At 41.0% G+C, this 72,089-nt stretch overlaps 4 protein-coding genes across 6 annotated transcripts; 2 read left to right on the forward strand and 2 right to left on the reverse strand.

Moving 5' to 3' along the window:
• Positions 1-2,231: 2,231 nt before the first annotated feature.
• LOC129779295 (Bardet-Biedl syndrome 2 protein-like) lies at positions 2,232-31,732 on the reverse strand. Of its 3 annotated transcripts, XM_055786693.1 has the most exons (11): positions 31,560-31,732; positions 31,251-31,434; positions 31,066-31,185; positions 25,967-26,076; positions 25,504-25,909; positions 24,890-25,441; positions 21,662-21,762; positions 21,364-21,576; positions 21,137-21,300; positions 20,898-21,046; positions 2,232-2,388 (listed from the first exon to the last, which is right to left on the reverse strand). In XM_055786693.1, exons 1-11 carry the CDS (start codon positions 31,683-31,685, stop codon positions 2,288-2,290), a joined length of 2,226 nt encoding a protein of 741 aa, XP_055642668.1. In that variant the 5' UTR covers positions 31,686-31,732; the 3' UTR covers positions 2,232-2,287. The 3 variants fall into 3 exon arrangements, with proteins under 3 accessions (XP_055642668.1, XP_055642669.1, XP_055642670.1); XM_055786694.1 differs by lacking the exon at positions 31,066-31,185; XM_055786695.1 differs by lacking the exons at positions 20,898-21,046; positions 21,137-21,300.
• A 7,390-nt stretch (positions 31,733-39,122) lies between these two features.
• On the reverse strand, positions 39,123-40,938 carry LOC129778518 (protein maelstrom homolog). Its single transcript, XM_055785459.1, has 2 exons — positions 40,798-40,938; positions 39,123-40,682 (listed from the first exon to the last, which is right to left on the reverse strand). Exon 2 carries the CDS (start codon positions 40,678-40,680, stop codon positions 39,208-39,210), a length of 1,473 nt encoding a protein of 490 aa, XP_055641434.1. The 5' UTR covers positions 40,681-40,682; positions 40,798-40,938; the 3' UTR covers positions 39,123-39,207.
• A 1,809-nt stretch (positions 40,939-42,747) lies between these two features.
• LOC129773715 (uncharacterized) lies at positions 42,748-47,298 on the forward strand. Its single transcript, XM_055777359.1, has one exon. The coding sequence runs from the start codon at positions 42,748-42,750 to the stop codon at positions 47,296-47,298; it is 4,551 nt and encodes a 1,516-aa protein (XP_055633334.1).
• Positions 47,299-47,522: 224 nt separating this feature from the next.
• Positions 47,523-53,699, forward strand: LOC129773719 (uncharacterized). Its single transcript, XM_055777365.1, has 4 exons — positions 47,523-47,630; positions 51,607-52,615; positions 52,690-52,841; positions 53,154-53,699. The coding sequence occupies exons 1-4, from the start codon at positions 47,523-47,525 to the stop codon at positions 53,697-53,699; spliced, it is 1,815 nt and encodes a 604-aa protein (XP_055633340.1).
• The last annotated feature ends 18,390 nt before the right edge of the window (positions 53,700-72,089 follow it).

Here is a 72,089-nt window from a genome sequence, read left to right on the forward strand (position 1 = left end):
CTAGAATATTAGTAACACGGAGAAAAATAAAACTACATGTCCATATTTCGAGTGTTCATTACCGAGTCAAAAATAGGAAAAAATAAACGACTATAATCGATTATAGTCAATTTATCTAGAATTGTTCCTTGAAATGTACATCCACTTCGAGAAAATAGATTGTGAACCATCTTCTTTATCAAAATTTCAACACCGTTCGTTACGACTGCAAAATAAGTCATTTTTAAATAATAAACGAAAGGAGTTTAGCCACAAAATTCGGTACACTTGGTACACTTTACTCTACCTACTTCACGTATTTATATACTTGCACAGTTTAGTTATATTACGATTAAAAAGTGCTACGTTATACATGGAACATTTTATTGAATGCTGGTTGATCGAATTCATATGGACACAAATTTGTTGAGTCTAGGATTGAGACGATGTACACATTGCCTCAAGTGGGGGACTTATATTTCAATACAAATATGGTAGCATCATCCGTTTCCCACTCAAACTCGTTTGTTGCCCTCTGGCAGAATGTTTTTTTTCTCGTTATTTTTCCAGACGCCCGATTCAAATGAAAACAGCTTCAGTCACTGCCGCGAAAGTCTATCTCGACGAAATGTGGCACAAACACGGTGCTTACCTCATGTTGAAAAGTTTAATGCGAAATTAATTTGCAATTTACTTTAGCAAGGAACCATATTGAGAAGCCACTAATCGCAAAGTGTTAACAAGTTGAGTAGCATTGCATGAACGCATATCTTAATCTTTATACTTGGAATAATATCGAACGCTTGAATGCTCAATAGATATAAGTTGTTAGCAATAATAAACCTACCAGATTCGTACTTACTAATAGTGAATTCTGTGGCGATGATCGAGCAGTTGACCAAACGATGCCTCGAAAGCTTTATGAACGTATTCTGGATAGTCCTAACCACTGCATTTTGATGGACAACGAGAAATTATACGTGAATTATTTACTCTACTGACTGTCATCACTATGAGCAATAATAAAGCGCATTTAACCAAAAATTTCTACAACCTATTCGCATTTTTATTTTTGATGGTTTGAGACAACTTTTCTATACACTCCTTATTGAAGAAGAGCTGAAATCACTGACTGACTGACTGACTGGTGGACTTATTTCCTGTGCGGAAACCTACTGTTTTAGGGTTTTAGGACTCAAGCTTGCACTAATTGGATTGGTTTAAAAGCGGAGAGCACGTTTGGTAGCCAATCAATGGATTTTGAGTTGGATTTTTGCGCATGTAGTCAAAATTTCGACTGTCCGTTCGATATAAATCAGTTCGACCAGATCGGAGGGCAATCCGATAAGTATTTAGCCTCATCGCCCGATGGTGCCAGTATCGCGAGAGAGATTACTTATCGTGTAGTACATTATCTTAAACGACTACTGTCAAAATTTCAGCCGAATCGGAATCGTAGTTTTGTTTTGACAACGTATTGAAGCGGGCGTGTCCGCGGAATTCAGAAAAATGGAAAAAATCAAATTTCTGCCCGATGAGTGACTTTTTCAAGTTTGGAAACAAAAAAAATCACACGGGGCCAAATCTGGAGAATACGGTGGATGGGGCAGCAGTTCGTAGTGCAATTCGATCAATTTGGCCGTGGTGACGGCGGAATTTTCATTTTTTTCCCATTTTTCTAAAATCCGTCGCCCGCTTCAACACGCTGTCAAAACAAAACTACGAGTCCGATTCGGCTGAAATTTTGACAGTAGCCGTTTAAGTGGATATACTACACGATAAGTAATCTCTCTCGCGATACTGACACCATCGGGCGAAGATTGAGGATGAAACTATAGTGTGCAAACTGAGCAAATTTACGGTTCAATTCAGGCGTCTAAGGCACGGAATGTTTCAATGGACTAAGGATGTTGAGTTGTGTATATGCTTACTTACGTGGAAGATGTTTCAGCTCATTTAATGTAATAAATCGGGATGCCATAACATGTGCTAAAAATTAACTTTGGGTGTACATTCCAACAAGTGATCAATACCGACACTTACTGCCGAAGGGTCTTTCCCTTGGATCGTTTTCCAAGCATCGAAACATCATCAGAGTTAAGTCGTGATTTCTCTACTAGTGTACTCTAATGAACAACATGCTTTCCATTTCGCTCTGGAATCACAGGTGAAGTTTCTCTACTTTTCATGAACAAAAATGAAGAACAAATGCTTTTTAACGAATATAACTAATTTTATGATTTTTCCTTTTGCGTAATAGTATTTACACACTTGTTATTGTTTGTTCGTACAAAAGGTTTTTTTTTCTTCATATTTCACCTAATTCAATAATTTTCAATACTGCTTCGATGTTGTTGTTCTTCAATGCATCCTTAAATTTGCCGATGATTGAGGCGGCGAATGATCCAACTGTGAATGAATGAAATTATAGTATTGAAGATTAAACAGCAAAATTTAATTAATACAGGTACTGGATAATGACGTCGGTTTTCTCCACACTGTTATCGAGAATACTCCAAATATTATCCAAAGAATATAGTCCAAATTCGGTTGCAGTAGGAACCTTGGATTGGCTATTTAATAGATTTTATGGAATGGAAAAAACAGGAAGTGGGTTATATCTATTGTATAACCGCGATGGTGACGTAGGACTATCGTTGATTTAGTGATCATTTGTTTGAAGTTGAATCTGAATCCATTCTGAATGAAAGAATAAATGAATATTTGGGGGACTTCGCAAACGAGAGTGTTACGTTGGAGGTACAAGGTTTTATGCATCCAATATTGGATATGAAAATATCCTACTGATGGGGGAGAATAATCTTCAGAAGCTTTCCTGCTAATTAATTACACTTGATTGAAAAATCACAAAACCAAATGTATTCGATCGCAGCAGCACTTTGTGGATAGAAAACATTAAAATAAACTCTTCCGCTTGAATGTAATTTTCAATTCCAAGGGGAACTGGCAGATTGTTTTGCAGTAACGATGACATCTTTCCGGATTCTTCTCGATTCTTCTCGAAGTCCACCACCAGTGGTTAATGCTAACTTGATAACCACCTGTTACTTGCACTTGATTGAAAAATCACAAAACCAAATGTATTTAGTCGCAGTGTTATATGGTTAGAAAATATTTAAATAAACTCTTTCGCATGAATATATTTTTCAATTCCCAGGGGAACTGGTGTTGAATTACATACATCCACTGCTATCCATGCGCCCCTCGTCCTGGCGCGCTCAAGTTATTTTATTATTCACTCACCTTTAGAGCTCGTTATCTTGAACTACGCTCTGCTATCCGAAAGTCAAATTCAATAAACACGTTTTCATTATTTCATAGTTATCGCGTTTTATTTGCCGCATTCGCGAGTCCTTCCACTGTAACACTTCAGGTTCTGTGCCCAGTTACGCGAAACAGTCGGGAAAAGTGAATTTATGGCGGAAGAGGAGAAACACGAGCGTTTCCACTTGCCGCTCTTTGACGGCACGAACTTCACAGCTTGGAAGTTCCGGATTCGCGTTCTTCTCGAGGAGCATGATCTCGTCCAGTGTTTGGAAGCGGATTTGGCAGATGTGCCTGCCCTCAACGATGCAGCGGGCGATTCCGAGGAGCGAAAGGTTGCAAAACAAGCGCTGCGGGAAAAACGCATGAAGATGGATCGGAAGTGTAAATCACTGCTAGTGTCCCGAATCCACGACTCACAGTTGGAGTACGTGCAGGAGAAGGAAACACCGAAGCAGATTATGGACGCTTTGATCCGTGTGTTTGAGCGTAAAAGCATTGCGAGCCGAATGCACTTAAAGCGGAAGTTGCTCACCCTGCGACTGGATTCTGGATCTATGCAGGATCATTTTCTGCGATTCGATCGCCTCGTACGGGAGTATCGCTGAACCGGAGCGGAGCTGGAGGAATTGGACGCAATATGTCATCTGCTACTCACCCTCGGTCCAGCATATGCGACTGTGGTCACGACGTTAGAGACAATGCCGGAAGACAATTTATCTATGGAGTTCGTGAAATGTCGCCTTTTGGATGAGGAAATAAAGCAGTCTGGCTCAGGTATCGGTTTGGTCACTCCGAAGACCGAAGCAGCAGCTTTTATTGGCGGAAAGAAGCCGAAGCAGAAGAAGAAATTGACGTGTTATGGTTGTCAGGAAGAAGGACACAAAATTTCCGATTGTCCGAAGAGAAAGCAACCCTCACAGGAACAGCGTGAACAAAAGCCGACAAAGAAGAAGAATGCCAAGGCAAATCTTGCGGAGACCAATGATAATGGGATTTGCTTCGTCACGTTAAAGAATGGAGATTACGGAGAAACAAAAAGTGAAATGGATAATAGATTCCGGATGTTCCGACCACTTAGTGAACAGTGAGGAATTATTCGAAGAGTTGGTACCGCTGAAGAACCCAGTGCAGATTGCCGTTGCAAAAGATGGCGTTTCGATTGCCGCGCATGCCTCGGGGACAGTGCGGTTGATATCCGTCGTGAACGGTCGCAGTATTCCGTGCACAGTGTCGAATGTGCTGTACGTTCCGTCGTTGCGATCGAACTTGTTTTCGGTGGTGCGAGTTGAAACAAAAGGCATGAAAGTTGTATTCGAAAACGGAAAAGTGAACATTTTCAGTGGTTCCGAAACCGTTGCCACGGGGGTACGTCGCGGACAGTATTACGAACTGAATGTGTACGCGGTCGGTGATTACCAAAACGGATCGATGTTGGCCTGTGGACGAGTTGCAAAAGATCTCGAATTGTGGCACCGCAGATTCGGACATTTGAACATGACGCAACTGAATTAGTTGATCAGGAAGAATATTGTGAGCGGTTTGGAATCAGTGACGACTAATGTTGACAGAAACGTTGTGTGTGAACCGTGTGTCGTCGGGAAACAGACACGTAAGCCTTTCTCCGTGCGCGAAGGCAAGAGGTCGACGCGTGTGCTCGAGGTTATTCATTCCGACGTTTGTGGTCCCATTAACCCAGAGGGTTCGAACGGTGAACGATACATCGTCACATTCATCGACGATTGGAGTCACTTTGTGATGGTTTTTCCTATGGCGACGAAAAACGAAGTGCTCGAGAAATTCCAGTACTACGAAACGTTAGTTACGGCCAAATTTGGGACGCGTATTTCTAGGCTGAAGTGTGACAACGGAGGAGAGTACCGGAACAAGATTTTCGAGAAGTTTTGCTGCGACAAGGGGATTCAAATTGAATACACAGTGCCATATACTCCAGAGCAGAATGGCACAAGCGAGCGGATGAACCGCACAATCATCGAGAGGGCTCGTGCGATGTTGGTAGATGCGAAGATCGACAAGTTCTGGGTACAAGCGGTTGAGACGGCAACACATTTAATTAATCGCTGCCCATCTAGTGCCATTGCGAAATACAAAACTCCCTTCGAGCTGTGGGAAGGCAAGCGAGCTGATGTTTCCCATCTTCGAGTGTTTGGATCTGTTGCGTACGTTCACGTACCAAAGGAACGCCGCAATAAATTGGATGCCAAGGCCTGGAAAGGTGTGATGGTTGGCTACGCCCACAGCGGCTATCGAGTGTGGAATCCGTATACGAATGCGATTGTGACAGCGAGGGATGTGGACTTCGTCGAGACGACGTTACCAGAGCATGCTCCGAAGAAGAAGAGTGTGTCACCAGCTGATGTTACCGTACATTTTCGAGATGATACAGATGATGAAGCAAGCGAAGCGAACGACAACGAGGAAGAACAAAGTGATGACGATTCCTTCGAGAGTATCTGTGAAGCGGATGAGAACGAGCCGGACGAGAGTGGTGCTGAATCGGAAGTAGAACAAAACGAGAAAGTTCCCGAACCAGAAGGAAGACCATCTCGAGAACGCCAGCCCCCATCGTGGCACAGCGAGTATGATGTGGAATACGCTTGCTTTGCGTACAGTGCTCTGTCATACGTTGAGGATTTGCCTGAATCGCTAGCGGAGTTGAAGAAACGTCCAGATTGGCCCCTGTGGAAGCAGGCAATGCAGGAGGAGATGAATTCGTTAGTCAAGAACAATACATGGACCTTAGCAGAGCTGCCAGCCGGACGAAACGCTGTATCATGTAAGTGGATTTTTAAAATCAAGCCAGCCGAAGATAATAAACCTGCCCGCTATAAATGCAGACTAGTAGCGCGGGGTTTTAGTCAGAAAAGAGGGTTTGATTATACCGAGACTTACTCTCCGGTTGCTCGTTTGGACACTCTACGCGTGGTTCTTGCTCTAGCGAACCGCGAGCATATGACTGTCCACCAAATGGATGTTAGGACAGCATTTTTGAATGGTGAGCTGTCAGAAGAAATTTTCATGCAGCAACCGGAAGGCTTTGCGAAGCAGGATGGTCTAGTATGTCGTCTCAATAGATCGCTGTATGGGCTAAAGCAGGCCTCTAGGTCGTGGAACGAGATTCGACAAGTTCATGAAGATACTCGGATTCAAGAGGAGCGTAAACGATCTTTGCTTATACTACAAGGGAGTCGATCAGAATCTGGTTATCTTGGTGCTGTACGTAGATGATGTACTTATTGTCAGCCCGTCCGAGAAGCTCGTGAAGATTGTCAAAGGATGTCTTTCGCGGGAGTTTGAAATGTCGGACCTTGGAGAGGTGTCTTATTTTCTCGGAATGAAAAGCGACCGAAACAAGGAGAAGAGTACGATGCGTATCAGTCAGCGGCGATATTTGGAGAGTCTTCTCAGTCGATTCCAGATGGAAGAGTGTCGGCCAATAGCAACCCCGATGGAGAACCGGTTGCAGCTGCCGCAAGGAAAGGAGGCGGATAGAACTACTTTACCATATCGTGAGCTAGTGGGATGTGTGATGTACGTGTCGCAAACAACGAGACCGGATCTGGCAGCCGCCGCAAACTATTTTAGCCAGTTTCAGGTATGCCCCACCGAGCAGTACTGGATGCATCTTCGAAGAACACTTCGTTATTTAAAAGGTACGTTGGACTATGGGCTGGTCTATAATGCAGACAACCAGGGTCCATTGCTGGAAGTTTATTCAGATGCGGACTGGGCTAACAGCGTTAACACTCGTCGTTCCGTGTCTGGAGCGGTATTTAAGGTTTTTGGCGCCACAGTCAGCTGGATATCGAAGAAGCAGTCTACAGTGTCTCTCTCGTCTACGGAAGCCGAGTTGGTGGCACTATGCTTGGCAGCGTGCCATGGCAAATGGTTGGTTCGTATTCTTTCGTACCATATCATGAGGACAATCAGTCGACTATAAAGATAGCGTCGAACCGGAAGGATTCAGGCCGACTGAAGCACATCGATGTTAAATATTTCTTCGTGCGAGAGTTGGTCGAGGACAAGAGCATCGAGGTGGACTATGTACCTTCGGACGAGCAGCAAGCGGACATTTTTACAAAAAGTCTTCCTCCTCCAGCCTTCAAGAAACATCGAGGCAACATCGGTGTCCAGGATTGCAGTGTTTGAGCGGGCGTGTTGAATTACATACATCCACTGCTATCCATGCGCCCCTCGTCCTGGCGCGCTCAAGTTATTTTATTATTCACTCACCTTTAGAGCTCGTTATCTTGAACTACGCTCTGCTATCCGAAAGTAAAATTCAATAAACACGTTTTCATTATTTCATAGTTATCGCGTTTTATTTGCCGCATTCGCGAGTCCTTCCGCTGTAACACTTCAACTGGCAGATTATTTTTCAGCAACGATAATATTCTTCCGGAATCTTCTCGATGCTGGATGGCATTTAAACGAAAGAAGTTCCGTACGTATATATGTGTGTGTATGTGTGTGGCGGCTGCTTCGATGTCTCAAACGGAACCGTTTTTCGATGCTGGTATTCTCTCGGTCGTCTTCTCTTCTTCTGATGGATCGGCTTTTCTGCGCTTCCTCACAATTCCCAACTAACTGAATGCGTTTCAGGTCAGGCCAGGTAATGAATATCTTGATCCCTCACCGTCCAGCTCGTTCAACTCGTTCAGTAGCGATGTTGTCTTGTCGATGTCCTCACGAAAAATGAATGCGTTTCACCACCAGAATATCGCTTAAGTATGCTTTTTGTCCGTGATTGAATAGAAAGAAGGTGTGGTTTACGATGGTAATTTGAAAGGCAAACTAGAGGCAAATGAGAATGTGTTTGAAACTTTCAGCGACCGAGCAATAATCGATTGAGAATTATGTTTTCCGCGATGCGAAACATTTTCCGTTACGCGCGCATCCAATATTGGAAACGAACATATCCTACTGATGGGGAAGAATACTCTTCAGAACCTTTCCTGCCAATCACACTTGATTGAAAAATCACATAACCGAATGTATTTGATCGCAGTGTTATATGTTATATGTAAGCACCTGTTAATTCCACTTGATTGAAAGCTCCCAAAACCAAATGTATTTGGTCGCAGTGTTATATGGATAGAAAACATTAAAATAAACTCTTTCGCATGAATGTATTTTTCAATTCCTAGGGGAGCTGGCAGATTATTTTTCAGCAACAATAACATCTTCTCCAATACTCGAAGCCCACCAGTGGTTAATGCTAACTCGATAAGCACCTGTTAATTGCACTTGATTGAAAAATCACAGAACCAAATGTATTTGATCGCAGTGTTATATTATTAGATTATTAGAAAACATTTAAAAAAAACTCTTTCTCATGGATGTATTTTTCAATTCCCAGGGGAACTGGCAGATTATTTTTCAGCAACGATAATAATTTTCTGGAATCTTCTCGATGCTGGATGACATTTTAACGGAAGAAGTTCCGCACGTATATATATGTGTGTTATGGCGGCCGCTTCGATATCTCAAATGGAACCGTTTTTCGGTGCTGATAATTTCTCGGTCGTCTTCTCTTCTTCAGATGGATCGACTTTTCTGCGCTCCCTCACAGTTCCAAACAAACTGTATGTGTTTCAAGGCAGGTTAGGCCAGGTAATGAATCTCTTGATCCTTCGCCGTCCAGCTCGTCCAGTTCGTTCAGCTCGTTCAATAACGATGTTGCCTTGTCGATGTCGTCACGAAAAATGAATGCGTTTCACCACCAGAATATCGCTTAAGTATGCTTTTTGTGCGTGATTGAATCGAGAGAAGGTGTGGTTTACGATGGCAATTTGGAAGCAAACTAGAGGGGAATGAACTCTCTGAGTTTGAAACTTTCGGCGACTGAGCAATAATCAATTGATAATTATATAATTTTCGCGATGCGAAACATTTTCCGTTGCGCGCGCATACAATATTGGATACGAAAATTTTCTACTGATGGGGAAGATTAATTTCAGAAGCTGTCCTGGTAATTGCGATTGATTGAAAAATCACAAAGCCAAATCGAATTTTTTTTTTTACCATATTTCTGTAGTTTAGGCATTCAAGAATATACTCTAGAAAGGACTTATCGAAAATCCTATTATTTACCTAGTTAGAGCCATCTTAGTGATGTGGTATCTAACCTGTTACGGCCATCACAATGAACTTCAAACGCGTTTCTCTCGGAACTAGTTTTTTTCTAACTGGCGTACACGATATCTCAAGTTCTACTGAACCGATTTATGTCAAATTTATATGAAAATAATCTGCATACATCTCTCTATCGCATGAACCAATAAAAAATTATAACTTTTTAATTTTACTATTTTAAAAAATTCGGTAAACGCAAAAAAAAAACGTTTTAAACAGCATTTTTGTTTTCAAACGGCCGCCATTTTGTTAAAACCCATGTTTTTGACTTGTCCGAGGTTCATGCCATAGCGACATCTTTACTGATTCAGAATCTGTTCGATTTTTTTGTTTCAGATAACCAGAAGGACTGGAATCGTGTACGCCATGGCACAACTTTTTTTTGAACACCCTCACTTCACCAGTATGTAACTATTCTAATTATGAATATTTTTTTTCCGTCCTATTTTTGTTTTATTGTTGAAAGATAGATAAACGAATAATGATATAATGGATAGTATAAATATTCTTTGTTTTATTTTTACGGAGTTCGAAAAAACGTCCGAAATTCGTGTCTCTACACTAGAATACCCCCTTAATTGAAAAATATTTGGTCGCAGTGTTACATGGATAAAAAAACATTAAAATGAATGTGCATCAATGTATTTTTCAATTCCCAGGGGAACTGGCAGATTATTTTTCAGCAACGATTGAATCTTTCCGGAATTTTCTCGATGCTGAATGGCATCCAAACGAAGAGTTCCGCGCGTGTATGTGTGTGTGTGTGTGTGGCGGCTGCTCCGATCTCTTCCCGGGGAACCATTTGCGGCATCACTCTCCTCCTGATGGATTCCCTTCTGGCCTAAGGTGCACAAACAGGCTCTTGGTGACACCGTTCATTCGCGCTTTCATGATAAACGAAAAGCTTCACCACAACAGCGACAACATGCTCCAATCGCTGTTCAATTAGAACTGAGTGGATTTGGTTGGTTGGCTGTTTTGTATTATAGAGACTTTAAACTTTTTAGTTCATTCGTCTCTAGCCTTGAGAAAGGCCCTTTGAAAACTCTACTCTAACTCCTGCATTACACCTCCGCCCCCATTGCCTTGAGAAAGGCACTCGATCCCTCGCCGTCCAGCTCGTCCAGCAACGATGTTGTCCAGTCGGTGTCCACACAAAGAATGGGAGTGGATTTCCGAGTGGCGCTCGCTTATATACCGATTGGTGATTTCAATAGCCTGTTTTGAAATCAATTTTAAGACTATTGAAACAAGTTTTTGGATCAAAAAGTAACAAGTATATAACGCGTAGACATTTTATCTTTCGAATTAAGTGTTCATCATACCATTTCGTTCAGTTGTTTAGGAGCTATTAATGCTCAAAACCTCGGTCTCCGGCGTAACGCTTTTGTTTTCGAAACTTTGATTTTACACCCCGGTATAGAAATGAAAGACGTAGTCCTACGTCAAAAACAGCTCTTCCTCGTAGGCTTGGGATCTTTATACTGCTGAACCTTGTAGTCATCTTTCAGTCACAATTTTAGGAACAACATCATCAAAGATAGTGGGTTAACTCTTCATGCAATCCACACTGTTATCGAGAATACTCCAAATATTAGCCAAAGAATATAGTCCAAATTCGGTTGCAGTTGGAACCTTTAATTGGCTATTTAATAGATTTTATGGAATGGAAAAAACAGCGTTTCCTCGTAGGTTTGGGATCTTTATACTGCTGAACCTTGAAGTCATCTTTCAGTCACAACTTTAGGAACAACATCATCAAAGATAGTGGATTAACTCTTCTTGCAATCATAATAACATGGCCAACATGGTCAACAATAGCATATCAATAGGAACACCGTAACTTTGTCTCCGCCGTGTTTGCAGACTTGCGTTTATGTGGTTCTTTGCTTATGACCTCGCTTGTGAATGACCGTATTCGACCAAAATAGTTCTTTCCAAATTATATTATCACAATGAGATACTGAATTTTCCGTCTGGTTCACGCCGGACTCATCGGACCGATAGTGGATTATTCGTTTAGAGGGCGTGAGCAGTGTTTCCGGATTCTAACTGAGTCGAACCTTGCAACTACGGAACAGGAACTAGAGTCAATGGAATCGATGCCTGCAAACAGTCTGCTACAGTCTGCAAATAAACCACTCGAGATATATCAACTACTGGGCTCAGCAAATGTATACACGCCAGACATGGTAGACATTCCACTAATTCCACTAATATTGCCCAGATTGCTTGCCAGATAAGGATCTTTTGGAGAATTTCGACTTCTTCTTCACTCTTCCGGACCTAAGATAAGATCAGACAATAGGGGGTCTTTTACGGACCAAATTTCTGTCAGATACGGACCAAATTTCTGTCAGTCGTTCTGATTTCTGATTGGTCGATTTCGATAAATTTTGTAAACAAAGTCGATTTTTCCAGTGTTGCCAATAAAAATAAATTACGTTGGGTTTGTATTGAATTTAGAAAAAAAATGAATTTAATTGATATTACGATACTTAGTTTAGAGGAAATGTGAAGGAATTGTATACACGTTTCAGCTTGGAAATTTGATGTTTCAAACGAAATATTTCTTCCTGTAGTTGTTTATCTCCTTCATATACGTCAACCAAATCATAATTGTTCTCAATACTTTGTATCTCTTCCCATTCCTCATTCGCGGATGCAGCTAAGGTCGCAATTTTCGTAACTCCATTTTCATTGTATTTCCCATCAACAAAATGAGCCTGTATATATACTAGTATTAGGATATGTTTTAGAATTAGTTTTTAATACTTACGCTACATATTCTTGTGCTTGATTTGATTTCAAAGAATGGAACTTCTAATTCACTGTTCACGCAAAATCGAATCCATTCTTTCCGAATATTTTTGTCTTGAGGGAACCGATAAAATTTATACTCAGGATGAGTATCCGTCCTTCGCTCACAATTTAAGGCTTTACACTTCATTTTTATTTTTGAATTACGTTTTGTATGAATAAAATGGCTTCCTAACGTTGTTTTGGTAGTATTCCTGCTCATATAATAAGATAGAATGTTTTGGTTCAGACAATGAGAATCTGCATAACGCTGTAACGGTTGTCAGATTAGATTTATTTGCTAAAAAAAATCCCAAATTTGTTTTGGAAACGATTATATTATAGATATGGGTATTTAAAAGACTTATTTTATCCTTATAAAGCATATTTTTGAGATTGTCTATTTGAAAATATGCAATAATCATTGAATTCGCACCAACCAAATGTTACGATTCATTAAAATAGAAATTTGAAAAATCCGATATTTTATAATATTTGGCAGCTCTGGCATCTTCATGTCATGGCTTCGTTTTTGGACGACGAAGAAGAGTAAGAAGCCAGTTGTCTGGTCTTGTCTTAGTTCCGGACTACCTCGGTGCCTTTTTGAATTTTGCTTTGTATACCGGCCCAGGTCGGGCCCTGACGGTCTTCAGTTGAATATGACTTTGCCGAGCCCTGCTTCCTAACAATGCCCTCTTCTTCGCTTTTTGGACGTAACATTACGAAACATTTGCCTTTTTCGCCCCTCACCTCGATGACAGATCCTAGTTCCGCTTGGAAAGACTGCCATCTTTCGCATGTGTTTTAGGATTCGCTGGCTTTACCGGTGTACCATTTTCCAGATTTTTCGGGTTTCCGGGTCAATCAAATCAAAAGTTTTGCTAACTCTGGAGCCGTAATTTACCTTTCGAGCGTAGAGGATCGAATTGCGCCGCGCTTGTTCCGGCGAAGCCATAATGTAAACAAACAGATGTTTGACAAACGATTCTTGAGATCCATTTCTGACGACAATAAGGCTGATGTCACATTAGGCGGATTCACCGCCGCGGATATCGCGACGGTTAGGCGGCGGTGACACTGGATGCAGAAAAGTGGTCGTACGAATTGTATGCAATAGTGAAGCTAAACAACCACATTGAGTTGTATTGGTGTGGTTACATTGCTTCCCCCTCGCTTCGTTCGTATTCGTCAGCTTCTATCGAACAAAATTGTTTGTTTCTATTCGTACAATCAAATTTTCGTGCGTACTCCTATCCAAAGTAACCTTAGCCTTATTTTCTCCATTTCATTCGCAATACACTGTAGATCCTCCGCTGCGGTTTTACTCGCGAAATCCGCCTAATGTGACATCAGCCTAACCTTCACTTCATCGAAACAGCGTAAAAGAATCTTCTGTGCTCCGATCGCTGAAATTACACCCAGAATTTTCTGCATGACATGAAGCGAAATCCATTACGCTTTTGAAGATATGTCAGAATTTTAAAGGTTAATACTCGGATACTAATCAATGTTGAATTCTCTGGATCTATTGCTAGCACTAATACTGAAGTCGACCTTTATGTCGATTTTCAACATTGATCTCAAGTGGTCAGGTAAGTTTTAGGAACAACAGAGCAAGCGATGTATTGAGACAAAGTTCAGTACGACTGAGTGACTGCATGATCAACGAATCCTTAGCGTAGATTCAACTATACGAATCCGTACCTCACTCGTTCCTCGTCTAGAAATTGGAGATCTATATAATTAATACCGTTGTCGTGGAGCTTCTGCAATGTGACAATTGAGCACTTTTCTGCTGCAATGTGCCAATACCTAAGGAATGGCGATGGCGCCCACGAAAAAGTTAACCATGATATACGTCTACGCTGGTCTACGCTGATTCATGTCCGCGTCTAATGTTGCTATACGAGGCAACTTACCGCATCCGAAGGCTACGAGGTGTACGATGGCGAGTTTATGGGGGACATAGTTCGTAGCGGATTACTGGGAATCGTCACTCTGACATCTATACGAAGTTGAGAGATGGGATTGTATCGAATTCTCGATTCGATTTATATAGGGTTGGGGAAAAAGAAATGTCGTATTTCTGATCGAAATTTGACGTTTTTTTTAACATACTTAAAATTATCCAATTTAAGTCAAATATGCACCACTTCGTTCGCAAACTTGTTGCCATTTAGAAGGCAACTTCATTATGCCCCCCCCCCCCTTATAAAACCCTCCTCCTTATTTGCAAAAAAAAACTCAGAGAGCCAGTTTTCGCAAGCCTCTTTTGAGGCCAACTTAGTATCACCAAGAGCATGGACCGGAAGAGATGATAATCACTTGGAGACAGGTCCGGACTATACGGTGGGTGCAATAGGACATCCCATCCGAGCTCCCGTAGCTTCTGGCGGGTCATCAAAGATGTGTGAGGCCGAGCGATGTCCTGGTGGAAAACAACACCGCTTCTGGTCAATCGCCTGCTTCAAACGGTCAAGCTGCTCACAGTAGAGAATTGAGTTGAGGGTCTGGCCTAGGTTAGCAGCTCATAGTGGATGATTCCCTTCCAATCCCACCAAACACACAGCAAAACCTTCTTGGCCGTCAATCCGGGCTTGGCGATGGTTTGGGCCGGCTCATCGCGCTTCGACCACGACGTTTTTCGCTTTAGGTTGTCGTACGTGATCCAGTTTTCATCACCAGTCAACATCTTCTTCAAAAATGGGTCGAGTTCGTTCCGTTCCAGCAGTGCATCGCAGGCGTTGATTCGGTCTAAAAGATTTTTTTGCGTCAACTCGTGTGGCATCCATACATCCAGATTTTTTTGGAATCCAATCTTCTGCAAATGGTTCCAAACGGTTTTATGGTCTATACCCAGTACCTGGCCAATCGAGCGAGTGCTCACATGCTGGTCTACTTGGATGATTTCAACGATTTTATCGGTTTCCACGACGATTGGCCTACCAGTACGGTGTGTATGTTCGACAGCCACTACACCAGAACGAAATCGATCAAACCAACGCTGTGCTGTGCGAATCGTTACAGTGTCGGGTCCATAAACTACACGAATTTTTTCGGTCGCCTTCGTTGCAGTTTTACCTCGCAGGTAGTAAAAACGTAAAATATGACGAATTTCTTGCTTGGTGGACTCCATCTTTGACGCGCTATAACTTGAGACTGAAAAGGACAATCACCACACTGTCAAAACGACACTTGTAGCACAGATTGTCGTCTTTAAATAGCCGTATAGTATGACCCGATGCGATAAGTACAACACAAGATATGTTTAAGTGTTGCCATATATTGACAATATACTGCCGTAATTTTGCAAAGTGACGCAAGCGCCCGAGGGAAGAATTTTCAACACGAGGCTTTTCTTAAAATTGCATGTATAATCAGCATACGTGTACACTACAAAAATCTGATCTGTACAAAATGTGTACACTAGATGAAAAAACATTGCCGTTGGCTTGATTTTTGAAAAAATCAGTTTTATTTGAGTAAAATTACCAGCGCCAGTTTTTTGTGGAAACAGCGAATTTAAAATCGCTGTTTCCACTACCTATTGGCGTTGATCCATCAAAGCATGCGAGAATCTGTCTCCAACTATTTTTGCACACAACCAGTCAAATTTCATTCGCGTTTTCCAAGTTTTACCTAAATATAAGTGAGTGAAACGATATGGAGCTAATTCGTGAGTACGATAGCACTAGTGATAGTGAATCTGAAGAAGCGGCGGTCCATGAAGCACTTGTTGAGATCCGAAGAAAGCCACTTTGCATGCGCCAGGAAGCTCATCAGCAGTATGTAGAGCGTAGAAAACTATCACCGGCCGTAATAGCTGTTGACTGTTTCTGTGATTTGAAGTGCTCTTCACACATTTCAAAAGGCAGAAGATTTGAAATCAATGAAATTTATTGGAACATATCTTTGGATAAGAAAAGATCGTTCATACTGGAACACAGCTCTCGTCAGGATATAAAACGTAGACGTGTTGAACGTGGTTCTGGATTCAAGCGGACGTATACGTATGCTTTTAGGCTGACCGATGAAAGGGATTCTGTCTATCCGGTATGCTTGAAATTCTTTCTAAATACATTAGGATATCAATCGAACAGCAAGTAAGTTACAGAATACGTTTATTATTTGTAACTAAAATTGTCAATATTTCATAATGTGTAATTTATTCTAGCAATTTAATATATAGAACACATAAATCAACCAACAAGGTGCTGCCTGTGAATAATCACAATTTAAAGAAGGTTCCATTGAAACCTCTTGCACAAGCTGTACAGGAAGATATACTGTCCTACAATCCAACCATTTCACACTACAGAAGAGAGCACGCGCCGAATATCCGTTACTTACCGTCGGATCTAACATGTAAGAAAATGCATGAACTATTCATAGTCCGGCGTGAAGATAAGTCTCTAAAAGGATACAGTTATTCATATTACAATAAGATACTATCGGATATGAAAATTCACTTCACCAAACTTGGTCATGAGCTCTGTGAAAAGTGTCGTGTAGCAGAAATTCATTTGAAAACGACTGGTCATCGAAAGCAGAACCACGAAGGGATTGAGTTTCGCAACGAAGTTTCAATGGCCAACGACAAAAGTGATGAGAATGAAAATCATCTTGAGCGAGCTGAAAGTAACTGTAGTTTCGAATTCGTCTCAGCTGCACCAGAAGTGAATGATGAGAAATGTGCTGAATGCATTGCTTGGTTAAAACACCGTGATGCAGCTATCACATCGCGACATGAATATGAAAAAGATAAAACACTTGCTGAAGGTCTTAAAGTTTCCGTGGATATGCAGAAGGTTTGAATTTTTTTATATTTTTCAAGTTAATTAATACCTATATCTTTCCTTCGATCTAAAATAGGTAATTCAGTTGCCAAGAATGGAACGATTTAAGGATGTCATTTTTGCCAGGAGAATTGTTGCCATGAATGAAACATTTGCACCACTAGCAGGAGGAAAGAATGGAGCAGTCCATGCTATGTTATGGAACGAAACCATAAGCAGACGAAAGTCATCAGATTTGATGAGTGTTTTCTCAAAACATCTGATTTTGAATGGTTCCACGAAAAGGGTTCTATACTGGTTAGACAATTGTTCTAGCCAGAACAAGAATTGGAACCTTTTCATTCACATGATTCTGTTAGTCAATTCTTCACTCGTGAACACTGAAGAAATAACATTCAAATACTTAGAATCAGGACACACTTTCATGTCTGCTGACGCGTTTCATGCCGCCGTTGAGCGAAGTATGAGGAAACATCAGAACGGAGAGCTCTACACATTTTCCGACTTTGTTACGTGCGTCGAGCAGGCTAATGTAGTTGAGAAGCCGATCGTAACAATAATGAACTACACCGATTTTTTCCAAAACAAAATACAATTAAAGCCATCCGCATTAAAACACATGAAGCAGCGTCCCAAATTATCTGATGTAAAACATATACAGTTCACGCGAGGATGCTTTGAGTTTTGCTACAAGATACGTTTTGATGGAGAATTTAAGAGAGTGCAACTGTTCACCAAAACTCAGCTGAAAGAAGTGAAGAAACCGTCATTTACCCTCCAATCAACACTAAGCTTCAATTCTTCCGAAAGAGGAATTGCGCAGTCGAGGAAAGAAAATATCGTCAAGAAGCTTTGTCCCTTGATGCCTGAGAAAAAACGACACTTCTGGGGAGACCTCACGATCAACAATAATACTGATGACGATTAATTATTTAGTTACAATAAAGATTGTAATGTGCAATATGATAACAGAAATACATCTCAATCTAGGATAAAATATTCCTTTAAGCTGACTTTCATTTTATGAACTTGAATATTGAACGAGATTTTAAAATAAAGATTCTAAATGCGTGGTTTACAGTTCTGATAGAAGATGGTTATTATAAATGTAGCACTGCGTGGGGATGGACTGTTTTCCATTAAAACATTAAAAGTGGTTTCTTACAAGAGAGAAGAGATGTGACTCTCATTATGCTAAACGTCCATTATGGAATATGTTGCTGTGTGGAATTTACTGTCCCAGCTCGTTTATTCTATGCCATCAAATCAGATAAAAAATAACATCGCATAACAATCAGCTTGATCTAATCATAGTGGAAATTGGCGCTTGCGCCGCCTCACAATGGAAATGGCGCTTGCGCCACTTCGTTTTCAAGCTTTTACGGGGTTATTTTTCCACATTTCTGCAAAATTTCGCGGTTCATTGAAAGTATTTTGTATTCTTTATCGATCTATAACAAAAAACGAAAAACGTCAACCTTGGCGCTTGCGTCACTTTGCGAAATTACGGCAGTATACGACATTTCTTTTTCCCCAACCCAATATAATAGGGCCCAATATGTTATGAAACAACGTATGTGTTGCCTTTTGCCAGATCATAAATGATTAATACAAAACAACGAATTGGTCCCATATATGCTTATTACCTTGCATATTTAAAAACTTTTCTCAATTTCTGGACTTTTTCATCAAAAACTACTACCGTAATTCTAACGAATTTTATATTCAATATTACTCTTTCATATAATAGACAAGATTTGGCATTTTTGTCTCATCCCGATTGCGAACCTGTGGGCCATTCGCGACAACAAAGTGGTGGAACATGGTGTCACTAATAAGGACACTTATTTCACGGCTCTCCGCGTGGAACGAAATCGATCCTCAGCACCTCCAGAACTTGGTCGATAGTATGTCGAAACGTCTTCAACAGGCCATTGAAGCTTCAGGAGGCCACACTAAATATTGATGTTTTTAACTTTTTTGTTTTTATTGTGTGATTTGTTATTTCTCGAACTCGGGCTTTCATACTTGTTTTCTATTTTTGTTTTGCGTGCCATTGAAATAAAACGTTTGGTTTAAGTTTTATGAATTGAATCCAGCTAAATATAAATGTTGTTTTTATAATACTTTAATACTACTTTAAATGTTGTTTTTATTATACACCCATACCTCGCTTTAAGGCCTAGATACGTTCCACGAAATTTTTGCCATTTAAGACAAAAACACATACATAAAAAGTACATATATTTGTACATAAAATAATAACATGGAAAAACTGTTACATTAAATATGTGTCAATGGTCAAAGGATAAATACATTAGAGTGTCAATGGATCTATGGGAAAAGAGGAATTTTAGAATTTTCAAACTGGACTTTCTTAAAAATGTTGATTCCCACGAAAAACACTATGCAAAATATCAACTCAATCGGACTTCATTTACTAGTGTCGCACAGTCGTCAAAGTTTGAGTTTTTTGAAAACCGAAACATCACACAAGTACAAGTTTTTCTCAAAGTCAAAGTCAAAAAAAAAATTCGTGCCATTTGAAGACATTTGACACCAACATTTTTTTGTAAACCCCGATTTCATGCCGTTATAGCGAAACATTTTAAGCCGTAAATCAAAAACATGCCTTAATTGAAGAAGGGCGTTATAGCGAAATGCCGTATAAAGAGCGGCCGTATAACGAGGTATGGGTGTAAAGACTCATGAAATTGTTATTTAATGACAAAACGCTTAACAAAATTGTTGTTCATTCAAAAAAAATTGAGTTGTTTTTTATACAATGTTAGCAACAATTTGTTCATATCGTTTCAATATCGATTGCTAACAATACCGCACAACAACTGTAACTGTGATAACAAGAAGAAACGAGGGGTTACTCAAAGGTTTTGAGTGTATTCAGTATTATTTTTTGGGGATGGGCTTCTATTTTTGTCAACGAATATTTTTACATATTAAAGAAGTCATGTAAGGGAGTAAACATAATTTAACAAAAATGGTAAAACTTGCTAACTACTTGTAATAGTAATAGTCAACAAACAACTCTATGAAATTGCGGTAGTAGTTTTTGATAATAATGAATTTGAGACAAGTTTCTAAACTACCAAGGTGGACTTTTTTATGCCTATTACTGTATTACGATAACAAACATTGAAAGATACAATAATCATCATGACATGAAACCATAACTGTTGGTTTGTTTGGACATCGTTCCACCTTCGGTGAATTATTCTGATTAAATAAAATGTTGTATTATGCACTTTCGCTTCATGAAACAAAAATACCAATTAGCATATACAAAAATAATGCATATGCTAATTGGTTATCGGACCTAAGTTATCAGAGTCGCACATGCTAATCAGAGAAATCGCGATGAGAAAATTCTTTCGACTCAACAACTGGTAACGCGAAGTTTTGCACTTTCGTTCTTATTCGGCATAGGCATTTGGAACAAAATGCTAATCAAAATGACGTTATTTTTTAGAATAGGCCATACTTATAGTTCAAACATGAGTTCATCCTCATTTTAACGTAAAGTGTTTGACCAAATCAAAATTCAACAAAAACAACCACATAGATAGCCAAAGTTAAAGTGACTAGGGAATTGTCACAACATTAAAGTGCAACGAGACTCACAACCTTGATTCCGCAAGTAGTTCAAAAACATTGCAATGACAAACGATGTTTCCAGTCTCGCTGTAGAATCTCTCGAATTAATCACAACTCGTGGATGCCGGCTTTATATGTACGTTATATCAATAGAGTTCACTTAACCGAACCTGCACGAAGCTGGAAAATAACGTTGTGTTGAAAACCGGCGCGACAAAATCACCATAATAAAAAGTTTATGTTCATTCTTCGTTTGTATTCCATACTGACCTCTCAGTTTCGATGCGTTGTACAAAATACTGTGAATACGCTTGAGAACTAGCTGGACCTCGCCGGTGTTAACTAAGCGTATCTTATAGTTCTTTACCAGATCTTTATTTGTGTTCATTATTTCATTATGGTATTTGACAACGGCATCCCTTTGGGCAAAAATGAACGGACATGGTATTAGTCTTTGCAATTGAAGGCAGATACAATGTGTGTTTTGAGTTACTTGAAAACAAACCCACCCATTATAATATCGAGCATCCTCTGCTCGTATGATGTGACTCTTGACTTGATTTATATTATCAATAATTTCAGAATTTATCTGCTTTTCAGTCTCTTGCAATCCTTGCAATTTACTGAACATCTGTCTGATTTCTTCATAAACTGATGGAAAACAGGCTGTAGACTATGGAAAGAGAGTGAGAAAAAAGGGAAAAGTACTTATATCACATAACTTCCAATCACTTACATTCATGTTTTCAATATTCAGAAACTGCACCAGAGACTGAATGAGGTCACCAGCCAACCCAATGTCGTCGGTATAGAAACGGGTTTTGCCGTCATTGTTGAAGTGTAGGCACACGTTTTTGCCGGTACGCAGACTTATAAGGTTGAGCTTGAGTTCAGTGGTTTCTGCGTCGAATGATGTCATATACTCGATGTCGGACGGCAGGAGGAAATTCTACATCACAAGCAAACAAAGTCAAATAAAGCATCACTCATCGGCTCATCGGTGATGATCGTCCAATTTCACTGGCGGCGCTCACCTGATTAATCCATATGCAAATACGAGACAACCGTTCCGTAATTCGGAATTCAACATAACTGTCACCGAACGTGTCTTGCGTTGCGAGTCCATTGATGTAAGCTATAATGGTCCAGGGAGACACAAGTGGTAGAACAAGAAACGTGAATTTATTATATAATCAGTTCAATTTATCACATTCGGCAACGTCCAACAACAGCTCTCTCCGGAGTCAATTCAATGCATTTTATTGTTTTTTTTTGTTGGGTATTTTATTGTGATATTTTGCCATATTATCCTAGGTTGATAGTTTTACACTTATTCGAAAATGGGTTTTGACGTTTGATGAGATAATTTCTCTGTTAACAAGCGGTAAATATGTAATGTTTTCCATAATATTGTTTAAGTTATTAAAAGCATAATACAAGGTGTTTTGACATAGGACTATGTCTTTGATTTCTATATAGGGAATCACTCTACTTTTTTACTCTAGTAAAAAAGTTAAACAATTTGACGATTAAAATGGGTATGTTTTTTCGATTGCCCTAACCACAATTCGGCGTTAGCTCACAATATGAGTTGATGCATATCAGGAATTATTCTCCATTATTTGGATAAACAGGCATTCAAAGTTGGCAGAATCAACGGAGGGAGGATCATGGATAATGGTTTTACTCTATTATCCCCAAAGTTCAATTGATTCACGTCTTTATCGTGTAGGTCTTGCTACTAACAATTTATGCAATTGTGGATGTCCAGGATGTCATAATATCGAGCATGTTGTTTGGTTATGTAAAAAATGCAATTAATAAATTTAACTGGCTGCTATATGTCTTCCTTAGATGCCCGCTTACTTCCTTGAATATACTTGCCCATTCTCCTTTCTTTTTCCTATACATAAGCAGAATATAATTTCAATAATGATATTTATTTTTTATTCATAATGATATTACATCCAATTGAACATTTCGCCAATAAATCTGATCCACTGCTGTAGCTCTCAAACTCCCGGCCGCATCTTGCCGAGTCCTACTCCACCTGATCCAACTACCTCTTTCACTGAGCTCCACTTCTTCTTGTTCCCACCGGATTCGATGCAAACACCATCTCTGTAGGGCTGACGTCCGGTTTCTTGTTCCATGCCCTGCCCATCGCACTCGTCCAACGTGGAGACTTTTTGGATGCTGGGTTCTCCGCAGAGTTGCGCCGGTTAGTGATTCATCCTCCTTCTCCGTACACCTGTACCTCACCGTATATTGTTCTGAGCATTCGGCGTCCGAAAACACCAAGTGCTTGTGAGTCCTCTTCGAGCATTGTCCATGCTTTGTGACCATAGAAAACGATCGGTCGAATTAGGGATTTATGCATGGTACACTTCGTACGGAGTCGGTGTTTGTTGTACCCCAAGGATTTGCGGAGTCCATAGTAGGCGCGACTTCTGTTGACGTTTTCGAATTTCACGGCTGATGTTGTCATTTGTTATCAACAAGTCAAGGTAAACAAATTCCTCTACCACCTCGAGCTCGTCGCCGTCGATCACTTAGACGCATTGATCTCAAGCCTAATCAGCCCTGCTTCGAGTTTCAGTCGAGTATATAAGTCCGCTACCGTCGCATGACTTCTTCCGATTATGTTCACGTCGCCAGCGAAGCAGTTAAAATTATCAGAATTATCAAAAATCGTATCCCGCATGTTGAAGCCCGCTCTCCGCATAACACCTTCCAGTGCCACGTTGAAGAGCAGACAAGAGAGTCCATCGGCTTTTCGAAGTTCCTTGTGAGTCTCAAACAATTCCGACAGATCGCCTGAGATCCACACACTGCACCGCACATCGTTGCCTGAATCAGTCTGAAATAGCTTTTGAGCAAAATCGTTCTCATCCATTATTCTCTATAGCTGTCGTCGGTCAATTGTTTTATATGTGACCTTGAAGTCATGTTAGCGAGATGGGGGTTGTGGACGTTGATCATGCTGATGTTGAAAAAGTAGGCTCGCATCCTCAGTCTGCACATTCTTTCGTTGATTGATCACCAGCCAATTACCCGTTTCTGCATCTCCTCCATCACGATGAAAGCTGTTGTGTGTATTGCCGCAGCTATGGTAGATGGTATAACCACCTTGAAACGATCGCACCATCGAACCTTTCCACTACACCTCCTGCAGCACTACGATGTTGAAATTCCAGACTGTTTCCGAAAGAATTCGGGTACTCGCAAGAAAGTTGAGAGGCTTGCAGTTCCATGTCCCGAGTATTCAATCTCTAGTCCGTGTTCTTTGCGTGGGTCTAGCCCGATTGCCCAGTCTCGAATTTCTTTGTGAATTTTCCTTTGGGTGTCACTTTTACGGATGGCTTGCAAAGTCTGCACCAACCCCCTGTCTCGCCGAAGGACCGACGTGCGCAGCTCTGTTTAGAGTCCCCGCTGGTACGAGGACAGTGATCAGCCGTCCCTGACATGGGGAACAGACGCTATTTTGAGCCGCATCTCTATGGTGAACAGACGCTCGGATGGGACCCCTTCCCTGTCAGCATACATCACTTTACTTCCATTTTTGGAAAAATGTCGAGAGTGGGCATAGAACTCCTGAGCTTTAGCGCGAGAGGTACGAATGTTACCATTACACCAGATCGCCTGCACATCTTTAATACACTGTATCTTACTGCAAACCGGCATTGACACATTTCTGAGCTGATAAAGTGTGAACATTAGCAAGTTATTGGAAGTTATGAAAGACTCAAAACCTCAACCTTACAAGCATGTTTGTTCCACTGTTACTGCCAAAGCCCTTTTCGTACTTGAATTTATTTGCCATAACGCAACTCAGCAATCGATGTGAATTCGTTGCTCCGGTTTGGACCCCTTGCCACATGTCTCATGTGATCTTCGTTGAAGTGAAATTGACATTTCATTGCATTTTGTCCGAACGTTATGTGTTGTTCAGCATCATCAATGAACAATACATTTCAACAGTTCTCAACTTGATATATTGTGGAATATAGAGCAGCTTGAACAGAATTTTAACTGGTAAAAAAACGCGATTGTTCACCTACAAACGTGAGACATGGGCACCATAGTGCAAAATGACAATCGTGGTTCTTTTCTACGATTCGATTATGAGAAGTTCGTTTCGCGTAATCAGATATTCGATTATGTGTTTAATTTTAGTCCGCAGAAGCGTATAATATGACGTATTTGAAATATCCGGCAAGAATGTCGCAAATATTTGAAATATATGGTATTTTGTAGCTTACCTATACTTTTCGGTGATCCCGTTAGATTATGCGGAATGGTATACATCGCAAACTTTGGCAACTGACGAGTAAGCTCAAAAACGTGGAATTGTACACTATTTGGATAACCTACAAAGGCTTTGATGTGTATATCCTGTGCGTTGTCCTTCAATGTTTTGAGGGGAATTAAAATTCTGGAGACATCCTTCGTCAAGTGCGCAATCAGAGTTTCCTCTTTGAAAAGTTGATCTGCAAAAATTAGAACGGCTCGAATAGAAGTCGCGTTGTTAGTAGAAACAGTGATATCAATATTCATGTCTGTGCTATCATAACTCGTCGAAATTCCTATCTGGAGCCGAGTATTGGATGGTATGACTCCGACATTCTCCGGAATACTGTTGACAGCCTGTGAATCATTGGTAGCCAAAATTTCTTTGTTGAGTTTCTGATTGTTTTCATAGTGTTTCAACTCCAGTAGAAGTTTCTGCTTCTGTGTTAACAGATTATTCATTTCTTCATCGGCGAGGTTATGAAGATTCAAAAGATTCACTGTTGGCGTCGTATAGCCGCGAACTATAAAAAAAGCAAATTAATCATATTATTCACGATAACCATTTTTGTATTATCTGTTTTACTTTCGCCATCTGCCGTAACAATCACAATATCGAGCACACCAATCCCACGATAGTCGTTGCAAGCAATCCCACACACAACATCATTTAATTTCATTTTGAAAAGCACATCACCATTCTGGGAATCACGCACATCGATTTTGCCACCCTTCCATCCAACTATAACTTGTTTTCTTTCGCAGCCTAGTATATCATATAAGGCCATTGCAGTGACTCTGGTCTTTGACTTGATTCTCCACAACCGTACACTCTCGTCGAAAAAGCCAATAGTTCCATTTTTGACACTGTACATGAACTGGTTCTGATTTACCATAATGAGATTCTGAATTTCACTACCTTCAGTAAACTCGTGCAGTAATGCATCTTTCTTGTAGATTTTAATGCAACCCTCATCAGTACCTACAATTAACTACAATACCACGATGGCAAAAGAGGTGTGCTGTGAATATTATTCATCCAAATTTACCTCATTCTGTCCGTCTTTATCGATGTCCATGAGCATCATGCAGTTAACTCCTCCTGGGGTGATTAACCAAATTATTTCATCACCATCAGCATTAAACCCTTTGATGACACCTAAAAGTTGTTATATCATTTTATACAGTGGAAAACTTTAACGTCCTAAAATGTTTTGATTTTCCTATGTCTTCACGTAGTGTTGGAATAATGTGTCATTTGAAAAGTATTCGCGATTTTTTGAATGATCTTTATCAATATCAATTTAATAATATATACACATCAGCCATAATTATCTATAACCTTTCACAATTTTTCGGGTAATAATTCCACCCATAACTTTTGTGGTACTACCGTCGCAAAGCTTTTCAAGTGATTTCTACAGTCTTTTTAACGGACAATGTTCCATCGACAAAAGAGTCCTTACGTTGAAATTTGGGCAAGAATTCACTGACCCGCATGTAATTCTGAGGATCTACACCAGCCTTGTACGGTCTAAACTCGACTTTGCGAGTGTAGTGTGGCGACCGCAATACGATCTGCATATCCAAAGATTAGATAATGTCCAGAAAAAGTTCCTGAAGTTTGCGCTGAGGAATTTAGGATGGAGAGGAGAACACCTGCCAGTATACGAAGATCTCTGCTGTTTAGTAGACATGGATACTATCAAAAGTAGACACAGAATCGCGGATATGACTTTCTTCTGTAAACTATTGAGCGGACGGATAAGAAGCCCGTGTCTCTACGAACGGATAAATTTTAACACCAGCCCCGTTTCTCTTCGTCGCCGGAGGGTTTTTGATCCACCTCTGAGGTCCAGAAATTACACCCAGCACGAACCTACAACTCGATTCATGCGTGAGTTTAACATGCTGCAAGAAGTGATTTCCATAAATATGTCAACAGAAGAAATTCGAAGAAGACTACGATTATTTTTAAGAGGTCAACTAAATGTATAAGTGATGATGTGTTTTATTTCTGTTTTCATGTCTAGTTTTTATGATGAGTTTTATTTTCCATGTTTATTTTTTAAGAAAGATAACGGGCTTGCAGCCTATAATCTAATAAACATTACATTAATGTCCGGGCTTCATGGTGAATGCATCAGAACTTCCCCACCAAGCTTCCTCTATTTTTGGCGCGTTATCAAAGATGTGTGTTGTCTCACGTTGTCATGATGAAAAGCAGTTTCTCTGTTGATCGATTCTAGTCGTTTTTTTTCTTCGTGTGAACTATCCAATTGTGAACAGTAGAGCTTTGAATTAATTGTTGACATGTGGTAACACCTCATAATGGACGATTCCCCTACAATCCCAACATGTGTATGGTTACCTGGACTCAAGGCTTTGAAGTTTTTTGGGACACCCATGTTTACATTGTCTTTCCTAAGATCAGTGGCTATCTACTGACAGCTTGCATGCCGGTCTTGATCGAACAGTTTCAAACTTCATCGACTTTTCCAGTGATTGGCCAACCAGAGCGAGGCCGACATCAATATCAACATTTTCAGAACGAAATCGAGCCAACCACTCCTACGTCCTGCGTTTTCTTACAGCATCCATGTCCCTGAGTTGCCTTTTCTATACAACCATAAAAATCCTTGGTAAAAGAAGCTACCATATCTTTGGTAATGAAAACATTAGTAGAATCTATATTTAAAAAAATGGATTTCTGTCTGCCTGTCTGATTCTTATGGACTCAGAAATTACTGAACCGACCGACATGAAAATTGGTATGTAGGAGTTTTTGGGGCCGGGGAGGGTTCTAATGATAGTTCAAGATCCCTCCCCCCTCTCTAAGAGGGGGGTTGCCATATAAATGAAACATAAATTTCTGCATTACTCGAGAATTAATCAATCAAATGGAGCCAAATTTGGGATGTGAAGGTTTTAGGGGGCACGAAACGTTTCTATGGTGAATAGACACTCCTCCCCCTCTCTAAGAGAGGGCTGCCATACAAATGAGGCATAAATTTCTCCATCACTCAAGAACTAATCAACAAAATGGAGCCAAAATTAAATATGTGAAGGTTTTTGGGATCGATGAACGTTTCTATGGTGGTTCGACACTCCTCCCCCCTCTCTAATAGGAGGCTACCATACAAATGAAACACAAATTTCTGCGTAACTCGAAAACTAATCAATAAAATGGAGCCAAATTTGGCATATGAATATTTTAGGGGGCACGAAACGTTTCTATGGTGAATAGACAATCCTCTGCATAACTCAAGAACTAATCAAGCAAATCGAGTCAAATTTGGCATGTGGAGGTTTTAGGGTACAATAAATGTTTCTATGGTGGTTACATACCCCTTCATTTGCCATACAAATGAAAAAAAAATCTACAAAACTCATGAACTAATCAAGCAAACGGAAGCAAATTTGGCATATGGAGAATTTAAGGGGCAATAATTGTTTATTTGGTGGTTTGACAATCCTTCCTCCTCTCTGAAGGCAAGGGGGCTACCATACAAATGAAACAGACAACACAACTCGAGAACTATTCAAGCAAATGGAATTAAATTAGGGATGTGAGGGTTTTTGGATACGAGAAATGTTTCTATGATAGTATGACACCCCTCTCTCCTCTAAAATAGAGAGGGAGTCCAGTAAAAATAATACATATTTCAACCAAACATATTCCAACCAAACATGTCATTTGAAAATTTTCGGAAAACCCTTTAGGAAAATTGGAAAATTAGGAAAATTCAAATTCGCATATGTTCTACAATAAAAGGAACCCGGGGCAAGAGTGCCATACGGAGCAAGAGTGCCCATCTGATTATTTTGCCTATTTCCATCTTTTACAATTATTTAACTACAGAACTTTGTTTTATACAGATATTGCATATATCTCACATATTATCATTATTAATATTTTTTATTGGAAAACAGATAAATACTATCTGAGCTTCTTACAACTGCAATCTATATAAGAACGCACAGGCGCAAATTAACGAAATACCCTCAGTTTCTATATGTTTGCATGACTCCACCCATAAATACAAACAGAATAATCATTTTTCTTCAACTTACTGTATGAACAAATTTAAATCGTACGCATTTATTTCAATAAAAATAAATTTGTTATCTCTCAACTTCCGGGGCAAAAGGAGCCATTATTACCAGGGTAAAAATGCCATAGGCGTAACCTCGAATTCGATCTGTCAAACGCAAATAATGTAATCGTGGTTGTGTTTGTTGTGGTCATGATTTGTAAATATGAACGGATTTCGTTCCGAAACCAGTGGCAGATGGAAACTATGGTCGTTGCCGTACATTCTGTAAATCATGGAGACGAGCTGCGGAGGAATATAGTTTGCCATTGGCCAAATATGTGCAGAAGTTAGGCCTTTTCGAAACTGTGTTTTCTAAACAACAGGAGGAGTAACTCGTGAGTCACATCCTTAATATGTAGAAGTTATTTTATGGGCTGACAACACACGACATCCTGAACATAGGGTATAAAATCGCAGAGTGAAATAATTTAGATCACTCTTTCGACAAAACATCCAAATTGGCCGGAGAAGATTAGCTTGCCGGTTTTCGTGAACGCCACCAGAACTTGAGTTTGCGTTCTTTGGAACCACCGTGAATTTCACAGTGCTTTTTTCATCAAAAATTATATTTTTATAAGATTGGCACTCTTGCTCCGTACTGGAAAAATACAAGCCAAAAACATCATTTTTGTAAATGAAACATTTTCATAGTAAACATAGCTTTTGAACAATTTGATGCATAGCTACACCTAAATAGGAGTATAAATGAACAAACCAGCAAAAAAAATGGAAAAAATATAACAAAAGAGCATTCAAAAACGCGTATTAGCTTAAGGTGACACTCTTGCCCCGGGTTCCCCTACATAGTGACAAACGTTGTTAGTCCATTTGATGTTTGCGCTAATGGAATTGATTCTTGTTCGAAAGTGGAAATGGATTTTAATTTGATAAAACGCACTCCTGTATCTTCTTCTATGTATATAAAAAAAGATCACCGAATGTGTTGATAATAGCAAAACTCAAGAAAGAAATTGTCCGATTTAGGATTGTCTTTATTCTATCATATTTTCTGTATCGAACATTTATTCTATGTAACGGAGAAACATGTTACATGCATGCAAGTGGTTGAAAAATCTTCGAGAGTTGTGTCTGAAAATAATCTGATATTATAATGAAGAGTTTTGGTAAAAGTACTAGGAAATTCATACTAAGGTGAAGGTAAAGACAATTTTGAAGAGTAGAATAAAAGATAAATCAATGAATCGTTCTGCGATTGGACCAATGAACGTGAGCTTAGTAAGAAAACGTGAATGTGATAACGATAAAATAAATTTTGGGCGGGACGAAGTTTGCCGGGTCAGCTAGTATACCAACCGTATGTAAAATGAATGTCAGATACAATACACATCCCTACCAACGATTGTTACATTTTACTACACGGTATTGGTAACATTACGAATAGTAAAAATACATTAAGCGTTGTAAGGGATCATCCATTAGCGACTTCACAGTTTTGTGTCTTCGTGTGAGGCTGATTTCTGGCCAAATGGCTTCATCAACAATCAAAATATACGTTATTGGTCAGATGCAAACTCACATGTGCTTCAATAAACATCATTGCATCCGTGAAAAATGACTGTTTGATGCGGTCTTCATGCCGGAAGAGTGATTGGGCCAATGAAAACGACCGTCATGTTACCGTCAATGGAGAGCGCTATCGCGACATGTTGGAAGACTATGTTTGGCCAGAATTGGAAGATCTGTACATCAATGATTTGTGGTTTCAACAAGACGGTGCCACTTGCATCATAGCGCACGTTACAATTATTTCGAAAAATGGAACCGTTGATTTACCGTCTCGTTCATGCGATTTGTAATAAAAAACCATCTCATAGTCTTTTCCGAAGAAGCTCGCTCATTTTCAAATGAATATAACTGTTGATAAAATTGTTAAACAAATAAAAAAGAAACCTCAACTGTCATCTTCCAGTCACGCGTTCCTGTTACACAATTGGATGAGGGTTGCACGATATATGACTATCATCATCATATAGTGACAAATGACCGCGGATACTTTTCAAATGACCCATCAAATCAGAATCATCACCCACCATTTCCACCTACAATTAAGGTGTTTCCTGGAAAGTTGGCAAAAGTCCCGATAAGGAGAGAACGTACACCTTCGTGAAAGTCGCGTTGATACAAATTATAGTTCTCATCCACATGATAAACTGCAATTTGAGAAACATGACTGTCACACCCAGCATCTAACCAGCGTTTCATTTATTAAGCACACCTAGAAAATTAGATGATCCTCCAATCACTAAAACGTCCCGCTCGTCATCACTTTTCATTTTCCCAGCAATGATACCGCGAATAGAAAAGTTCATGTTCAACATCGCGATATCGTTTTTGATTTCCGAAATTGAAAGCTTCGAATTTTGTAGTCCATATCGCTTGTGAGGCGTGTGTATCAGTATCTGTATATGGAGTAAACCGGAAGTAAAAACAATTTTTATCAATTGTGTATTTAAAACAAAAGTCAGCGAAAGACAAACAACTCGCTTTTTATGGTGTACAAACTACAGGTTTACAGTCACCTCACCTTATCCGCATTTGTTACCACGGTTAAACATGAATGTATTCCATCATATTTACCACATGTCACTAGTTTTTCGAATATTTTGTAATTCAGCGAGAATGAGAAGACGGGCTTGATGGATATGTTCATGTTGACCGATTTTCATCACAAATGTTCCTTTTTGTTAGTCACAACAACGATGTAAATATTATGTTTTGAATTTATGTTTAGGGTCAAATACGCGCCATGGGAACCGATTTCAACGCATGCGTGCTTTAGATCAGCAAGGTCATTCCCATAAATCGAAATAGTTGAACGGAAAAATGTTCAGATATCATAGTTTTTCATAATATTTATTTGACAGAGACTGATGTGTTTATCATCAATATTATAGTCTACTAGCTGACCCGGCGAACTTCGTCCCGCCCAAAATTTATTTTTCGTTATCACATCCACGTTTTTTTACTAAGCGCATGTTCATGGGTCCAATCGCAGAACTGTTCATTGATTGATCTTCTAATCGACCCTTTAAAATTACCTTTTATTATGAAATTCCTAGTACTTCTACCAAAACTCGTCATCTCGTCAGATTATTTTCAGACACAATTCTCGTTCAAGATTTTTCAACCACTTGCAAATAACATGTTTCTCGGTTACATGGAATGAATGTTTGATACATATGATAGATTAAAGACAGCTCTAAATCGGACAACTCCTTTCTCGAGTTTTGCTCTTATCAACACATTCGGCGATCCATTTTTATTTATATAGATAGAAGACGGTATAGGAGTGCGTTTTATCACATTAAAATCCTTTTCCACTTTCGAACGAAGACCAATATCGTTAGCGAAACATCAAATGGACTAACAACGCTTGTAATTGTAGAACATATGCGAATTGAATATTCTCGAATTCCCCATTTTTCTTCGGAGTTTTCCGAAAATTTTCAATTGTCATGTTTGGTTGAAATACGTGTATTATTTTTATGGGACCCCCTCTCCATTTCAGAGAATGGAGGGGTGTCATTCCATCATAGAAATATTTCTCGTACCCAAAAAGCCTCACATCCCTAATGTGGCTCCATTTGCTTTATTAGTACTCGAGTTATGCTAACCCCACCCCACCTCCTCACTGTGAGACCACCTTAGAAACGTTCCTTGCCTCCTAAAACCTACACATGCCAAATTTGGTTCTGTTTGATTGATTGAGTTATGCAGAAATTTGTGTGTCATTTGTATGGTAGCCTCCCCTTAGAGAGGAGGGTGGAGTGTCTAACCACCATAGAAACATTTATTGCTCCCTAAAACCTACATATGTCAAATTTGGTTCTATTGGCTTCATTAGTTTTCGAGTTATGCAGAAATATGTCTTTCATTTGTAAGGCAACTCCCCCTTAAAGAGGGATGTGGAGTGTCTAACCACCATAAAATCATTTATTGCACCCTAAAACCTCAACATGCCAAATTCCGTTTCATTTGCTTGATTAATTCTCGAGATATACAGAAATTTGTGTTTCATTTGTATGGCAGCCCTCCCTTAGAGAGAGGGGAGGAGTGTCTTACCACCATAGAAACATTTTTTTTCTTTATTATAGTGACTTTCAACACATTTCGGTTAGTTCGTCACTTCTACTTCCATTTTTGGAAGAATGTCGGGAGTGAGAATTGAACTCGTGATCTCTACGCGAGAGGTATGGATGTTACCACTACGCCAGATCGCCTCCTCATAGAAACATTTATTGCACCCTAGAACCTCCACATGCCAAATTTGGCTCTATTTGTTTGATTGAATTTCGAGTTATGCAGAAAATTTTGTTCTATTTGTATAGCAGCCCCCCTCCCCTCCACTTAGAGAGGGGGTAGGAATGCCTAGCCACCATAGAAACAAGGTTTGATTGAAGCTAATACGACCTCTGATATTGCCGATATGTTCCGCTCTCAATTCAGCAATGTATTTACTGATGAACAACTCGACCCGCTGAATGTGGCAGCTGCCACCCTATACGTTCCTCGGTTTTCTACTTCTTTGCTACAGTTTTTAATCACCGACGATATGATTAGCACAGCAGGAAAGAAATTGAAATCCTCCCTGACCCTGACGTGGCCCTGACGGTATTCCATCACTTGTGCTCAAACGTTGCATGCATTCGCTGGCTAAACCACTCGCAACGGCGTTTAATCTTTCACAGACCACTGGCGTATTTCCGAACTGTTGAGAACAGTCGTATGTTTTCCTTGTATTCAAGAAAGGGTACAAAAGGGTCATTTCGAATTACCGCAGTATAGCTGCGTTGAGTGCCACGTCCAAGCTATTTGAGCGATTTCAATTGATCATTCTTAACAAATTAGTGCACAGATACGCGCATTATATATCGGAGGACCAACACGGATTCATGCCAAAACGTTCAACGACGACTAACCTAACTTGCTTTACTTCCTATGTAGTTCGTCAAATAGAGAATGGTAAGCAAGTGGATGCTATATATACGGACTTATCCGCAGCATTCGATAAAATGAACCATCAAATCGCAATAGCTAAACTCGACAAACTAGGCATGGATAGCGATCTGTTACACTGGCTGGGATCTTACCTCAGTGGTCGTAGCACGTCTGTCAAGATTGGAGATCATGTTTCGAAACCCTTTCCAGCTTGTTCCGGTGTTCACCAAGGAAGTCACTTCGGACCGTTTCTATTCCTACTGTAAATGAATGATGTCAACTACGTTCTAAACTGCCTCAAACTCTCTTATGCTGATGACTTGAAGCTGTTCTATAAGATTGAGCAGCCACAAGACGCGGTTTTTCTACAACAACAGCTAGAAATATTCGCTGAATAGTGTCGTAGTAATAGAATGTCACTAAATGTGTCCAAATGCGCGCTGATTTCGTTTGGACGCAAACGTTCTTTTTTGACGTAGGATTACGTCTTTCGGGAACATATTGGGGTACAAATTGAAAAACGAATATCGATCGCCTCGTGAAAAATGTCCAATTTCAAACGCTTATTGCTCAGTCATTTCATGATGGATTGATGAGATTTCTACATCAAAAAATTGCGGCACTCTATAACAATTTTTCACCTTGAATAAAATAATATATATCATGTAATTAACTATCGAACAATTGAAAAATCTCAACCCCTATCCAAACGGTACTGATTGGTCGAAATTGACGTCATTTCTTTTTCGCCTGCTTCGCTTCTTTCGTTCCCCGATAAGTCAAATATTTGCATGACGAGCGAGTGGGGGGCGCCTATTTCTCACATACCAACTGATATAAAAGGACGGTAGCATTTTTGGATTTCTCATTCTCGTTCAACGCTTAGATCGGCAAACATCTGGGCTTCTAGTGTGCAGTGCTTTACAAATCAAGCAACACCATACGGTGCGGCAAAGGAGAGGAAGCCATCGGCAACCAACGATGGATGCGGTGCGGCAAAGGGAGCAAAGAAGAGGAAGCAGCGGAGATCATCAAATTAAATCTAGTGTGCATTGCTGGTGCGCTCCTCTTCACATCAACAATTGGATGCGGCAAAGGAGGCAGAGGAGCGAAGAGCATTGCATCGCATCGTATCACACCCGCTATCCGTCGTTTAGCTCGTCGTGGTGGTGCCAATCGAACCCTCGCAAATCGACGCACAGAAGCCGATGGCGCAAAAGTCAAGGAAAGCATCAGCGAATCCGTAAAAGCTACCGCTTCCAAAACTAAACTGCTACATCCTACTGAAACGCAGATTCCGCACAACCCTTTAAACCATTCCAGTCCTTCTCAGGACTATCAATTTGTTTTGAAACAAAAGAGTTTATTTTACTGTTTTCCACTTACCACAAAAACTGTATAAAACTATGATCAAAAATACTATTTTTTTGACGTAGGATTACGTCTTTCGGGAACATATTGGGGTACAAATTGAAAATCGAAAATTGAGTATATCGTAAAAATTGTCCAATTTCAAACGCTTATTGCTCAGTCATTCGATGATGGATTGATGAAATTTTTGCTTCAATCGATTTCGGCACTCCATAACAATTTTTCATATTGAAGAAAATAATATATGTCATGAAACTAACTATCGAACAATTGAAAAATCTCAACCCCTACCCTTACGGAAATACCAACATCTGATTGGTCGAAATTGACGACACATGCGGCGGGTCCCTAACAGAGACATCAAAACCAAGCTGCCTAGGGGAAATCGGCATTGCAAATACATAAAAGTAGGGGGAGCTTTTGCTCCCACCGAAATGTGTTCCCTAACAGAGACATCAAAACCAAGCTGCCTGGGGGAAATCGGCATTGCAAATATATGCAAGTCGGGGGCACTTTTGTATTGCAAGTAGGGTGAGTGATACGATTAATTCTAGCAAATAAAATTTAAATTTGGAACTTTAATGTTGGTTGCTTCGTTAAATTTCATATCAATGACCGATCGTGTATTGTGAAAAATTTAGCACAAGTGTAAGTGTAGAGCAAGGGGACGAATTACCCGCAAAGGAAGGAAAGGAGGGTATAAGGACAATCACACACGAGAACTTGATACATGAAACGATTGTTTTCAATTTTCATAAATGAAAAACCAAGGTGTGTTCCCGCTCGAGAACGGGTCGTTTGGTCTAAGCTGTCTGTTTTGTTGTGTTCATTCTCACCCAAAGAAAGTTTATACAATGCGGAAAATTGGAAAAGTGAAGAAATATTAGAAAATATTAGAAAGTGATTTTCCATATGCTCCACATATAAGATTAGGTGTTGTTAGTCCAATTTAAATTCGCATCAACACATAGCCTAACGGAATCCTACGTCAACTATGCGGTCGTGTCTCGGACACAACCCTCCTGTGACTTTTTCACTTCGGTTACAGTCTGGAAGGTGTACAATTACAGCAAGAATCGACTATCAAGGACTTGGGCATCCTGATTGATACGAAAGTAACATTCAAGGATCACATCGCACTCATTGTATCAAACGCCTCTTCGCAGCTGGGATTTCTCTTTCGTTTTGCCAAAAAGTTTAGGGATATCTACTGCCTGAAAGCTCTGTACTGCTCAATTGTGCGCCCCAACCTGGAATATTCATCGGTCATCTGGTCTCCTTACTACCAGAATGAAATCCAACGAATTGAGGCAGTACAGCGAAAATTCGTCCGCTTTGCTCTACGTAATCTTAGGTGGATGGATCCATTTAACCTACCCAGTTACAAGAGCCGTTGCTTACTTATAAAACAGGAGTTGTTGGATTAGAGATGCAACGTAGCAAAGGCCTGCTTCATTGCTGACCTGCTGCAAGGCAACAGTGATTGTTCTACTATGTTCAGCACTTTAGACATTAATATACGTCGTCGCAACCTTCGTACACACTCGTTCCCCTTCTGCTAGAACGAATTATGGTTTGTATGAACCAATGCGGAGTATGTCTCGTCTCTTCAATAGGTGTTACCCCGTTTTTGATTTTAATATGACGCGTGAAACAAATAAGTGTAGCTTTAGAAGTGTTCTGTGTTAATTTATGTCATTTTACTTGATCTACCATCGTCATTGGGGTGCAATGCTACCTGTTTTTTTTTATCCCATTTATTTATTTATTAGGCTCATATGTTTATGTTTCTATAAATTGTAAATTACACAGTAGTAGTAGTAGCCATTTAGGCGTTAGGTTTTTCTGTTCCATTACATTATGGTAAATTACACTATAGTAGCCATTTAGGCGTAAGGGTATTCTATCTGTTCTTCCATTGTTCAGCAGACCGGACAGCGGAGACAGTTGATATTGATCATTGTTGGGTTATTTATAGAACAGCAACCCGATGTTTCTTGCTGAGCAGAGCAGTTGTATGGATGAATCGATCATTGTTCCAGCGTGGATCGATCTCCATCGCTGATGATGGTTGCGTGGACGTAGTTATTCTATAACAACACAAAGATGGTCAATTGAGGGCCCTGAGTTTGAACTCACGATCGATCGCTTAGTAAGCGAACGCGTAACCAAGTGGCTACGAAGACCCCCACAATGCTACCTGTTGACTAAATAAACAAATAATAATATTGCACCCTAAAAACTCCACATGTTTCATTTGTATGTCAGCTTTCAAGAAAAAATATAAAAAAGTATAGCGACCATGAAAACTATAAAAACAAATACAATCAATAATGACAAAATCAGAACCTAAAATTCTTGCAAGTGTGACATTTTTTCAAGAAAGACTAGCTATTTAGCTTTAATTTGATATGTCGACCATCGGTTCGGTGGTTCAAAAGTTATGAATTTTTGAAAAAAGTCATGTTTGGAAAAAAGGCGAAGAAGCCGATTTTTCGGACCACCTGAAAAGGAAAAAGAGGCACCCTATTGAAAAAATAAAAAAAAATGCGGGTCTAATATTTTACGAAAAGGAACAAAACTACCACTTTTCACGAAAATCTAAGAACCAGTATAGGCATGGAATGGCTGAATTATTATACAATTTGATATGTCGATCATTTGAATCGTTCCAGTAGTTCAAAAGTTATGAATTTTCGTAGTGAAAAGGGGGAAAATGTTTTTTCGGACCATCGTTAATTTTGAAAAATCATAACTCAAGAACAAAAAATAACGACTCTCTGATTTTTGGATATGTTATGTAAAAAATCATCAGCTTTCAAGACAAAAATTTAAACATTATAGCTTCCTCTAGTCCAAAGCCATGAAAACGATAAAAAACGACTACAATCAGTAACTACGAAAATAAAATCCAATTCTTTGCAAGTTCAATATTTTTGAATAAAAGGTTAGGTTAGGTTAGCAATTTGATAAATCGTTTCAGTGGTTCAAAGATTATGAATTTAAAAAGAAAGCCATTTTTGGAAAAAAAAAAAAAAGCGGAAATGTTATTTTTCGGACCATTTTAAAATGGAAATGGGCACCCTAATAAAAAAAACGGGTCTAATGTTTTGCGACAAAGAACGAAATTACCACGTTTGACGAAAATCTGAGAACCACTATATCGGTTTGGCATGGAATGGCTGCCTCTGCCTGAAAACTCATTATTTTTTTTGACGCTTCACTAACTCGTGGAAAGTAGTTCATGCCTTGCATTTCGTTTTTACCGTGAAGTGTATTCGAGAATCAGCCCCGAAAACTGCCAATAGAGAAGTCGATTTCGGATCAATCATCTATCAAAGTCTATCAAAGCCAATGCTGTAGTATCTAGTTTCTCGTCAGCAGCTCACACTGTGTGAACGGACAAGGCAAGTCAACCAATTGTCAAGCGAGTTCACCGGCCCAGTAGCTACTCACTGTCAAGTCAGTTACTAGCAACGTATAAATGGGCCTTAACTCGCCTTCAATGCCGTGCCGTTCATTTCGTTTCCACCGTGAAGTGTGTACGGGAATAAGACCCAATCTTTCACCGAACTCGAGCTTCATGTGTTGCGAAAGGAAAATATCAGGGACGCAAACCAAAACAATACCCTGAAAATATGCAACAAGCAAACCAAACAACTCGAAAAACCATGGCAATTGTATCGATTACTTTCACTCAGTCGTCCTCGACTTGCTCGGTATCTGAGCCCTACAAACAAAAAAGTTGGATTTTGATTTTTTATTTAGTTTATTTAGGTAGTATATGATAACGGTTAATATACGTGAAACATATTGGAACGAGAATACATGCGTATCGCATAAAATTGTCATGTTAATAGTATTCATTCGTTGTTTAGCTGTCCTGCTCGAAGTTTCAAAAAGGGTGTTACATTCAAACCCATACCTCGCCCAACGGAAACTTTCGCTAGTGTACCTCTTCCTCTTCCAATTACCGTTGTTTCGACTTCTTGTGGGACACGTGATTCAATAAGCTTAGTTTTGCGAGACCACGGATTTGGTTTTGTCTTTGCTTCCATTTTATACTTGTCGTTGTGAAACGGATTTGTTTCATTGAAGCCTTTTTCGTTTTTCGATGGCTTTGCTTTTGTTCCAATACGACTGCTGTAGATAGCTGAATTGCCCTGCTCATTGTCAGCTTCAACTTTAGACACATTTTGACAAGATTGCGCACTGTGTTGCGTTACATCCGAGTTTAATGTTGTTTTGCTTAAACGCATCGAAATGCAGGACAATGTTTCAGTTACATCAGTAAGCATTGTCATGTTCTCCGGCAGATGCCTTCCTTTTTCCATTTCGATTCCCAAATCCAAACAGCAGCTATCGGAAATAGTATACGCCCAACGAGTACATTTCGACAACGTACATGTGATTGGATTACCGAGCGTTTCGTGGTACTCGCAACCTATACCATTCGTGTAGGCATAGATGTCCTTCTCCAATATTCCTTTAGCCATGTGAACCGAGGGAAATGTGCTTATATCCAATCCATAGTTCTCGGTTGCGCGTTTCAAAAGAAAGAAAAGATCGATCAATGGATAAATTTTAACGGAAGCTACTTCAATCTCAGTTGTTTCCAAAAATGTCAACATAATATTCTCTACTGTTGTCATTTCCTTGTTCATTGTGAAAAACGGTGGTAATCCTCCCTTGCTGAACGAATATCCAGTAAATTTGAATATCTCTTTCAATATTTTCTCATAATCATCTTCCCCTTCACAATCAGGTGGCAACGGCAGCTGATGTGTTTCACTCGTATGCAACTCAGCGTCGTGCGCCATTCCAAGCGGTATTTCCAGAGGATTAATGGGGATATTCATCTTGTCAATAATTCCATTTGCTAGACTGTACTTAACAATACCCAGCTCGGCCGGTACGAAATTATTTGCAGTCGTAACGCAAAAATAGTTACACGATATAAAGAACAACTCTAAATCCTCCAATGCGTTGGCGGAAACAGCCGAATTTATCATTTTAGTGATATTCGTTTGTATTTCCTTGTCCTTTTGTCGGCGTTTGAGGGCATCGTTGTCTACGGTGGAAAATGGAATGCCTTGAGTGGTGAAGCGTTCGCCAACTAGATCTTTCGGGTTTGCCTTGTACTTTTTCGCCATTAGATTGTAAGGTTCGCGTTCATATGGTGCTAGCTTATCCCAATGCGGACCTGCTTTTTCCATAACCTCAATCATCCCACCCTTGAAATGATGACCGGCTGCTTCTTGCTTGGACTTGAATTCCCTCATAAAGAAGAAAAAGGGTCCTTTAGTGGTAGATTTTTGCGATTTTTTCGGAGGCATTTCTGTAAACACAAACAATTTGATCAAGACATATTGGTATTATGCAAAACAAAAAGTCAATTTTCAAATGTATTCTCATATATATTGAGATATGTTCAGAAATTCGTAATAACTTACTCAAATTCCTTTATTGTTCAGTATGATATAAGAACGATTTTTCTTAGCAAATATATCGGAAGGAAAAAGGCTTCGAAAGCAAGAGCTGAGAGAATCAAATGAATTGAAAACAACCAAGGCACCTAGAAGTATGTCCTAAGGTGGACCAAGCATTCTTCAGCCATATTGTAAGTCCTCTGTGTTTTATTTGTAAACAAAACACAAGACGCTAGTGCCGAAGCTTGCTCCTGATCAGTCTGTCTCTTTCACGCTTCAAGCAAATAATGCAGCTACCAAATCTTTAGTAGTTGAATCATTTGTAAAATGTACAATTTTTTTGTAAAAATTACAAAATCTTTGTTAAACTGATGTCAGATGCAACGTACACCCCTACCAATAATTCGTACATTTTACTTCATAGCATGTGTAATGCCGGATGTTCGTGACAACACGAAGGAGCGCCAACTATCTGTGGATGGAGGAACTACAACAACGAAAACCCCTCGTTCGTCAGACATGCGTTTGTTATTATTATGCGTTTGTCTCGCGTTTGGTTGACGTTTAATCATTTCCGCATATTGAACGAATGACGTCACGACGGGTATAAAAGGAGGACGTCGTGCTTAGCTCTTTCTCTTTCCTGTTCAACGACGCCTGCCGTCAACTCTTTTTTTACTCAACGACGCCTGCTGTCAACCTCTTTCCGGCCGAAGACACCTCGTGAACAAGTTAACCTCAGTGGGAAAAATAATTTGTGCAACTGATATCGAAGTTATATTGAATTGTTAAGTGTTAAGTTAGACTAAATAAAACGAAGTTAAATTAGTGCGAATACTTACCTGAAATAATTAGAACATTGGGCCTGAAAGAAAAGTGAAAAATAGTGGGAAGACTTACCTGCTATAATCTGCTACCCCCTGCAAGGGATTTTTCGAAACGTTTCGCTCGAACGGACAACGGCCCGTCCGCTGCTTTGATGATCTACCGACATCAGGTCCTTCGAACCGGATAAGCGTCGAAACTCCGCTCATCTGGTACCCACGTGCTACAATCTACGATCCGCCATTGTTCGATCCATTTGGAACGTTCTAGAACATCCACGAGCTCGCTGCGGGTAGCGACCATTGTTCCTGTTATTGAATTATTCATACAAGGCACATTATTGCCTTTCACAAGGTAATTGCATTTCCAATAACGTTAATTTTTCCCGTGAGAGCTACGCGGTCTTGCGTTTTGCAGATCAGCTCCATACTCTGCCATCATGTCCGCCGAACGCCGCATCAAAGGACTCAAATCGCGCTACAAGAGCTTGAAGTCATCACTCATCCAGATCAAAATCTTTGTCGACGAGTATCAGGAGGATAGGGACTACCTCGAAGTTCCGGTTCGTCTTGAACACCTTCAGAAGCTGTGGACCGACCTGGACAGCGTCCAAAGCGATCTAGAAATGCAGGACGATGATGCTCTGGATGAACTCTTGAAGGAGCGGATGGCGTTCGAGTCGCTTTTCTACAAAGCAAAGGGGTTTCTTTTGGCCATGAACAAGCAGCCTACTACGTCGATCGCGTCTCTGGCTAGTCATTCTCGCCACCTTCCTGCACAGTCGTCGCACATCCGCCTGCCAGACGTCAGACTGCCTACGTTTAGTGGAAATATTGACACGTGGCTCAATTTCCACGACCTTTTTGTGTCACTGGTTCATTCCTCGGCCGATCTCTCGAGCATACAAAAGTTCTACTACCTGCGCTCTTCACTCGCTGGCGATGCACTGAAACTCGTTCAGACCGTTCCGATCAGCGCCGAGAACTACCCTATTGCATGGGAACTTCTGATAAATCACTATCAGAACACTGCCCGACTCAAGCGCACCTACGTAGATGCTTTATTCGACTTCCCTTCGTTGAAGCGGGAATCTGCGACGGAATTGCACTCGATGGTCGAGAAATTTATCGAGATATAATCCTGATCCGCATGCTTAGCATTCGACTAGACCCGACCACGAGGAGAGACTGGGAGGAGCATTCGTCTGCGCTGGACAACGTGTCGTTCCAGGAACTGACCACCTTCATCAAGAGGCGAGTGACAGTATTACAAACTATCAATATGAAGGCTCCAGAAATTCCACCCCCTGCTACGTCAAAAAGGCCTACTCAACGGCCAGTAGTCAGTAACAACGCTTCTCAGCAGTCAACCAACAGCGGTCGAAACTGCGCCGTCTGCCTCGATCATCATCCGGTCTACCTTTGCCCTGCCTTTTCGAAGCTGGATCTGGAGGGAAAGGAGAAACACGTTCGTCGCCTGCAGCTTTGCAGGAACTGCCTTCGAAAGGGTCATCCGGTGCGGGACTGTCCATCTTCCAGCTCTTGTCGAAGATGCAGAGGACGTCATCACACTCAACTCTGCTCGGGGGAAAACGTAGTCGCTGTGCACTCCAGGGCTACAGAATCCGAACACGCGAGATCGGTTCCCACTCCAGCGGCTGAACATCAAACACCAAAATCTTGTATCAGCGCATATCTCAACTATACGCCTAACTGCGCTCCATCTGAGAGTCGTCACAAGAACGTCCTACTCGCTACTGCTATTGTAACCTTGGTCGATGCCAACGGGGCAGCTCATCTCGCTCGGGCTCTTCTGGATTCTGGGAGCGAATGCTGTTTCGTAACGGAGTCGTTCTCGCAGTCGATCAAGGCACCACGTCAAAAGATCTCGCTGCCAATCTCGGGGATTGGGCAGTCATCAACCTACGCGCGCTACAAAATCGTGTCCACCATACGTTCCAGAACGAGTGAATACTCCGCCACCGTGGAATTAGTGGTACTTCCGAAGGTCACAATCGATCTCCCATCGTCATCCATAGATCCCTCTGCATGGAAGATCCCTCCTGGAATTCAGTTGGCCGATCCGACTTTCTACCGCTCTCATCCGATCGACTTGATTCTGGGCGCGGAAATCTTTTTTGACCTCTTCACGGTGGATGGTCGAATCCAACTCGGAGACTCGTCGCCATTCCTCGTCAACTCCGTACTTGGTTGGGTGTTGTCCGGGAAAATCTCGAACGGAACCCCAACCACTCCGATCGTTTCCAACGTAGCCAACGTCACAACGGTCACTGAACTACAGCATCAGATGGAGCGATTTTGGACCATCGAGGAAGGCAACCCCTCATCGTGCTATTCGGTGGAAGAAACAGCATGCGAGAACCACTTTCGCCAAACTGTAGCTCGCAACCTGGACGGCAGGTACATCGTTCGCCTACCACTACAAAGCAACGTACTCGAGCAGCTTGGTGATAATCGTTCCAACGCTATTCGTCGGTTTCGGATGCTCGAGAGTCGTCTGAATCGCCAACACGATATCGCTGATCAATACACTGACTTCATGAACGAGTACCAGTCACTTGGACACATGCGACGCGTCACGGACTACCAGACACCGCCTGAAAACTGCTATCATCTCCCGCACCACGCAGTCATTCGGGAAGAGAGTACGACCACGAAACTTCGGGTCGTATTTGACGCATCGGCTAAGACTTCCAACGGCCCATCTCTGAATGACGCCCTCCTGGTCGGTCCGATCGTGCAGGAGGACCCCCGAAGCATCATCATGCGCTCGAGGCGAAACAAGGTAATGCTAATTGCTGACATTAAGCAAATGTTCCGCCAGATCCTGGTGGACCCACGAGACACGCCGTTACAGCGCATCGTCTGGCGTTCTACACCGGACGCACCTCTAGACACCTTCGAACTACAAACGGTTACCTACGGCACCGCGAGCGCTCCCTTTCTAGCGACGAGAGTTCTTCAGCAGCTTGCAGACGACGAACAAAACAACTTTCCCAAGGCAGCAGAGGTTCTACGAAAGGACTTTTATGTCGACGACCTGTTCTCGGGAGCCAACAGCGTAGAGGAAACCATCGAACTCCGAGAACAACTTGAAGCGCTCCTGTCGAGAGGCGGATTCCAACTCCGCAAGTGGGCCTCTAACGAACAAGCTGTTTTGGAAGGAGTAGCTGAAGACAACCTTGCCCTGAAGCCCACCGTAGAACTCGACGACGGCCAATGCATCAAAACGTTAGGATTGCACTGGGAACCAGCCAACGATTTTCTACTGTACCGTATTCAGATTCTCACCGATTCCACTCCACTCACTAAACGCATCGCTCTGTCGCAAATCGCTCGTTTGTTTGACCCACTCGGCCTGGTGGGTCCAGTGGTAACATTTGCCAAGGTCTTTATGCAGACACTGTGGACGCTTCTGACCGACGAAGGCAAATCGTGGGGCTGGGACGACCAACTGCCGTCGATGTTCGTCTCACGCTGGGGATTGTACCTCTCCGAACTTCCTCGCTTGAATGAGCTTCGAATCGAACGCTACATTTTATGCTCGAACCCAACGCTCACTCAACTCCACTTTTTCTCCGATGCAAGCAAACAAGCGTACGGCGCTTGCTGTTACGTCAGGTCTATTGACTCTACAGGCGCGATCAAAGTGGCGCTACTAACCTCTAAATCAAAAGTAGCTCCACTCAAGCAACAATCCATACCTCGACTAGAGCTCTGCGGAGCTCTTCCCTCCGCCCAACTGTACCAAAAGGTGACGTCATCCCTCCAACTACCCGCCGAAGCTTACTTTTGGGTGGACTCAACAACCGTGCTTTGCTGGCTCCAAAGTACACCGTCAACGTGGACCACCTTCGTTGCGAATCGTGTGTCTAAAATCCAACTATCAACCGAACACTGCAACTGGAACCACGTAACCGGACAGGACAATCCTGCTGACTGTCTCTCTCGCGGCTGTTCTGCAGAGAGTCTACTCGAAAACGACATCTGGTGGAATGGGCCACGATGGCTGCGACTCGATGAAGCAGCTTGGCCTGCTCGACGCACAAACAACGTCTCCAACTCGGAAGAGATACAGGAAGTAATAAAAACCACAGCAGTCGCTTCGCGTGTGGTCACCGAACCTAGCTTCATAGATGAAATCGTGGAAAAATTCTCCAGCTACACACGCTTGGTACGAGTTGTGGCCTACTGTCATCGTTTTCTGCTGAATCGCGTTCACAACTACAAGCTGACCATCAACACCAACAACCAAACTTCGGAAATTAATCCCCTCAGTAGGGACGATATACGAAACGCGGAAGCTGCTTTGATCAGACTCGTTCAGCAGCAAGAGTTTCCCGACGAGTGGAAAAGGCTTCAGCAGTCACAACCCGTTAGACCTAAGTCTCGTCTTCGGTGGTTCGCTCCATTCATGTCTCCGGAACGGCTAATCAGGATTGGTGGGCGTCTCGCTCACGCCTCACAGCCTTACGACAGTAAGCATCAGATTTTGCTACCTGGCTCGCATCCTCTCTCGGCTCTTCTGGTTCGCAGTTTACACTTGAAACAACTGCACGCTGCTCCACAACTTCTGCTTACAATTTTACGCCTGCGGTACTGGATCACAGGGGCCAGAAGTCTAGCAAAAGTAGTCGTCCACCAGTGTATCATCTGCTTCAAAGCCCGCCCGAAACTTGTGGAACAATTCATGGGCGAACTACCAGCCGCACGAGTAACCGCCAACCGACCTTTCTCCACTACGGGAGTGGACTACTGGGGTCCAATAACGCTTCAACCACCCTACCGTCGAGCAGCCCCAAGCAAAGCGTACATCGCTGTATTTGTGTGCTTTTCCACACGCGCTGTGCACATAGAGCTCGTCACCGACCTCAGCACAGCAAAATTTATTCAGGCTCTACGTCGCTTCGTTTCTCGTCGAGGTCTGTGCGCGGAGATTTACAGCGACAACGGCCGTAACTTCCTCGGAGCGGACAACGAAATACAACGACTTGTGCGAAACCAGCAACATCGTCAAGCAGTCGCCCAAGAGTGTGCCAGCAACGGAATTGTTTGGCATTTCAATCCGCCTAAAGCATCGCATTTCGGTGGCCTGTGGGAGGCCGCTATTCGATCCGCACAAAAACACTTCACTCGCGCTCTGGGAACTCATCGCTTGGCTTTTGACGAGATGCTCACGCTACTCGCGCAAATTGAATGCTGCCTTAACTCTCGTCCCATCGTTCCCATCAGCGACGATCCGTCCGACATGGAACCGCTAACACCGGGCCACTTCCTTGTTGGGTCCGCTCTAAAGGCCGTGCCAGATTCGGATGTGTCTGAAATTCCTCTAAACCGCTTGACGCAGTGGCAGCAAACCCAGAAACTACTGCAGAACATCTGGAAAAGGTGGCACTCCGAATATTTGTCGACACTTCAAGCGAGAACAAAGTGGTGCCGTCCTCCAGTCACAATCAGCAAGGGTCAGCTCGTTCTTCTAAAGGATGAAAATTGTCCTCCGATGGTATGGCCAACAGCAAGAATCATCGAAGTACATCCTGGCGCCGACAACATCATCCGTGTGGTCACCGTTCAGACGCCGGAAGGTCGCTACATTCGTCCTGTGTCGAAGATTTGTTCGCTGCCAATTTCACCCACACAAGAGGAAACACCACCGAATAACAACAACACCGAATACTAAAAACAACAACATCCGCTTTACTGAAGAAATCCACGTCACGATTCCAGCAGATTCACTCATAATAAAATAAATACAACGCCCTGATTAATGAGGGACAAGTTACTGGTCATCGTCGTCGCTCGCAATCAAAACAACATCGCCTGACGTCTATCGAGTGACAGCCGCTCTCATCATCATCGAAGGAACCATCATCAACAATGTTCATTTATCGTTTAACTGTCAGAATGGAGGATTCTGAAGGGGCCGGTATGTTCGTGACAACACGAAGGAGCGCCAACTATCTGTGGATGGAGGAACTACAACAACGAAAACCCCTCGTTCGTCAGACATGCGTTTGTTATTATTATGCGTTTGTCTCGCGTTTGGTTGACGTTTAATCATTTCCGCATATCGAACGAATGACGTCACGACGGGTACAAAAGGAGGACGTCGTGCTTAGCTCTTTCTCTTTCCTGTTCAACGACGCCTGCCGTCAACTCTTTTTTTACTCAACGACGCCTGCTGTCAACCTCTTTCCGGCCGAAGACACCTCGCGAACAAGTTAACCTCAGTGGGAAAAATAATTTGTGCAACTGATATCGAAGTTATATTGAATTGTTAAGTGTTAAGTTAGACTAAATAAAACGAAGTTAAATTAGTGCGAATACTTACCTGAAATAATTAGAACATTGGGCCTGAAAGAAAAGTGAAAAATAGTGGGAAGACTTACCTGCTATAATCTGCTACCCCCTGCAAGGGATTTTTCGAAACGTTTCGCTCGAACGGACAACGGCCCGTCCGCTGCTTTGATGATTTACCGACACCGGATTTACAATCATCCACAATGAGCGCGATTTTTTTTCTTCAATGGCGATTTTTATTCGTCAACCAATCTAGAGATGTGCCATCCGCTCATGAGCTGTTCCGAAGAATCGACTCTTTGAAGTGAGTTGACGCGGAACAGCTCGCAAAAAAAATCAAACAGCTCTTCAGCTCACTTTGATGATGATGAAGGAGAGAAAAGAGCTGTAGAATTGAAGAGAGTGTGTGAGCTGTAAGATTCAAATGGACTGACCGTCTCTCGCTCTTCGTGTTAAGACATCAGTTTAGTTTCATTTGTCTCTCGTCTTTTCAACTGTTATATTCGCGTTGACGGCATTGAGCTTTGTTTACCAGTTTAGGGGGCGCCAAAAATAATAATTGGCTCTCAGGCAGAATGAACACGTTTTTAAAATTCAAATTATTAATGAAAATTAACTTCTGTGTATCAAATGAGTATTCTATTTCAATGAAAAACACTTTGTTTGCAGGCGGTGCAAAAATCTCATAAGATTTTTATTTTTTTTTTTGAAGAAAACTTTCTATTGTAATGTAAAGCCTCAGTAAAAATGTCGGAAATGTTGTACTCGCCGAGTCTGTTGTAAATAATAGTCTGGAATACGTGTTTCAAGTAATTAATAATATGGTGTGAAAAATTTCATTTGAATTTTAACATTTTCAAACTGGCTCCGTGGCTATCGAGTTTGGGACCCAAATTGAAAGTCGGCACTGACAACTGAGCTGAAGAGCTGTTCATAAAGAACAGCTCATTTAGATGAGCTGATATGATCAGAGCTGTTCATCATGATGAGCTGATTTGTACACCTCTAAACCAATCAGAGCAAAGCGCGAAATCACCCATGACAGTGCGAAAAAAGATAGAGCTCTCCAAGCTTTGGCTGCGAAAATCGCGTTGCTTTGACAGGGGATACTACATACATCGAACAGGTGGAACAATATATGCTAGATGGGTGGAGCGATATATCGAAATAAATGTTCAGCTCTTTACATATGAAACGCTTCATCAAGGGAGAGCTTAGTCGATCACCTATTGCAAGCGTATTGCTGCATAATTATAACTATTTTTCAAATTTTCGTTAATATTTGATTGAATTTGTTAGTTTTTCAATTGGCGATCTAACGCAAAACGTAAACGATCGGTGAGACATCTGGATTTTGTTTTTGAACTAAGAAAATGATGCTAATGTAACCTAAAACTCAAAAACAAATCACGTATAGTTTACTTCCGGGCTTTTCAAGGTAGTTCTCACATGCAGGAAGCGTACATTTTTCTACTTGTGTTTGATTGTGCTCTCGAATTTCCTTCTTTAATTCAACCATTGTCAACATTTTTATAGTTTTCACTACTGAAAGAGGTAAATAAATAACATGATATATATAAAATTGCCTACATGTTGGCATATATATATTCAGACAGTCTCTAAGAGCCATGCGCTCAAAGACAAACAAGGTGATTTAAATAAAAATAAATAAATAAATAAATAAAATTGCGCAGAATTAAATTTCTTACAAACTCATCGCAATCAAATAATCTTTTATGATTATAACATTGTAATTTATGGAAAGAACTACAAACCTTCCATAAGCTCACATGGCAAAATTTAAACCATCATCCCTTTCAACGCAGCGCCGCCTAGGTGTAGATTTGTACGTTAGATCGCCAATTATTAATTAACTGGAATTTAATACTTGCATTCACAATTCGATACGATACGATTTCGTTCCACCAATCTAGTACGACCTTGTCCATAACAAATAAAGACAATATGATGCAGGTTTGACAGACAGATTATCGCACAATATCGAGCACCATTGTAAAGAGCTACACTGAAAAATATCGTGAGTGAGTATATCGCATGCGATTAAAAGCCTGCATTGTAAAGGAAGCATAACCTTGAGTATTTTCATTTCGGGTAACTGTGTGTATGCAATCACCATTTCTCTAATGGAAGTAGAGATGGGCAAAACGATTCACTTTAATGAACCGTTCAGTGACCAACCGTTCACTTAAGTGAACTAGTTCTTTTGAGCAGTTCACTCACTCTTTCGTACATTAGAGGGATATGCCAAAGCAAATATAAAAAAAGTGTGAGATGTTATGTAGGACTGTTTTTTCATTCATAAAATGCTGTTTGTTAGCAATAATTGTATGTCCGAATTTTGTTAAAAAAATCTTATCAGAAAAAAAATCAAACTATGATTTTGAAATTTTGATTTAGTTTTAGCCGTGATTCATTCTTTACGACACAAACTGGCGTTGCGCAGCTTTTCTTCGATGCTTTGCAATAACTGTTATAGTAAAACTGTACCAAAACGCGAAAGACTTTCTCGAAATTATCGAGCACAATAACATAATATAAAAACATTTCATATCAGCGACGCAAATTTTTGTTTATTATTGAAAAAGACTGTTTGAATCATTTCGCTTTCAATATTATTTTTTGTGAGATAGATTAGAATATCTTACTGAAATATTTACCCTCAACTTAAAAATATGAAATTAAAACTGTATTTGATAAATAAACGAAACAATCCAATTTGAGAACCATCGTATCCTTAAATATTGTGTTTTATTATTATTTGTTCCATTCATTGATTTGAGGACTATTTACCATGCAGCAGCATTCGCCTATCACTCGTTCGCTCGCCTTTCTCTTATAGGGCTCTTGCTACACATACATGCAGAGGATCTATTGGGCAAGCATTATTCGTTTACATTCGTAGCTTCTAGGCAGCAGAAGCGGATTCATTATCAATCTACGTTTTTGTAGATGATTTAAATATAGTTGCGATCTTTCTATTAGCGTGAAATATTCCATAGAGCCAACATGAACTTTGTGGAACAGTTAGGCAAGCTATTCACCGAACAAGAGCCTTTGTGTGACGCATATTGCTTAACCTACTAGCACCTATTCCGTGATGTTCATTGAGCGACTTTCCCACTAGATTTGAATCGAAAAAATAACAGGAAAGGATTATCAGAATGTTCGGACCTAGATTCAAGACAGAGTCTCGAGCTCTCGTTCGAATGCTTCCTTGTATTTTCCATGAATTAGCCAATTGATGGATTTTCTTTGTTTCCGATCAATTTTCTTATAACCATATTGCACTTCTCCGCAGAGCTATCAGGTACCCCGAAAACATATCTGAGGGTAGGTTTGTCTTTCTGGCTGAATATATTCTTAATTTCAACATAATCATCTGTTTTTTTGCGAAACTAACCACCGTTTAAGGATATCTGCAAACGAATATTCATTATAGTTTCTTTCTACAAGAGCCCAGCATTTCAGGGCAAAAAGCACACAGCCTAAATGGGAGCACACTTCACCTAATCCGGCTATACAACCGTAATGTGCAATTTGCATTGTTTCTTTGAAACTCTTTGAATAATCAATCTGCATCCATTGATATTGTTGGAGACAACTGTATTCTGTTGGAGTGGCTCCACCTATGAGCGGCTCCCTACAACGCTGGGCTCTCGAGTGACAGTTGTGGATCCAGCAGCAACATCAACAGAATGCCCATGCAGTAAATCCCAGTCAACCGGCCCCCCACCAGCAGCAGCAACCACCGTTTGTGCTTTCACCTCCGCAGCATCAGCAGCAGCAGATTCCGATCCCGGCAGACAACCTCCTCACACAGATGATACACATGATGCAACAGCAACAGTTACAGTATCAGCAGCAGTCGAACCAGTTTCTTGTCCGGCAACAGCAAAACGAACAACGGTCGGAAGAATGGCAGCAGGCATTCCTTCGCAGTATAACGTCTTCAATCAACGTTCAGGTCCCACCTAACCCCGAACAGATTCTAGATTCTCTTGCGGGAAACATCAAGGAGTTTCATTATGAGGCGGAGAGTAATCTGACCTTCGCTTGCTGGTATTCACGCTATGATGTCCTCTTCGAAAAGAACGCTTCTCGTTTGGATGACGAAGCCAAAGTACGTCTACTTCTACGGAAAATGGGTACCGTGGAACACGAGAGGTATGTCAGCTATATACTTCCACGGTTGCCAAAAGACTTCAATTTCGCGCAGACAGTAGAACAATTGAAAGGACTGTTTGGTGCGAAAGAGTCTGTTATCAGTCGTCGATATCGATGTCTCCAAGTTTCCAAAAATCCGACGGAGGATCACATTGCCTTTGCATGCCGTGTCAACAAATCCTGTGTCCAGTTCGAGCTAGGAAAGCTCACCGAGGAAGAGTTCAAGTGTTTAATATATGTCTGTGGACTCAAATCTGAGACTGACGCCGAGTTGCGGACCCGACTTCTTTCCAAAATTGAGGAACGTGACATAGTCACCCTAGAACAGTTATCAGAGGAAAGCCAGCGGTTGGTCAACCTCCGACATGATAATGCAATGATCGAGTCTGCTTCTCACTTTGATCAGATCAATGCAGTGAAGCAGAAATTCGACGGGCGACGTTCCAGGAAACGAGAAAATCTGGCAATCAGAACCGACACCAGTGACAGAAAAAGCAAACCTAAATCACCATGTTGGTATTGTGGCTCGTTCCATTATGCTCGCGAATGTACTTATAGAAGCCATAAGTGTTCCGATTGCGGACAGATCGGACACCGGGAAGGACATGGTACCAGTGCGAAGAAGTCGTGAGGATCTGCAAAGAAACGGAGGAAGTTCTCGGTAACCAGCAAAGTGGTCCAATGTTAGCCCCAGCTACAGTGAAAGCGAAAACCGCTTCGGGAAATGTTTTACCTCTTGTAGGCGAATTTAGTTGCAACGTTAGCATTGCAAAGAAAACCCACAAAGCAGTGATTCTGTGACTGAAAAACATTTGCAACTTCTTGGATCTGATTTAGTGGACAGTTTTGATCTCGGATCCGTGCCGATGGACACATTCTGTTGTCAGGTATCCAGTGCACCCGTGTCTACCAATTCCCTGAAGAAAACATTTCCGAAGGTGTTCAGTGAAGAACTTAGTTCATGCCATAAGATTAGGGTGAAGTTGAACCTAAAGAAAAAAATGTAACCCGGTTTTCTGTCCGAAACGCTCAGTGGCGTATGCCATGTAGGATGCTGTGAATCAAGAGCTCGATCGTCTAGAGAAGATAAATATCATTTCACCGGTAGATTATTCGGAGTGGGCCGCTCCGATAGTTGTGGTACGCAAGGCTAATGGTTCGATTCGGATCCGCGGAAACTATTCGACGGCTCTAAATGCCGCCTTACAGCCTCATCAATACCCGCTTCCCCGTCCGGAGGACATTTTCGCAAAGCTCGTTAACTGTAAAGTATTCAGCCAGATCGATCTCTCCGACACATTCCTGCAAGTAGAAGTTAATGAAGCAAGTCGTGGTATGCTAACAATAAATACGCATCGTGGATTGTTTCAATACAATCGCCTTCCACCGGGCGTGAAGATTGCTCCAGGAGAATTTCAACAGTTGATCGATACTGTGCTCGCCGGTCTCGAGGGAACATCCGGTTATATGGACGACGTCGTAGGCGGTGGAAAAAGCGATCAGGAGCATGATTGTAATCTGAAAGCAGTCCTTCAGCGCATCGAAGGCTCGCTGGCTCATCATTGTAAGGTCTGCCAATGTGTTCTTTTACAATAATAAATTATATTTTAATGGGTTAATGGCGCGTCTGTACTCCCAATGAGGGATCATTTATTTCTCAACTCGACACCTCTCAAATACAAAAGATATGAATCATAGCCATAACAGAAACTTCTATTTTTCTCCGTGTGCCATAACGCTAAAAGTAAATATTTTTATGTAAAGAAACATATATTGACATATTATGAATATAGTGTAGCACGTAATTTCTATAACTATTTCGCTAAAATAATTATTTAAACAAAGCTCAATCTTGTCGATCCATATAAATCCTACACTGGAGAAAAACAGGAAGTGGGTTATATCTATGGTATAACCGCAAGGGTGACGTAGGACTATCGTTGATTTAGGGATCATTTGTTTGAAGTTGAATCTAAATCCATCCTGAATGAATGAATAAATAAATATTTGGGTGGCTTCAAAAACGAGCACATTACGTTAGAGGCTCAAGGTTATATGCATTCAATATTGGATACAAAAAACCTTGTTCTGAAGAATAATCTTCAGAAGCTTTCCTGTTAACTGCACTTGATTGACAAACCACAAAACCAAATGTATGTGGTCGCAGTATTATATGGATAGAAAAAAAAAATTAGTGGGTTATATCTATGATATAACCGCAAGGTTCACGTGGAACTACCTTAGCTTAGCAATCATTCGTTTGTATTGATTAAATTCTTGATTGAATGAAACAGTTTCCAAATTCAATTGAGTTCAATATATTTGCTCTGTGAGTGAAAAAAATGAACAAATGCCGTGAAAAGTCAATTCATTTATTGTGATTGATTGTTCTTCGTTACAAGTAAATTTAATGACGGACCTTTTACGTTTGGTATGATGACTAGAACAAAATATATGTACGGAAGAATTATCAAACGTTTGATGAACCAGCCTAAGGCTGAAAATCTTTCCAATAAAGACAAAAAAAAATTATCAAACAATTATTTTATTTTACATTTCCCTCTGAAGTTTACATCCCAAAGGTGTACATACTTCTCGAATCTCGAATTTGCTTGAAACTGGGAAGTTCATTCGCTTCTAGTGTCTGCACGATTTTCCCAGGTTCCTAAGTTTAGAAGATCATGTTAGGACAGACATATTCCACTCTGCACAAAGGCAGGCGAGGACAAAAGTACTCGCAGTTTGCATTTATTTGCAGAGCCGATTTCCCCAGAAACCTCGGTTTTGAAGTCTGTGTTAGGGAAACACATTTCAATCGGAACAAAAATACCCCCGATTTGTATGAATTCGCAATGCCGATTTCCCCACGCTTCATGGATTTGAAGTCTGTGTTAGGGAAACACATTCCAGTCGGAACAAAAATACCCCCGACTTGCATGAATTTGAAATACCGATTTCTCCAGGCACCTTGGTTTAGAAATCTCTATTAGGGAACACATTTCGGTGGGAACAAAAGCTCCCCCTACTTTCGTGTGTTCTTTTTCTTCTTTTTGGCTTTAAGAGGGTTTAAACTTTTCAGTTCACTTGCCTCTAGGCTCTTTCGTGTGCTTGCAATGCCGATTTCGCTGCTTGGTTTTAAAGTCTGTGTTAGGGAACATTTTTCAATGAGAACAAAAGTCCCCCTACTTTCATGTATTTGCAATGCCGATTTCCCCAAGGCTGCTTGGTTTTGATGGCTGTGTTAGGGAAACCGTAAATCGGGCCAATCAAAACGATGCAGTTAGGGCGTTTAGATAACGCCTAATATTTTACAGTTATTCAATTGTGTATCTAATGAAAAACAACATTTTGTTAGTTGCGATAGATGCGTAGAAATATTCCCTATCAAGTGATGCAAACATCTCTCCTATCCAGTACGAAATGTTCGAGCTATAAGCATTCGAAATCTTTCATTTTTTCCTGCATGTTCTGTGTTTAGGTTTTCATTTTACCCTCCATATATTCCGGTTAGACGTAGTCCCACGTCAAAATTAAAATAAACTCGCTTGGATGTAATTTTCAATTCCAAGGGGAACTGGCAGATTATTTTTCAGCAACGATCATTTCTTTCCAGGTTTCTTCTCGATAACCAGCAAACGAAAAGAGTTGCGCGCTTGTATGTGTGTGTGTGTGTGTGGCGGCTGCTTCAATGTCTTCCCAAGGAACCGTATTTCGATGCTCTCTTGGTCACCTTCTCTTCTCCTTCTGATCGATCTGCTTTTCTGCGCTCCCTCACAGTTAAAACAAACTGATTGCATTTCAGGTCAGGTCAGGCCAGGTAATGAATCCCTCGATCCCTCGCCGTTCAGCTCGTTCAGTAACGATGTTGTCTTGTCGATGTCCTCAGGCGTCGTGCACAAATTACGTAACGCTAAAAATCCGGATCTTGAACCCCCTCCCCCCCCCTTACGTAACGCAATTTCCTATCTCTAATAAACAGAAAGTAACGCAACATCTACCCCCTCCCCCCTTATCGCGTTACGTAATTTGTGCACGACGCCTCACGAAAAATGAATGGGTTTCACCACCAGAATATCATTTAAGTATGCTTTTCGTGCGTGATTGAATCGAGAGAAGGTGTGGTTTACGATGCCAATTTGGAAGGCAAAAAAAAGACGGATGGGTAATGTCGGGGACATAACCGGAGTGACGTAGGACTATACAAAGGGGACAGCTTTTGTTAAATATATATTTTAAATATATTGTTTTATTTTCTTCTCCTACGTGAATACCTACCTATCTACCTGAAAAATGGATTAGTTTACTGTTTACTCTTTATGAATATGTTGATGGTTCTGAAAAGAACCTTTGGTGTTGTGTTTTTGTTATCACTCGATATTCCCATCTTGTTCGGTTAAACCTTCCTGTTTAGCTATTGCGTTTGCCACTCGCCACAGCTTTCACAGTTGGAAAATTTCTTCCCATCCAGCTTGTGACATGTTGTTCAGTAAATTACATTTAATGCGACGTGCCGGAGAAACACTTTGCCACTCACTGAAACTAATTGTTGCCTTGATGAGCGCCGAACCGAAGCTGCTCTGTTCTTGCTGCGGGTTTTCTGATTGTCGTGAGCAGCTTTGCAAACCAACTCGAGCACTCCGACGGCCGAAACTCTATAATCGCTGTTAGGTATACTGGTGCTCCGGCATCAATCCGTTCGGCCTAGTTACCCTTGCGGAGCAATCAGTGAATGCGACCAACAGGGAACTGGAGACCTGCACGGTTCGAGTGAGACTTTGCCTTTTCCTTAACTTGTCCTCCTTTGTTACGTCCACGATGCCGATGCCGTACAACCACACGGGTTTACGGTTTGAAAGAAAATAAAATATTTTGTTGGGGTCCGCGTGTTTTATACTCTAGCGGTACACACTCACAGGATAGAGACAAATCGGCAGACTCAGCCAGAGGGGCGAGTCCAACGAGACGAACGAATGAGCGTTAAAAGGGAGCGATGGCAAAAAAATACATTCATTACGATTTGTTCGCTCGTTGGATTTACATGCAGACTAAAAAGGGTCCTTCCCATCCAGCTTGTGACATATTTTACAGTAAATTACATTCATTGGCACGTCGCATTACCACCACTCAGTATCGTATTGGAGGTAATTTTAACCTGTAATTGAACATTTACGATGACAGTGGTACAGTGTCAACTTTCAATGTGGGGTCATAATTTGGACCCCGAACTCTATGTTTACAAAAATTTCCAACTAAATATGTCGTATTACAGGTCTGTCCAATTAGCTAAATGTCGAGATAAGTGTAAATTACTGTACTTTCAATCTAGATGCAATTTAGAATTGGTGAAAATCAATAAGCTCAGAACAACTGCCAAATTCACATACTCATCATATCCTGGCAAACAAATTATGAAAAAATCAATTTGTGTTTTATTATTATTTTGGATATTGTTTTAGAAAGCATTGAACTGTATTTCCTAAACTCTTTTTTGGAAGGTTTAATGGCCCTGAAAAGCGCCTTGTTTTATGGAATGGTTCCAATTTAGAAAACTTAGTACTCGTGGTTTTGAAAAAAAAACCATTTCGAACGCCCTCGATGCCGCCTTGTTCTGGATTTGCCACCAAAGCAGTTTGTATAAAGAACAAACTTTTTTCTTCTGCTACCTGATGCCGTTTTGCGATTGCGTTTGCCACTCGCTGCAACTGCCTGTTGTCTTGATGTCCACCGAACCGAATGTGTTCTGTTCCGAATGCGGGTTTTCTTATCGTCGCGAGCAGCTTCGCCAGCAAACTCGATCACTTCGGCGGCCGAAACTATATAACGCCGGCTAGGTGGACTGCTGCACTGGTACTAACGCGCTCGGCCTAGCTACCCTTGCGGGGAACTCCAGATCAACACGGTTCGAGCGGGATTTTGCCTTTCCCTTCACTTTTCCTCCTTTACCATGTCCAGACATGGCTGCTTGGGTTGGTTTGTTGATGTGTTGTGATGCAAACCGATGTGGTGTACGGTTTGAATGAGAATGATCGTTAGGGCAGCGGAGCGGGGATTTTTAAGCTGAGTGGCTGGCTCGAGAATTACGCATGTGTGAGACTGCGACCAATGTTTCGTTCATTTTTTTCTTTTTCCTTTCCAATCGTGCTTCATTCTATTTCGCTGCTGCTCTGGTTGCCCGTTTTGGTCGGTACGATTTGAGGAGCACAAAATGGACCAATCAAAAATTGGCATATAGTGCATTTTGACAATGCTTGATATTTCACAATTATTCAATTATTTATCTCAAGAAAAATGAAATGTTATTCGTTATGATAGATGCGTAGATATATTTCCTATCAATTGATGCAAAAACATTTGCGATCTATTGAGAAATGCTCGAATTATAAGCGTTCCAAATCTTGCATTTTTTCCTACTTGTTCAGTGCCTAGATTTCCATTTCACCCCCTATATCTTCCGGTTAGACGTAGTCCTACGTCAAAACTAGAGGAGAATAAACTTTCTGAGTGTGAAAATTTCGGCGACTGAGCAATATCGATTGAATATTATATAATTTTCGCGATACGAAACCATTTCCGTTGCGCGCGCATACAATATTAGATACGAAAATATCCTACTGAAGGGAAAGAATAATCTTCCGAAGCTTTCCAGCTAATTACACTTGATTGAAAAATTACGAAATCAAATGTATTTGGTCGCTGTGTTATATGATTAGAAAACATTAAAATAAACTCTTTCGCATGAATGTATTTTTCAATTCCCAGGGAACTGGCAGATTGTTTTTCAGCAACGATTAGATCTTTCCGGAATTTTCTCGATGCTGTATGGCATCCAAACGAAAATTCTCGTTTCAGTTTGTCCTGCAAAAACTTTTCTGAACTCTAATCCATCAAATTTGGAGCCCTGAAAAGGGCCGTTGATTATATGTTAAGCTAATATAGCACGCTCTCCTCGGATACGATGGGCCAGCTGGATGTCCTTGGGCATGATGTGACGCGTTTTGCATGGATAGCACACAAATTGGTATCTTCGAATAGAACTCCTGCAGCGTCATAACCGCGGAACTTTGGAAGCGCAAGTCGGTTTTGAAATCCTGAGCAATTCAACGAACTGCTGCAAAGGTAGCTTGCGGATCAGCGACTTCTGATAGCGACGAATTTTACGCAAAGTTCCCGGTCGATAGCGATGTGGCTTCTCCACACTTCCTGCGGCTGGTGCGCTTATCCGAGCTGCTTTCGTGGTGCCTTACCACCGAAAGACTAACGAGCTGTCTGCTTTGTCCCAAACAAACGAGTCCTCACGGTGCGAGAGTAGAGTAAGAAATGAACGAAAGCAAAGGAAGCGTCATTTTATAAACCATAAAAGTATAGAATCTAAACCCCATCCTTATTATATTCGTTGCTTACCCTGAAGCGGACCTTACACGGTCAAATTTATTGACAATATGATGACATTTGAGAGCATAATGACAGCTGAACATGGCCGACAACACAGAAATCCGGATTTTCTGATTTTCGGGCATCAATATCGTGACATTTCATATAGATGCATGATGATGACGTTTTACCTCACGGAGTTCCAGACTGAGTTGCCAGATTTGCAAGCGGACATTTAATGTTTGTTAGTCTTTTTTGCGATTGCAATTAAAATTTATAAACTTGAAATTGTAGGAATCTTAAGTGAATGCTTTTGGTTTGGAAAACTGTAATTTACATTTAATGCGACTCAGTGTCGCATTGGAGGCGATTTGAACTTGAAGATGAAAGTGGTACAGCGTCGACGTCTGGCGGCGAATTTCAATGTGGGGCCATAATTTGGGCCCGAACTCGATGTTTACAAAAATGTCTAACTAAACGTGTCGCATACAGGTCTGTCCAATTAGAAAAACGTCGCATTAAATGTAAATTACTGTACCTAAAATAGCAAAATACAGTACTTTTCGCGATACAAATCAAAACCTCCAAGTAAACTGACAATGTGTTGGTGAGAGAGTGAATGAAAATTAACAACGTCTTAGGAATTTTTTAACATTGAACTCGGTCATTCTTTGCGCTAGCGAGCGGGGCAGCCACTTTAGTCTAAGTTGTGTGTTTCTTCACACTCCGCTATAAAATTTGGAGAATGAGAAGATCTGGGAAAATCACAGGTGAAAAAACATCACGTGTTAATTCAAGTTACAGTAGAATCCCGATTATCCGCGAATAGTCGGGATGATGTTTAAACATAGAAACTATGTTTTATCAATACAGAAATAGATACAGATACAGATAATCGGGGTACAGATACAGATACAGATAATCGGGGTACAGATACAGATACAGATAATCGGGGTTCTACTGCCATAGTCTTATTTATCGAATAAAAACACTTGCTTGCAGATGACATAATTTGCATATATTTTCACAATCTAAAATAATCTGGCATCCCTGAAACTGAAAGGATCAGTCTGCATTTGTGAAGCGAGTATTATGATGTGTTTTTGAGAAGGAAAAACGAGTTTTAAAGTGTAAATTATGAATGAAAATTAACTTTTCCAAATCATGTGAATGCTATGTGAATGCAAATCACTTTTTTTCTGCAAGTGGTGAGAAAATCTCATACAAAAATTGTATCTGAAACTGACGTTATATAATAATAATAAATTTTAGTAGGAATATCTGAAAATTCATAGAAAATAGGTTAAGTTAGAGTTAGGACTACGCGCTTCAACTAATTAAATAAAACCAAGTAGATATTTTCATTCAAATTTTACCAATTGAAAATTGCCTTTTAGCCTTCTAATCTGATGGAGAATAGTTTGAAGCCCAAACTCGAATGTCGCCACTAGCCATCGCGGATATTTTCGATGTCTCGGGTTGAGGGCGATATTGACCGTGTAAGGTGGCAAAATATTGATTGAGGTTAGAGCGGATGTCGAAATCCTAGCTGTCACGATATTGAAGACACTTATTGTCAATCAGTTTGATCGTGTAAGGTGCCCATGAGAGAGAAACGAATAACATCGAAGTAAGTATACAGTAATGTATTTGAATCCGGACACTTTGCGTTACATTTAATACCATACCGCAGCCACAACATTTTCTGCATGTTGAATTAATGCGATTGATTAGTAACTATCAAGAAACTATCAGTAACTATATTAGTAGCTATTATTCGCATAAATTCAACATGAAAAAACAGGAAGTGGGTTATATCTATGGTATAACCGCAAGGGTGACGTAGGACTATCGTTGATTTAGAGATCATTTGTTTGAAGTTGAATCTAAATCCATCCTGAATGAATGAATAAATAAATATTTGGGTGACTTCAAAAACGAGAGTGTTACTTTGAAGACTCAAGGTTTTATGCATCCAATATTGGATACAAAAAACCTTGTTCTGAAGAATAATCTTCAGAAGCTTTCCTGTTAACTGCACTTGATTGACAAATCACAAAACCAAATGTATGTGGTCGCAGTATTATATGGATAGAAAACATTAAAATAAACTCGCTTGAATGTAATTTTCAATTCCAAGGGGAACTGGCAGATTATTTTTCAGCAACGATCATTTCTTTCCAGGTTTCCCCTCGATAACCAGCAAACGAAAAGAGTTGCGCGCGTGTATGTGTATGTGTGTGGCGGCTGCTTCTATGTCTTCCCGAGGAACCGTATTTCGATGCTGATACTCTCTTGGTCACCTTCTCTTCTCCTTCTGATCGATCGGCTTTTCTGCGCTCCCTCACAGTTAAAACAAACTGATTGCATTTAAGGTCAGGTCAAGCCAGGTAATGAATACCTCGATCCCTCGCCGTTCAGCTCGTTCAGTAACGATGTTGTCTTGTCGATGTCCTCAGGCGTCGTGCACAAATTACGTAACGTAAAAATCCGGATTTTGAACCTCCCCCCCTTTCGTAACGCAATTTCCTATCTCTAATAAACAGAAAGTAACGCAACATCTAACCCCTCCCCCCTTATCGCGTTACGTAATTTGTGCACGACGCCTCACGAAAAATGAATGGGTTTCACCACCAGAATATCATTTCAGTATGCTTTTCGTGCGTGATTGAATCGAGAGAAGGTGTGGTTTACGATGGCAATTTGGAAGGCAAACTAGAGGAGAATGAACTCTCTGAGTATGAAAATTTCGGCGACTGAGCAATAATCGATTGAAAATTATATAATTTTGGCGATACGAACCATTTTCCGTTTTTCATGTTATGCATCCATTATTGGATACGAAAATATCCTACTGATTGGAAAGAATAATCTTCAGAAGCTTTCCAGCTAATTACACTTGATTGAAAAATTACGAAATCAAATGTATTTGGTCACTGTGTTCGCCATATAATTAGAAAACATTAAAATGAACTCTTTCGCATGGATGTATTCTTCAATTCCCAGGGAACTGGCAGATTATTTTTCAGCAACAATTAGATCTTTCCGGAATTTTCTCGATGCTGTATGGCATCCAAACGAAAATTCTCATTTCAGTTTGGCCTGCAAAAAACTTTTCTGAACTCTAATCCATCAAATTTGGAGCCCTGAAAAGGGCCGTTGATTATATGCTAAGCTAATATAGCACCCTCTCTTGGATTCGACGGGCCAGCTGAATGTCCTTGGGCATGATGTGACGCGTTTTACGTGGATAGCACACAAATTTGTATCTTCGAATAAGCCTCCTGCAGCGTCATAACCGCGGAACTTTGGAAGCGCAAGTCGGTTTTGAAGTCCTGAGCAATTCCACGAACCAAAAGCTGCAAAGGTAGCTTGCGGATCAGCAATTCGACCGACTTCCGATAGCGATGAATTTCACGCAAAGTTCCCGGTCGATAGCGATGTGGCTTCTTCACCTATCCTGCGGCTGGTGCGCTTCGTGTGCCTTACCACTGAAAGACTAACCTGCTATCTGCTTTGTCCCAAACAAACGAGTCGTCACGGTGCGAGAGTAGAGTAAGAAATGAACGAAAGCAAAGGAAGCGTAATTTTATAACCTGTTTTCGAAGCTATCATTAAGCTATTGAAACAATTTTCCGACTCAATAAATAGCAATCATATAACTCTTGGACATTTTATCTTTTGTATGAAATGATTATCACTGTTCCGTTGATCCGAAGCAGAATGAATCACGCTTAAAGAAGGAATGGATTTTTTCTTGGAATTTACTCAGCAAAAATAATGCCCTTTCCCAACACTTAAAAACGACAAACGGTAAACAGTTTCATCAAAGTGATTTATTCGATATGGGGATATATTCACTACATCATGTCATGTATTTCATATTCTTCATTATGGAATCCATATCCATGGCACCTATCGGTAACGAATTATCATCGACACCGCGATTTTCGCTAAATGCTCCTTTCAGTTCGGCCTGTAAAAAACTTTTCTGAACTCTAATCCATCAAATTTGGAGCCCTGAAAAGGGCTGTTGATTATATGCTAAGCTAATATAGCACGCTCTCCTCGGATACGATGGGCCAGCTGGATGTCTTTGGGCATGATGTGACGCGTTTTGCATGGATAGCACACAAATTGGTATCTTCGAATAAGCCTCCTGCAGCGTCATAACCGCGGAACTTTGGAAGCGCAAGTCGGTTTTGAAGTCCTGAGCAATTCCACGAACCAAATGCTGCAAAGGTAGCTTGCGGATCAGCAATTCGGTCGACTTCTGATAGCGACGAATTTCATGCGAAGTTCCCGGTCGATAGCGATGTGGCTTCTCCACCTATCCTGCTACTGGTGCGCTTATCCGAGCTGCTTTCGTGGTGCCTTACCACCGAAGGACTAACGAGCTGTCTGCTTAGTCCCAATGAAACGAGTCCTCACGGTGCGAGAGTAGAGTAAGAAATGAACGAAAGCAAGGGAAGTGTCATTTTATAAAACATAAAAGAATCGAGTGTAAACCCCACCCTCTTTATTGTATAAGCTTACTGTATACTCACGAATATAATAAGGGTGGGATTTAGATTCTATACTTTTATGGTTTATAAAATGACGCTTCCTTTGCTTTCGTTCATTTCTTACTCTACTCTCGCACCGTGAGGACTCGAGCTCGTTAGTCTTTCGCAGACAGCTCGTTAGTCATTCGGTGGTAAGGCACACGAAGTCAGCTCGGATAAGCGCACCAGTAGCAGGATAGGTGGAGAAGCCACATCGCTATCGACCGGGAACTTTGCGTGAAATTCATCGCTATCAGAAGTCGACCGAATTGGTGATCCGCAGCTACCTTTGCAGCATTTGGATCGTGGAATTGCTCAGGACTTCAAAACCGACTTGCGCTTCCAAAGTTCCGCGGCTATGACGCTGCAGGAGGCTTATTCGAAGATACCAATTTGTGTGCTATCCATGCAAAACGCGTCACATCATGCCCAAGGACATCCAGCTGGCCCATCGTATCCGAGGAGAGCGTGCTATATTAGCTTAGCATATAATCAACGGCCCCTTTCAGGGCTCCAAATTTGATGGATTAGAGTACAGAAAAGTTTTTTACAGGCCGAACTGAAAGGAGCATTTAGCGAAAATCGTGGTTTCGATAATAATTCGTTACCGATAGGTGCCATGGATATGGATTTCTTAATGAAGAATATGAAATACATGACATGATGTACTGAATATATCCCCATATCGAAGAAATCACTTTGGTGAAACTGCATTATAAAATTATTTGTGTACGAATGCCGCAATCGATAGTCGACTCTAATTTGCGCTGGGTAATTTCCTCGGAGGACTCAATTCCTCCTTTGAGCTTTAAGAAACTCTTTCTGGTAAAACGAAGTGGTATGAATCAGATTATTTGAATGATAGAATGAAGAAGTTTTCTGCCAATTTCCTTCAACCTCCAAACATATCTTTCTCCCGTTTGTCGTTTTCGCGTTCGCTAATCTTTTCTCACACACCCATTTCTCGTTTGAGAAATTGTTGAGTAAACATTGTTTGCCAGTGCGCGTAGAGCGGGAATTCCTAAAAATTCATTGCACCTCTAATAAATTGCCGAAAGACGTGGTCTTAGGTTGATCGCACTTGATTGAAAAAATCCAAAACGAAATGTATTTGGTCGCAGCATTATATGAGTAGAAAGCAAATAATCGCTCGAAAATGACTTGATTTTAGCGATGATGTTTCACGTTTTTCATGTTACGCATCCAATATTGGATACGAAAGTTTTCCACTGATGGGAAAAAAAATATTCAGAAGCTTTCCTATTAATTGCGATTGATTGAAAAATCACAAAACCAAATGTATTTGGTTGCAGTGTTATATGGATAGAAAACATTAAAATAAACTCTTTCGCATGAATGTATTTTTCAATTCCCAGGGGAACTGGCAGATTATTTTTCAGCAACGAGAATTCCGCGCGTGTATATGTGTGTGTGGCGGCCGATGTTTCAAGCGGAACCGTGGCATCACTCTCCTCCTGATGGATTCCCTTCTGGCCTTAGGTGCACATACAGGCTCTTGGTGACACCGTTCATTAGCGCTTTCATGATAAACGAAAATAGCTTCACAACACAGCGACAACATGCTCCAATCGCTGTTCAATCATAACTGACGGGGGTTTACGAGCAGCGCTCGCTTATATACCGATTGGTGATTTCAATAGCCTGTTTTGAAAGCAATTTTAAGACTATTGAAACAAGTTTTTGGATGAAAAAGTAACAAGTATATGACGCGTAGACCTTTTATCTTTCGAATGAAGTGTTTATCATACCATTTCGTTCAGTTGTTTAAGAGCTATTAACGCTCAAAATCTCGGTCTCCGGCGTAACGCTTTCATTTTCGAAACTTTGGTTTTACACCCCGGTATAGAAATGAAAGACGTAGTATTACGTCAAAACTTTAGTAAATGCAGCTACCAAATCTTTAGTAGTTGAAACATTGGTAAAATGTACACATTTTTTGTGCATATTACCAAAATTCGGTAAAACTGATGTCAGATGCAAAGTTCATCCATACCACAGATTCGTATATTTTACTACATAGCATTTGTAACCTTGTGTGTTTTCATGCTTAGCAAAAATGTGTATGCAGTCGCCATTTCTCTACTGGAATCGAAGCGATTTGGAGGTAAGCATTTTGTTTTTGCTCTGATTCACGTTGGAGCAGCGTAACAGTAACGAAAATCATCGAGTGGAAAAACTAAAATTAATCAACAAAAATAAAGTCCGTGCTCCGCTTGTTCGTAAGGATTTCGCCAACAGCACTTCCTCGCGATCGAATTTTGTAGGTAAACAGCTTCATGATACAATTATAAAGAAGCCCCTTCAGCTAAAATCCGCCACTTATTTATTTCTACAGAAGTACTCTAGCGAAAACACCACACAAGAGAGTACCGAGAGACAAAATTCTTTCACTATTTTCACCCCTCAGGAAGCGGAGTACAGCTGGGATAGCGAAATCTGCCTTCGAGGAGATTCGCTAGATTATGTTGTCCAGTATAACTGCTTATGTGCAATTTGGAATTCGGAGGTAAGAATTTTGTTTTCATTGAATATAAATTTGAATCCGTCTCCTCGGTCGAGAAACCTTGCATATTTCCGCCGGGGAGAAGCTATTTTTTTTTCTTTTTTTTTGCAGCTGGAAATAAAAAATAATATAAAATCATTAACATATTTATGTTTCTTGTTTTCATCAGGATATGGGAGAAAAAATATGTAAGGAGAGCGCTGCGTTCTGGTACTGTCGACTGTTTGTTAATACAGAGGTTAAATTTACAGAATTACTTGCTGTTTTTTCCATCCCAACGAGCTCATCGAAGACAAGAAATCATATTTACTATAATCACGACGGCAGACAGTAGGCGCAGTACTCGGAATCGTGGCAAGGGTACAACGAAGGAACTATTACGACGAAATGAATGAGTAAGTAACTACATTTGGTTCCCCGTTTGTCATAATTTGAAATTTTAATCTCTCGTTTTAGTTCGTACGAATCACGCGCATCATCAAAAGCTATAAATTGAAGCAACGAGAAAATGGTTTTATATGCAACGAAAGGCAATACTGGTGATCACACAAGCCAGCCGGATAAACGATCATCTGCTGAATTACTAAAGTGTGCTGATTGCCTGCTAATCAGCTGTCACTGTCCCCAAAGGAAGAAAAACAGATCGATGTAGTCAAGAACGGAACTATTGTTTTTATTATGTTACAATGTTATGATTATTATTATGTAACTGTGATTGTAGAATTACTGCTTTTGTATATAGCATAAATTATTAGTTACACAGCTTTTTAAATGAATATAGTTGATTAGAAATATTGTCTCAACCCTGATATTGTTCCATTGGTGGACTAATAAATCTGCCATTATTAAACCGACGAATCACTCTTGTTCGGCCAATATTGGTCCAATATCGGTATAAAAAATCGTCATTTTTGCTTGACATATTTGTTTACCAATTGTTTTTCGTAAAATGTACCAATGATTAGTAGGGTCGAAAATCACTAATGAATTGGTAACATGTACCAAAAAGACGGGTGGGTAATGTCGGGGACATAACCGGAGTGACGTAGGACTATACAAAGGGGACAGCTTTTGTTAAATATATATTTTAAATATATTGTTTTATTTTCTTCACCTACGTGAATACCTACCTATCTACCTGAAAAATGGATTAGTTTACTGTTTACTCTTTATGAATATATTGATGGTTCTGAAAAGAACCTTTGGTATTGTGTTTTTGTTATCACTCGATATTCTCATCTTGATCGGTTAAACCTTCCTGTTTAGCTATTGCGTTTGCCACTCGCCACAGCTTTCACAGTTGGAAAATTTCTTCCCATCCAGCTTGTGACATGTTGTTCAGTAAATTACATTTAATGCGACGTGCCGGAGAAACACTTTGCCACTCACTGAAACTAATTGTTGCCTTGATGAGCGCCGAAACGAAGCTGCTCTGTTCTTGATGCGGGTTTTCTGATTGTCGTGAGCAGCTTTGCACTCCGACGGCCAAAACTCTATAATCGCTGTTAGGTGCTCCGGCACCAATCCGTTCGGCCTAGTTACCCTTGCGAAGCAATCAGTGAATGCGACCAACAGGGAACTAGAGACCTGCACGGTTCGAGTGAGACTTTGCCTTTCCCTTAACTTGTCCTCCCTTGTTACGTCCACGATGCCGATGCCGTACAACCACACGGGTTTACGGTTTGAAAGAAAATAAGATATTTTTTTGGGGTCCGCGTGTTTTATACTCTAGCGGTACACACTCACAGGATAGAGACAAATCGGCAGACTCAGCCAGAGGGGCGAGTCCAACGAGACGAACGAATGAGCGTTAAAAGGGAGCGATAGCAACAAAATACATTCATTACGATTTGTTCGCTAGTTGGATTCACATGCAGGCTAAAAAGGATCCTTTTCAGGATCACAAAATTATCTTCAATCTAAAGAGTTTATTGTTTTGTTATCACTCGATATCCCCATCTTGTTCGGCTAAACCTTTCTGTTTAGCGATTGCATTTGCCACTCGCCACAGCTTTCACAGTTGGAAAATTTCTTCCCCTCCAGCTTGTGACATATTTTACAGTAAATTACATTCAATGGCACGTCGCATTACCACCACTCAGTATCGGATTGGAGGTAATTTTAACCTGTAATTGAACATTTGCGATGACAGTGGTACAGTGTCGACTTTCAATGTGGGGTCATAATTTGGACCCCGAACTCTATGTTTACAAAAATGTCCAACTAAATATGTCGCATTACAGGTCCGTCCAATTAGCTAAATGTCGAACTAATTGTAAATTACTGTACTTTCAATCTAGAAGCAATTTAAGAATTGGTGAAAATCAATAAGCTCAGAACAACTGCCAAATTCACATACTCATCATATCCTGGCAAAAAATTATGAAAAAATCAATTTGTGTTTCATTATAATTTTGGATATTGTTTTAGAAAGCATTGAACTGTATTTCCTAAACTCTTTTTTGGAAGGTTGAATGGCCCTGAAAAGCGCCTTGTTTTATGGTTCCAATTTAGAAGACTTAGTATTCGTGGTTTTGAAAAAAATCATTTCGAACGCCCTCGATGCCGCCTTGTTCTTGATTTGCCACCAAAGCAGTTTGTATAAAGAACAAACTTTTTTCTTCTGATACCTGCTGCCGTTTTGCGATTGCGTTTGCCACTCGCCACTCGCTGCAACTGCCTGTTGTCTCGATGTCCACCGAACCGAATTTGTTCTGTTCCGAATGCGGGTTTTCTTATTGTCGCGGGCAGCTTTACCAGCCAACTCGATCACTTCGGCGGCCGAAACTATATAACGCCGGCTAGGTGGACTGGTGCACTGGTACTAACGCGCTCGGCCTAGCTACCCTTGCGGGGAACTCCAGATCAACACGGTTCGAGCGTGATTTTGCCTTTCCCTTTACTTTTCCTCCTTTACCATGTCCAGACCAAGGCGCCTCTATATATACCAGGTGAAACAATCATATGGAATGCACTTTCAGCCATATTGGAATTGCTGTCGGTATTGTTTACAAACAGCATCAGAACGCTGCCGGCGGCTCTCTACAAACTGCTACGACGCTTATTCGAACGATGCCTACTATGTTCGGCTTTCGCGAATGTATGTGAAAAAGAAGGGATGATTTTGTAGAATTTCCTTCCCATCCAGTTCATCCACTACTCTCGCATGTGAAAATGCAAAAATGGCGTATCCTAGCAATAACAAAACAAACAACCCCCGCTCCACAAACCGTAATCCCCTTCTCTTTAAAGTGATGATGTTGCTTCACCTGTTATACATTTATACAAGCGCCTTGGTCCAGACATGGCTGCTTGGGTTGGTTTGTTGATGTGTTGTGATGCGAAACGATGTGGTGTACGGTTTGAATGAGAATGATCGTTACGGCAGCGGAGCGGGGATTTTTAAGCTGACTAGCTGGCTCGAGAATTACGCATGTGTGAGACTGCGACCAATGTTTCGTTAATTTTTTTCTTTTTCCTTTCCAATTCTATTTCGCTGCTGCTCTGGTTGCCCGTTTTGGTCGGTACGATTTGAGGAGCACAAAATGGACCAATCAAAAATGGGCACATAGTGCATTTTGACAATGCTTGATATTTCACAATTATTCAATTATTTATCTCAAGAAAAATGAAATGTTATTCGTTATGATAGATGCGTAGATATATTTCCTATCAATTGATGCAAAAATCTTTGCGATCTATTGAGAAATGCTCGAGTTATAAGCGTTCCAAATCTTGCATTTTTTCCTACTTGTTCAGTGCCTAGATTTCCATTTCACCCCCTATATCTTCCGGTTAGACGTAGTCCTACGTCAAAAATTTATCATATTTACTAAAGATTTCTCTCAGTGTATGCAGTGATCTCTTTTGCCTGCCCAACAGATCACTAATACATATGCACGCTGCAAGCGCCCTATACACCGATCAAGGAGCTGCAATTGACAGGTGGTTCGTTTTCGACAGTATGAGGATAAGGCATAGAAGATGCGAGAGGGGATGAAAAATGACAGCGACTATTTTTGTTTATAAACAAGCGAGGTCTAATTTGCTACAGAGCGTTTTCTCCACACCAACAATTACCTACGCTGGGCCATTTTCAATCGAACCAGCTGAGTGTCCCACAACCTGCACGATCAGGTTAATCTTCAGCTGAAGCAGCAGTTGCCGGGAAGCGACATGCCTTGATATCCACGGGTGAACAGCGTACCGCCGTGCTCACTCAACTGTAATAGGTCGCCAAAGACTAATGTGACCAAAGTGAATGGAACTTAGAACATTACGGCACAAGCCCACCGGTAGTGGCTCTTTCATATACTCACCAGCATAGCTCCCACAATCGATGAATTTCCAATACCAGCAGGAACGACAACAATCCTCACGTCCCGTAGACCAGCAATGAAAACAATAACTTGCAGCAGTCACCGAAACACAGCAATGAAGCCAACAGCGCTAACAACAACAACGTTTATGTGTAGCAAACACATAGCGGTATGTACTCCTCATTGCATGCCATTTGTTTTCCTCTTCCTCAGAAAACTTTAGCCGTTTGGCCGTTGTCAATTCGAACTCAAGTAATGGCTGGACAGGAATTCTGACATAACGTTCCACCTTATTATACCGCCTTGATACCGATCACCATACACAGTTCAGCCAGCGGTCTGTTCGTTCTGAACTGTATACACAGTTCCGCCAGCGGTCATCGTAAACAGTTCGTTCTGAACTGAACTGCATACACAGTTCAGCCAGCGGTCTTCGTACACAGTTCGTTCTGAACTGGGTATGCAGTTCATGTGAACTATTGCCCAGTAAAAAAGAACGACCGTTCGTTCACTCTTTTTGGTGAACTGGTTCTTTTGAACAGTTCATGAACGGTTTGCCCATCTCTACCTGAAACGTACTTTTAGAGTCCCCGCACTCTGCAGACCTTTGTCGGCCGATAGATAGGCCGGACGACTTAATCAGTATGGAGCAATATGCATATGCGCACACTACACCGATTCAGTTTGGGCCGATAAAAAAGTTTGATAGGCTTCCCGATTGCAATTAAACTATTCTGACGGCCAGCTATCGGCCGTCCGTTTAATCAGTACTGGCCAGCATCGACCTAAGCACACACGACGATTGTTTATCGGTCGATAGCTCAATTCGCTTTCAATTTGCTCTCAATTTTGGCATCCGACATACGCGCCGTGCGAATCACTGAGAGTGAGATGCACTCAATGCTCTCTGAATCTCTTTTTGATTTTCCTTCGCCGTTTTCTTCTCCGTTGTCCAACACAAATTAAATACAGTCTTTCGAGAATATTCGACCGACAGTTGGCTAGTGTGCGCACTAGCAAACCAATCCGACCAAACTATCGGCCGAAAAAAGTCTGCAGTGTGCGGGGGCCCTTAAACTGAGAAGCCTGGGAAAATCGTCATTTCAGATACTAGAGGTGAATGAACTTTCGCGGTTCGAGAACTACGTAAACATGAGATGTACAGTAATTTCAGAGGGAAATGTAAAATACAATGATCGTTTGACAATTTTTCCGTTCACATATTTTG

This window comes from Toxorhynchites rutilus, chromosome 3 (genome assembly GCF_029784135.1).
Source record: "Toxorhynchites rutilus septentrionalis strain SRP chromosome 3, ASM2978413v1, whole genome shotgun sequence".
Lineage (NCBI taxonomy): Eukaryota > Metazoa > Arthropoda > Insecta > Diptera > Culicidae > Toxorhynchites > Toxorhynchites rutilus.

What these genes read in the sequence shown, in the direction of transcription:
- LOC129779295 (XM_055786693.1), bottom strand. Translation starts at nt 31,685, where the DNA reads ATGAACATATCCATCAAGCCCGTCTTCTCATTCTCGCTGAATTACAAA. An exon ending in ATAAAGACGGACAGAATGAG is followed by an intron (nt 25,910 to 25,966) that starts GTAAATTTGGAT and finishes GTGGTATTGTAG; the next exon opens with TTAATTGTAGGTACTGATGA. An exon ending in TTTGCATATGGATTAATCAG is followed by an intron (nt 21,577 to 21,661) that starts GTGAGCGCCGCC and finishes CTTGTGATGTAG; the next exon opens with AATTTCCTCCTGCCGTCCGA.
- LOC129778518 (XM_055785459.1), bottom strand. Translation starts at nt 40,680, where the DNA reads ATGCCTCCGAAAAAATCGCAAAAATCTACCACTAAAGGACCCTTTTTC.
- LOC129773715 (XM_055777359.1), top strand. Translation starts at nt 42,748, where the DNA reads ATGCTTAGCATTCGACTAGACCCGACCACGAGGAGAGACTGGGAGGAG.
- LOC129773719 (XM_055777365.1), top strand. Translation starts at nt 47,523, where the DNA reads ATGGAGGATTCTGAAGGGGCCGGTATGTTCGTGACAACACGAAGGAGC. An exon ending in AAGCAAACCTAAATCACCAT is followed by an intron (nt 52,616 to 52,689) that starts GTTGGTATTGTG and finishes GATTGCGGACAG; the next exon opens with ATCGGACACCGGGAAGGACA. An exon ending in CGGGAAATGTTTTACCTCTT is followed by an intron (nt 52,842 to 53,153) that starts GTAGGCGAATTT and finishes TATGCCATGTAG; the next exon opens with GATGCTGTGAATCAAGAGCT.